The sequence below is a fragment of the Lynx canadensis genome, chromosome D1, assembly GCF_007474595.2.
Source record: "Lynx canadensis isolate LIC74 chromosome D1, mLynCan4.pri.v2, whole genome shotgun sequence".
In the NCBI taxonomy this organism is placed as follows: Eukaryota; Metazoa; Chordata; class Mammalia; order Carnivora; family Felidae; genus Lynx; species Lynx canadensis.
Window position 1 is genome coordinate 56008276 of NC_044312.2, and position 71839 is coordinate 56080114.

Genomic DNA, 71839 nt, shown 5'->3' on the forward strand with positions numbered 1-71839 from the left:
CACCTACTGAGATAAAGTGACATAAAAATTGGTCCAGGCCATTAAAATTCTTAGGTTAGGACTGAAGTCAGACCTATTAAAATTCTTAGGTTAGGGCTGAAAGGTATATTCAAAATAGCTCTGTGGGGATGCTTAACAATCCAGGGCTTGAGGAAGTCACTAGGAAAAACAATCCCTGATGAAGAGACTCACAAAATATAACAAACCACATGTGGAAAGAAATGACCAAAATGGAGCGTCAAAGCACATAACAAACTAGATAGAAAAGGGGTAAAAATAGAACCATCTGAAAGAGACTCTGAATTAGGATGATTAAAATAGAGATAAGAAAAGGAATAGAAGCCATAATAATAATAATAATAATAATAATAATAATAATAAAACAGAATAGTAGGAGAAAAGAGTTGGGAGATTTGAAAAACATCCACATAGAACTTCCAGAAATGAAAAGCAGCCCCTGAAATTAAAAATTCAACGGATGAGTCAAACTACATATTAGATGTAGTTGAAGAGGTATTAGAAGAGAGATTTGAGGAAATCACCCCAAATGGAGTAAAGACAGAAAAGGATAGAAGCCTTCAATAAGAGCTTAAGAGATATGAAGGATAAAAAGAAAAATTCAAGCATAGGAGTTCCAGAAAGATTTAATAGAGGGAATGGTAGAAAATCATTACTTAAAATATTATAGCTGTATTAGTAAGGGTTCTCCAGAGAAACAGAACCAACATATGTGCGTAGGGATATGTATATATGTATACATGCGCACACACACACACACACACACACACACACAGAAATTCATTATAAGGAATTGGCTTACACAACCATGGCAGCTGACAAGTCCCAAGGTTTGCAGTTGGCAAGCTGGACACCCACGAGACCCAATGGTATATTTCCAGTCTGAGTATGAAGGCCTGAGAACCTTGAGAGCCAGTGGTGTAAGTTCTAGTCTGGAAGCCAGCAGGCTTGAGACCCAAGAGAAGCTGATGTTTCAGTTTGAATCTGGAGGCCAGAGAGGGCAAATATCTCAACTCAAACAGCTAGGCAGGAAGAGTTCTTTCTTACCCATCGGGAGAGTCAGCCTTTTTGTTCTAGTCAGGACTGATCTGATGAGGGCCACCCACATTAGGGAGGGCGATCTGTTATGTGTCACCCCAAAATGCCCTCACAGACACACCCAGGATAATGTTTGACCAAATACCTGGGTGCCCCCCATGGCCCATTCATACCCTGATGAAACTGTGAAACTGCAAGGCCAAGAGAAAAAAAAATAAAAGCTCTCCGTGAAGGACAGATTCCCAATGTGTTAATTGCAATGAAGGCAGCCTTCTCATCAGCAACAGCAGAAACCAAAAGACAGAAGGATAATATTTGCAAAGCGTGGAAAGAAAATAAATCTCAACACGGAATTCTATACACAGTTAAATTCATAAGCGAGAGCTAGCTTTTCAGACAATTTCAGACACGCAAAGCCAATGAGTTTACCTCACACAAACTCTCGCTGAAAGACCACTAGGGGATATGCTTCAGTGAGAAAATTCAGTCCAGAAAGAAGATGTAAGGAGTGGGATACAAGTGAGGTCAGGGCTCCAGCCAGCTCCCCTGTCAGCCCGGAGAGCCGAGTATGAACATTCCAGGAATTTTGAGATCTGGCTGCTAAATATGGTCATCGTTGAACATCAAATTATATAAACTTACAGTTAAATGAATGATTTCTTTAAAAAGGTAAAAAAAATCCTCATAAATGCATCACTTCTTAATTATTTTACTACAATGTTTCTACTATCTACGTTCTTGGGGTTATTCATATTTCTTGTAACTAATGGTAGAAGGTGCTACAAAATAGTGTGCTAGTGTGCATTTCTCCTCATCTCTGTATTTCAGTGATGTCACGTTGGCAACCTGAGCATTTATACCCCAGAGATCAACAAATGCTACAAATCAGGGCTCCCTTACCCAATACCATGTAAGAACTGGTTGTTAAAATATCTATCAGCACACCACTGAATACAAGAAATAGCGGTTTCCACTTCCAGGTATGTATCCGAGAACTGAAAACATATATCCACAAAAATACTTGGACACATAAGTTCACAGCAACCTTATGCATAACAGCCAAAGGGGGGAAACAATTTAAATGTCCATCAACTAGTGACTAGCAAATAAAATGTTGTTTATCCATACAATGGAATAGTATTCAGGCATAAAAAGAACGAAGTACTGATACATGACCCAACATGGATGAGCCTTGAAAACATTATATGTGAAAGAAGCCAGACATGAAAAGCCATATATTATATGATTCCATTTATTGAAATTTCTAGAACAGGCAAATCCATAGAGACAGAAAGTAGTTTAGTGGTTGCCAGGGGCTGGGGATAGGAGGGAATGGGGAGTGACTGGTAATAGATATGGGATTTCTTTGGGGGTGATGCAAATGTTCTAAAATTGGATAGTGGTGATGGTCACACAATTTTGTGAATATACTAAAAACTGCAGAATTGTATACTTAAAAAGGGTGAATTTCATTGTACGTGAATTATATATTTAAAAAAAATTTTTTAATGTTTATTTATTTTTGAAAGAGAGAGAGACAGAATGTGAGTGGGGGCAGGGGGCAGAGAGAGAGGGAGACACAGAATCCAAAGCAGACTCCAGGCTCCAAGCTGTCAGCATAGAGCTGGATGTTGGGCTCGAATTCACAAACTGTGAGATCATGACCGAAGCTGAAATCAGACGCTCAACCGACTGACCTACCCGGGAGCCCCACGTGAATTATATTTTGATAAAACGAAGGGACTAAAGAAAGGTAGGCAAAGAAATTAATACCCAGGCTTGTAAATATAAATAATACCGGCTGTTAAATCATCTAATGGGGAGGGGAGGGTGGTTAAAATAAGTTGGAACCAAAATACTAAAAACCAAATTACTGGAAGATGGAGGGGGTGGAGATTGGAAATAAAGAATTCTAAGGATCCTGAAATCTTCACAACGAGCTAGAGATAGTGACTGACTTAACAACGTTATTTCAAGTGTGCACATTAATAATGGAAGAACTCCCACTGAAAGAACAGAATTAGAATGTATAACTTCCAAACCATTAGTGAGAATAAAAAGGAAGTAGAGAAAACACCTAAATCAAAGACACCAGGATAAAAAGAATAAAGCAAACATGTGGCAAACAAACAAAACAATGGAAAAAATCCCCGATATATCATCCTAATAAGAAATATAAACATGACTGAGAAAAGACAAAGGTTCTCAGATTCGATTTTTAAAAATCCAGCTGTACGTTGATTACAAGAATACATTCACACGGTAATGAACCAGAAATGTTAAAAGGCTGGGGGAAAATATACTGAGTCAACACTAATGAAATAATGCAATCATAATAGATTTTAAGGCAAAAAGCATTGTTAGAGATACGGTCATATACTTTAGTGACAAAAGGGACAGTTCATCAGGAAGATATAATGACCTAGAACCTCTCTGTACCAACGGAAAACACTGCCTCCAGATAAGATTATGCGGAGACAAGGACAAATCCACATAGAGATTCTAACACGTCTTCCTCAGTAGCTGATTAAGTTGATGAAATATTTGTAAGGCTGTAGGAGATTTGAAGACCACAACAGTCGAGCTTTTTCTTTTCATCTTTCTACGCACACACACTCCCAGGCCTCGAAAGTTCCTCCTCCCTGTAGCTGCGGAGTCCACTGCCAAAATTTGTGGATTCTCACAGTACAGTGGGTTGGTTCTGTGCCAATCCCCTTTCATCCTATAGCTAGTTCTTGGCTCAGACTGTAGTTGCCTCTTGCCTGAACTACTATAATTGTCTCCTAATTGACCCCCGTGTATTTATGGAGGATCGCCCAAATGATATGTGGCTCAGTAGTTTCATTTTGATGCTATATATTTTATCTTTGGATTAGGCCAGACTAAAGGTATTATGATATTTCAGCCACAGTGGAAGTACTTTTACTAAACTGAGTTCTAGTGTGAAGTTATTGGTTATTTGGAGGGATGGTAAAGACAGAATGCTAGGGAACTCCCTCTGGCTGGTATATTATTCCAGGTACATACAGTTCTCTCTCTATGAGGAATCTTGTGGGGGAAATATTCTGAAATCTATGCTTCTGTCCAACCAATTTCTATATATTTTATGGACACCAAATCATGCAACGGATATTTCCACTTTGCTAGGGTCACTAGGAAACTCAGTCAAATTGGTAGGCCACTTTTTTTTAATGTCTTTTAAAATTTATTCTTGTGAGAGAACACGAGCCGGGGAGTGGCAGAGAGAGAGAGACACGGAATCTGAAGCGGGCTTCAGGCTCTGACCTGCCATAGAGCCCCATGCGGGGCTTGAACTCACCAACCGTGAGATCATGACCTGAGCTGATGTCAGATGCTTAACTGACAGAGACACCCAGGTGCCCCTGCAGGCCACTTTAACAGGTATATAAATAACTAATATTTATTGAATACTTGCTGTGAAGCAAGCACTGCTCCAAATGCTTTACATGTTTTAATCTATTTAACCCCCATCTCATTCCAATGAAATCTGACCACTGAGTCTTCAGCATGCATGTGAGCAAAATACCTGAGACCAGAGAGAGAACTATCCCAAAGAACTAGAAGGAACGATTCCCAAAGATCACCCAGGCTCAGTTCCTGTTCCAACATTCAGAGTGGCAGGCATGTTTCACAAGGCATCAGGTTCATCACAATAGTGGGGCAAAATTAGCCTTAGACTAATATTGCTCTGGTTCCTTCTAACAAGGTTTAAAAGTAATACCCAAAAGTTATTTCCAGAATTGCAAAATCCTTCGATTGAAACTGACCAAGATAAGTAGAATGGGTAGATAAGAACATTAAAACAGTTACAACTGAAGTCCATGTGTTCAAGAAGCTAGAGAAAAGACTAAGCTGTTAATCAGAGGCATAGAAGATACAAAAAAGATCCAAATCATAGTAGCAACAAACACTCAGTGCCCATATCTTGGTTTCTAAATACCATTCTCCAAGAAAAGAAACAAGCATCTTTTAGAGAAAGGTTTTGATTGATGATCTAGAACAGGCAAAACACAAGATGATTCTGGAGCACACTGTAGTACCAGAAAGTAAGAAAGTGTTTAAAAACAAAGGAATGGGAGCATGTCAGAGAGACACAGAAGTCAACCTGAAAGAGCATCCAATGGCCAAAACTGGAACAATTTGAGCAACAAAATAAATAACATCGCGTTGGATTATAATACAAAATATCAAACAAATATACATGAGATATAAATAAATATATATCTGACTGAATAAACAAATTGGGGAGAAAGATAATTATTTCATACAGAACTCCAAATAATATATGCAGATACTCCCCTTTCGCAAGAGGTGGAACTTAATCACTCCCCTTCCCTGAGTGTGGGTTGAAATGGGTGATTTGCTTCCAAAGAACAGAGTATGGAAAGGGAAAAACAGTATCTTCACTGTAGGAAAATCTATCAAAACTACCTACTCAAGTGATTAAAAGTGAATGTCACCAAGGAGGTCATGTGGCTCTCACGTGCCCTCTAATTTGGTGTAGTAACAAGAACACTTTACCTCCTATTCTTTCTCAAAATCCATAACCCAAGTCTAATCGTGAGAAAAACATCAGACAAACCCAAATTAAGGGATGTTATGTAAAATACATGACCAGTGCTCTGTCACTGGGGACTGGACCAGTGCTCTTTAAAACACTCAAGGTCATAAAAAACAAGATAAGATTGAGAAACCATTATGGGTCAGAAGAGACTAATGAGACATAACAACTAAATGAGATTGTTCCTGGAACAGAATAAAAGACATTAATGGAAAAGCTGTTGAAATCTGAATAAAATGTGGGGTTTTGTTAATAGTCATGCAACAACATTGGTATCTTAGTTTGGGGATAAGTGCACCCCAGTGATGTCAGATAACAACATTGGGAGAAACTAAAACTGGATGAGGGGCATTTGGGAATACTCTGTGCCATCTCCGCAAATTTTATATAAATCTAAAATTATTCCAAAATAAAAAAAATATTTAAAAAACCAAGTCAAATTTCTTGAGATGGAAACTGCCATATTTGAGATGAAGACACAAAATGAGATTAAAATAGAGTGGATGTTTCCGAAGAAAGCATTAGTGAATTTGGGGACACAGCAATAAATACTAGAAGGAGGAGAAAAAAAGGAAAAAATTGAACAGAATCAGTGAGCTGTGGGACAACTTCAAGTAGCCTACTATTCATGTGATTGGAGTTCCTAAAGGAGGGAGGGGCAGAAAAATATTTGAAGAAATAATGTCCATAAATTTTCCAAATATGATGAAAAGTTTAGGCCCACAAATCCAAGAAGCTCAATGAACCCAAAGCACAAGGAACATGATTAAAACCCCCAAAACAAAAACCAACTATACCGGGGCATATAAAATCAAATCGCTAAAGTCAGTAATAAAGAAAAGATGTTAAGAACAGCAAAAGAGGAAACAGTACATATGCAGGAACAAAGATAAGAATTACAGCAGATTCTTCCTCAGAAATAATGCAAGCCTAAAGACAGTAGAGCAAAATATTCAAGGTACAGAAAAAAAAATGTCAACTTATAATTTGAAAATATCTTTCAATAACGTATGTGACAATGGGAAAAGAAAAGTCTTTTCAATAAAAGAAGCCTTTTCAATAAGCACAGGAATAACTTCAGTCCACATGCGAAAGAATGAAGTTGGGACACTTACCTCACACCATATACAAACACAAACTCAAAATGGATCAAAAACCTAAATATAATAGCTAAACTATAAAGCTCTTGGGAAAAAACATAGGGATAAATCTTCATGACTTTTGATTTGGCAACGGTTTCTTAGCACAAAGCAACCAAAATATAAGTCAATAAATAAACTGGACTTCCTCAAAATGAAAACTTTTCTGTATCAAAGGACACTATCAAGAAAGTTAAAAGACAATCCATAGAATGGCAGAAAATATTTCAAATCATATATCAAATGAAGGTCTAGTATCCAGAATATGTAAAGAACTCTTCCAAGTCAACAATAAAAAGACAACCCAAATAAAAAGTGGGCAAAAAGGCTTGTGTAAGAGACATTTCTCCAAAGATAACACATATGGCCAGAAAGCACACCAAAAGATGCTTGACATCATTAGTTTTTAGTTTTTAGGGGAAAAACAATGAGATTCCACTTCACATTCACTAGGATGGATATACATATATCATATCCATCCTAGTGAATATCCATCACATATATATATATCTATATATATATATATATATATCTCCCACTATATATATCTCCCACTATATATATAAAGGGAATCCACTATATATCCACTATACATATAAAGGGAAAATAATAGGTGTTGGCAAAAATGTGGAGAAATTGGAACGCTCACTTCATACACTGCTGGTGAGAATGTAAAACGGGCAATCACAGTGGAAACAGTCTGGCGGTTCCTCAATAAGTTAAGCATAGAAATACCATATGACCAAGCAATTCCATTCCTAAGTATATACCCAGGAGAATTAAAAATGGGTGTTCAGGGGCGCCTGGGTGGCTCAGTTGGGTAAGCGTCTGACTTTTGATCTTGGCTCAGGTCATGATCTCACAGTTTGTGAGATCGAGCCCCACATCTGGCTCTGCGCTGACAGCATGGAGCCTGCTTGGGATTTTTCTGTCCCTCTCTGCCCCTCCCCTGCTCGCACTCTCTCTCTCAAAATAAATACACATTCCAAAAAATTTTTAAAAAATAGGTGTTAAAAAAAACTTGTACACACATTCATAGTACCACTATTACTATTCATAATAGTCAAAAGATAGCAACACAAAAGTATATCAATGGATGAATGGATAAACAAAATATGGCATATCAATACAATAGAATAGTACTCAGCCATAAAAAGGAATGAAGTACTGATACATGCTACAATATGGATGAATCTTGAAAACATTATGCTAAGTGAAAGAAGCCAGGCACAAAAGGTCATATATTGCATGGCTACTTTTATGTGAAAATTTCAGAATAAGCAAATCCATTGAGACAGAAAGTTGATTAGTGGTTACCGGGACTCCGGGTGGGGGGGAGGAATGGGGAGTGTCTGCTTAATGGATACAAGATTTCCTTTTGGAGTGATGAAAGCCTTCTGGAACTAGATAGTGGTAGTGATTGCACAACACCATAAATATTCTAAATGTCACTAAAACATACATTTTATTTTTTTTATTTTTTTTTTTTAGCTTTCAGATTTTATTTATTTTTTTTTTATGAAATTTATTGACAAATTGGTTTCCATACAACACCCAGTGCTCATCCCAAAAGGTGCCCTCCTCAATACCCATCACCCACCCTCCCCTCCCTCCCACCCTAAAACATACATTTTAAAAGGTCAAACTGGTGAGTTTTGTTATGTGAACTTCGTCCCAATAAAAAAAGCAACTACCATTGAAGTCTATTCTTTTATTCACCTATCAAACCATTGTTGAACAATGCCAGGCAAGCTTTAATCTGGATGCGGGGAATACGGAGACTAATTAAATGTGGTTTGGCTCTTGGGGAGCCAAAGCCGGTAAGGTAAGGGAGGAAAAACATTCTGCAAACAATTCAGTTCTTAATTAAGTGTTAAAGTTTCCTTGACCTAAGGATGTGTATATACACAGGGTGGTGGCTGCTTTCCCACTGCAGAGAACAGCAAGGATAAGGTTAAGGCTTGAGTTGCTGAGTAGGAGTTTGCTGGGTGGATGGGGGGGGGGGTGGATTCCAGGCAGAGGGCGGGATCTGTGGAAGCTCAAAAAGCTGGGGTCCAAAAGCCTCCGGTTTTCAGTACACTTTAAACCGTACAGCACGTGTGCGGGCAGTGTGGAGGATGGACTTCAGGATAGTGAGGTGACAGGTTGGTAACCGCCTTCATCTGGTTGCAGTAGGTGATGCCAAGAAATGTTAGGGGAATGACATGGACCTCACTGAATGTGAGGGTCCAAGAAATAGGACTCCAAGATCGGGCCGCTTGGTGGGTGGTGAATCCCGCAGGTCCCTAAAGTTGGTCTGCAAGGCTTTCTGTTCTCAGAGCACATCAAACCAGATTCACACCCCTCTCCCCCATCGTATATATTCTACTTTTTTAATGATTTTTTTTTTTTTTTTGCATTTTAAACCTACTTCCCTTTTCCTTAGGCTTCCTCTGTTTTCCTGTTCGAAATATGCGTTACTATGGAAATGTCGTGGCACAGTATAGTGGCATTTACAAGTGAAGTGTAAAGAATTTTCAGAACATCTCGAAACGCACCAAGTCTATGGTTTAGGAATATAAACCCTAATGATGTGAGAGCATTCACGCCTTCAGACACTGTGTCATAAATATAAACACACCCGGAAATTCGAGACGGCAGAGAGGAGATAGCTGAGAACTTTATTAGGATTTACGTGTCCAGATTTAAAAAACGTGTATGAGAAATATTAAAAACATAAAACCCAACACACTACTTGAAAAGGACATCTGGAAAAAATGAATGACAGAATGCCAGCATTTACTTGTGAATACACACCTCTGGTAGAAGGACCAGAGGGCCTGGACACCCCAAGGAAACTTGGAAAAACCTTTGTCCTACTTCTGTGCTATAAATATGTTCCTTAAAAATTGCATATAAATCAATGGTTGGTAAATCATATATTTATCAAACATAAGGTTGACTGCTGTTTTAAAGATACCTTCACAATGTACACATCAGTAAAGGCAATTATTACCAATGGAGTAATGGAAAAAAACTCACTGCACTGAGTGAAATTCAAGGTCCTTCATTATTATCCTGGCTCCGCCACCAGCTGGATGTGTGATTCAAGAAAATCACTCAACCTCCCTGGGCCAATTTCCTCATCGAATCTGATTTGTGGTTCAATGGATTCCTCATCGAATTCCTCATCGAATCTGAGTTGTGATTCTGAATTTTCTCTTAGTAGGTTCCTAGAGCAAGGTATAGGGGTACTGGCCTCCAGCCTAACATCTAGTTTCTTCTGAGAGACATTACCTCACACTGAATCCTGGGGATGGTACAGCCAGCAGGCCACTCACCACTGTTCTGTGTATTTTGTCTCTCTGTACCCCACTTCCTCATTCCTACAATCACCCTGTGTATGATCATCCTAACTTTTTGCCCCAAATTCTGTGTAAAAGCTTGTTCCTTACAGTCGTCCTCTGGAAAAGACTGACAGTTGAAGGTGGGAGCCCATTCTCAGCGGTCTCTCCACCTCTGGCCCTGTCTCCATGCCACGAGGCCGGGCACAGCCTCAGGGCAAGGGCTGTACCCTCTGTGCCTACCACAGGCCCAGACCTGAAGAAGAAATTCAGTAAATGAATGGATGTTTCTGGAGGAGGAAGATGAGCCAGGGCAATGGGTCTGGTGAAGTACCTGAACCCCTGGGGGTGAACTTTTGGCTGCTATTTTCCAACATTCCTTGAACCTTCCAAAATTTCCACAATGGGGCAGAAATATAAACATACCACAAGCATTAAACCCGCCTTTTCCTGGCTTTTTGTCAATGCCCTGGTATCCCATAAATAACGCAAACTTTGCCTGGCTCACCAGTACTGGGAACAGGGCATAGGGCACACAGCTTTAACAGAAACAGCCATTGTGGTCTGTGCATCTGTTTTACTTAAACAGCAATGACACCCCCGCATTTGTCTTGGTGGACCTAACACCTGCCATCTAGCCCGAGGCAAAGACCCCTGCCAACTGGCTTCAGAAAAGGCCATTTATCAACAGTGTTTAGGCACCACCTTGATTAATCTGCCATACAGGAAGTACAAAACAAAACTGTAGGAATTCTTTGTCTTCTTAAGCAAAAACAGGTTTAGGCCTTATTAACTGGCAAGAGCTAGAAGGCAGAGTCAGGATTTTTGCCGATTACTACCATGTTGTAGAGTAATTCAAGAGCCATTAGGAAGACTAAAGAAGCAAAGGAAGAGGTGCCTGGGTGGCTCAGTTGGTTGAGTGTCTGACTCTTGATTTTGGCTCAGGTCATGATCTCAGGGTCATGGGGTCAAGCCAAGTCGAGCCCACCACCCCCACTCTGGTGCTGAGCCTGCTTAAGATTCTTCTCTCTCTCCCTCTACCCCTCTCCCTTGCTTGCACTCTCTTTCTTTCTAAAAACAAAAGCAAACAAAAAACAAAACAAACAAACAAAAAAAGGAAATCACTATCTACTTAGTACTACATGCCAAGTCTTGTGTTGGGCATCACCTACGTTATTTAATGTAAGCTTCACATCTAATCATCACTATCTAACATGCTATATTCTTGCTCTTAAATGTATGCTCAGAAGGAGGAACATTCTTTTGTCTCATTTATTGCTGTATCTTTAGAGTCTAGGACAGTGTCAAATACACATAAGCAGTCAATAAATATTTGTTGAATGAACAAAACAAACGAGTCCATGAGATAAGTGTTATTACTCTCCTTTTACAGATGAGTAAACTAGAGTGCTCCAAGGGTGCAAATGAATTGCCCAAAGTCACGTGGTCTATTAAGGAGCCAGAACTAACACCCATGTTTCTCTCTTCCGTTCTTTCTACAGACCAACACCTACACTTCAATATTAAAGAACTCTCTCAGCTTGGCAAATCCATAATTTATATGCCTATAGAAGATGTACGTACTCAACTGAAAGTTTGAAATTTTACTGAGAAGATGTTTGGCATTTTAATGATAAACGTTTTGCTACAGCAACAATGGAGGACACATTTTCCCAACATAACAGTCGCATTAATGGATAGGCATTATCTACATCATTTCTCACTTTAAAATCCTGTAACACGACTACTCTGAAGACATAGATAAAAAGCACAGCAATTCCAGATTCCACCCAAATAACATTTGCAAACTTTAGTTTTGTAAGTTACAACATTACGATGACTCATGATATGCTGTGGGATTCCCAGTTTGGAATACCAAATATTTCCATGTGCATCCAGGTTGCATGAGCATCCCAGTATGGGAGGAGGCAGGCTTGGCACATCAATAGGCATTTCTATCCTAAAAAAATGATATGGGAGGCTCAAGGATTCTTCAGAGAATCAACTGTAATAAAATCCATCTTGAGAATATTCACTTTGTATGAGAGAATGCGAGAATGAGGTTAATTTTGCTCAGGAGAGTATTCCATATCCTTTCCCATTGTCAGAACATACCTGATCCATTCGTGCTTTTACTTACCTAGGATTACATAACATGGTACCTTCTCATACCACTTTGCCTTTTTTTTAGGGATCCTGGTCACCTGCCTTTCCTCTCGGGCAGGCCCTTTTCCCTTCTGTCCCACTCTTGCTACCCGCAACGCAATGGCATACAGCCTCCGTATCCACCCAGACAGTTCATTATTCATGGAGCAAACTAGCGGTTTGGCCTTCACTGTCTTCCATCGCCACCTTTTGGTGCTACTGTCTTATTCTGATAAAAGTAATAACATTTGGACAAATGTTGTTTAAAAGAGAAGAAATGGAAAATTAAAAAAAGAAATACTTATAACCCAACCACACAGAGTTGGCATACCCGTTCTGGTCATTTAAAAGACTGAGCCTGGGTGGCTCAGTCAGTTAAGTGACTGGCTTCAACTCAGGTCATGATCTCACTGTTTGTGGGTTCGAGCCCTGAACTGGGGCTCCGTGCTGACAGTGCAGAGTCTGCTGGGGATTCTCTCTCGCTCTCCCTCTTTCTCTGCCACTCCCCGACTTGTGCTTTCTCTCTCTCTCTCTCTCTCTCTCTCTCTCAAAATAAGTAAACTTTAAAAAAAAAGAGACAATTTTGGATTTATATATACTATTTTGTATAACACCCTTTTCACTTAATATAAGCATTTCGCCATGGTGTTTTAACTGTTCATAAACGTTAATTATAATGACTGCATAATAGTCTATTGTATGGTCATACTGTAATTTATTTAACCAATTTTCTACTGTTGGACTTCTGGGTTGTTAAGCATAAATTCTGCCCACATTTTAGACTATTTCTTTAGGACAGAGTCCCAGAAGTGGAATTAGAGGATCAGGAGATATAAACATTTTTAAAGCTCCTGATAGATACTGCCAAATTGCTTTTCAGAAAGCTGTTGCCAATTTACACTTCCAACACTGCCAGCATGTTTTCCTACCAATACAGATCTGTCTAAAGGATAATAAAATCTAAGTGGAACATACAGTCCTCAAATTATTCACGCAGTTGGAGAGGCTTCACGACCGCAGCACAGAGACTTACGGCAAAGGTCATACTTATTTTCAGGTATGCAATTAACAATAAGTTAGTGTGGGCACATGGAAGAGAAGTTCTACCCGGGTGAAGAGTAATATAATTAGATTTTAGACTGTCAGATCTAAGGCGTGTGTCTGTTTTCTCCACTGCTGCACCTCAGCACACAGGACAGTGCCTGGGACATATAGTCGCTTGACAAAAATTTTTGGAATTAACACAGAACCTTCTCTCAGATGCAACTATTCAGCAGCTGTAGTATTTTGTCACTCCAGGATTCGAGAAAAACTTGACTTGCTGGATTAAATACTTTTGTAAACATCTGTTCAATCCTGAGATTCTATCTCAATTTTGGGAAACCAGTTTAAATAAAGGTGACACAATACGGCTCTCTTTAGGGGAAAAGCAAGTAAAACAAGGGTACACCCTTGGCCCCAGCGTGCGCTGGATCGTGGGTGTTGTCGCTTCCACAGTAGTCACTTTCATAGGTAAGAACATAAACTCATTCAAATGCTGCCCATGGTCAAGGCAATTTTGGAACCACCTTCAGCTCCTTGTTATCACTGGTTGCAACTTGGAACCATTTGCAGCATTGCCAAAATTGTTTCTGAGATATGATAAGGGCATAATATAGGTAGTAGTTTGTGTAATATCACTTTTAGTCAAAAACAGCATAGAACTTATTTTGTGAAACAGAATGTGGTTACGATAAACAGTCCATCATTCAGTTGTAGTTCACTCTCCTGGCATCATAAAGATTCCCTTCAATATTCTACAGTCTCCGTACAGTAAGTTGTCAGACACTGGTGGATCAATATGGCACTAACATTATCGATGGAAGAGGATCAGTCATCTGTCATTTTATATACACACTTTACATACATTGGACCAGGGGTAGGCAAACTATGGTCTATGGGCCAAGCCTGGCCCATCATCTGCTTTTCTATGGTGTATAAGCTAAGAAGTCTAAAAATGGTTTTTTACATTTTTAAATGGTTGAACAAAATCAAAATAGTATTTTGTAACATGTGAAATTCAAATTACAGTATCCATAAAGTTTTATTAGGACACGGCTATGTTCACCTACTTCCGTATTAGCTATATCTGCTTTTGCAATAAAATGCTGAGCAGTTACAACACAGACTGGATGGCCCACAAATCCTAAGACATTTCCTTTACAGAAAAAGTTTTTGTTGACCCCTTTACGAGATCCAAGGGTTGTTGGAAGTATCGAAGTTCCCCACTATAGCTTTTTTATTTCTAGATATTAAAACTGGAGAAGGGCGATGCAACCGGTAAGTGTTTGCAAGGATCTGATACGGCAGACTAGAGAAGAGAAATACACGAGGGTTGCCTTGGATAGTGTGTAAAGCCTGGTAAAATCTGAGAGGTCTGATCTAACCAAGAAGCAGTTGGAGAACACAGGGTTACATATACAGTTCCAGCAGCAAAGGAACCTCTTGCTAATTGAGCCACGTGAGACCCTCGTGAGACCCAATCCCAAGGACCTAGAGGTGAAGTGGTCTGCAAATAGCAGGCTGGCTGAGCAGTGCATGTGATGTAGAGACAGTTCCCCAAGGGTATCACCGTCCTTTACTAGATGGCCTCAAGTCATTTGGCACCCACATTTATCAAGGCATGTTCACTGGCAAATCTGAATTCTAAGAAATGGATTTGAAAGGAAGTCTCTGGAAAGCAGGTGCCAGGTACACATTCTTCCTAAATAATAACATTTCATTGAGGATTCAGAACCAGGGGCAGAATTCAGAAGATTGCAGAACTATCCACATGTTTTTTAAAATCAAAGATTGGTGAATATTTAATTCTTTCCTTTTTTTTTTTTTTTCATTACCAGTGGGACAGGTGGAAGTAAAATAGTGTGGTGTGAGGGGCAGAGGAAGAATTAGATAAAATCACTGATGGGATGATCTGCCCTGGAAGGTGTCTATTCTCGTGGACTTCTAGTTGTGGAATGTAACATTCCATGTGGATTTTGAACCAGAATGCGGATGGGGACGGAGATCAGCCTGAAAGCCAAAGAGATTCATTAAATGACTGTGTTGAGCTCGAGAATTACAGTCAAGGTTTGCAGATGTCCAGCTCTCCTCCTGATGTCCTACAGAGAGCCAGGCTTCATCTTCTATGTTTCCATGGAGCTTACCCAGAGAGGATGGGATTTGGATCTTCTATTTCTGAAAAACTTTCGTGACTCCTGAGCACCAGAGGTAACCAAATTTCCTCTTTAAGAAACCTGTTAACACTGGTTGGCTCTGGGGAGCAGAACCACTTGTGGCTAAGGGTGGGCTAAGAGCTTTCTCTTCTTCCCTGTATGTCTCTTAGATAACACAAAAATAAGAACACATACCTCCATGTTGTCCCACCCTGCTTCTTGAGGATAGGAAAGCAACCTGGGGCCACTTTCCCCACTCAAGACTTTAGAGCTGAAGTGAAGAGCTGGAAGAGGGATCTAAAAATTAAGAGTTGTAATGGAAAATCTTGACCAGAAGGGGGAGAGGTGTGATCCTGAACCAGAAAACAAAGCACCAGTGTAGCAGAGGAGAGAGAGCAAACTGGTAGAGAATAGACAGAGGTGTATAAGAAAAGCCAAGGACAAGAGCCTGGGGCACGATGTTGGGTAGATTCTTGAGACTACAGGATTAGCTCAAGAAGCCTGGGTGGGAAGGTGCAGTTCAGGGTTAACATTTGTGTCGGCAATAAAACCGATTTGGTGGGTGGGCACATAAGGGATACTGCTTTATGAGAACTCTCCCGTCTGGGGATACTCTAGATCATGGTCTGGCCTCAGGTTTAGTAACTCTGAGCAGCCATGTATAGATGGTTTGCTGTGGATGAGTGTTAGGGCAGAAATTTTACTTCCCCAAATCTGAGCTGTCTTAGGGTCTATTATCATTTCATTGAATATTTTCCGGGAAGCCTCGCAAATGGGCAATGGGCCCCAGTAGTACCGTAGATCGACCTGACTAGTACTCAGCACAAGAGCTAAAGTAAAACATTAAGTCCTTTTCCTTATAGCTACTTGTAACAATTTGAATTCACACTCTTGATTACCTGCTTCCAGTAGCTGTGTCCAAACCCTGTCTGGGCCACCATTGCTTGTGGTACCCTATGCTCCAGCATGGTCTTGGTCCAGCATCTTTGGAAGGCTCATGCCAGCCCTGTTTACAGGACAGGAATGAGTCCAGAAATAAGTTCTCTCAGGTTGGAGATGTTGCCTAGAGATACTGTTGTAGGATCCTGGCCCTGGCCGAGGAGCATCCAATTCTCCAATAATTACCACTGAACCTAGCAAGGATTAATGAGGTTCAGCCCCAAAGTTGCAACAGCCAGGTACGGGGCCTTTGTTCCAGAAGTGCAGTGTTCCTGGTGGCAAGTGCTTGTGGGGAACCCAGAACCTCTTCTGATGTGGAAGACGTCAGATGACGTCCTGAAACAGAAAGTCTACAAATCGCTAAGTAGGTAGAAGTCTATGAGCTGTTGTTTGGTTTAAGATTTTTCTTGCACAAGATCTTTTATTTGTTGCATAAGGTGTAGGTTTAAGGGTGCCTCAAAACTGACAGGTGTTAGTTGGGAACATGCCATTTTTTGAAGGGGACAGAGATAGTGAAAGAACAGAACTAAAAATAACTGTGTTGAATAATTAAGTGCCGGGCTTCTCTCAACCAATATGGTTTACTAACCTGCTATTTCAATAACAGGAGCTTTGCATGTGAAAACCCTTGGGTAAAACAGACATTGGCTATTCCTGTGAAATGCTGTTTCTAACCATCTTCCACTGCATCTCCATCAGGCATTTCTGAGATGTCTCCAGTCTATGTGGTATTACTTGGAATCCACTTGGGAAAAGTTCCACTGCATAAATGCTGGCAGAGAGGCAGAAAGAGATAAAGGAGTTCGAACTTGCAGAGAATGTTTTTTTTTTTTTTTTTTTTTGGCGGTGGGGGGGGGGTCTGATGGAAAAATTAGATAATCAAATAAATGAATTATTATAAACCTAGCCACAGACTCAGGGGAAGCAATTTATAAAATAATGGCATAGTTGGGGCAGAGGAAGGGAAGCAAATTATCCCAAATTGTTCATCTTCTGCAACACTATTATCTTCCTCCAGACTTTGCTATTTCAGCCAAGAGCGCCATCATTTTCATACTGATGCAGGTTTGAAGCCTCATGCTGTTTCACCTGCTTGGGAAGCTTCCCCTAATTTCCTAGCCTCCTGTCTCACCCTTCCTTATGGATCCAGTTCAGGAATCATCTCATCTGGAAGTCCACCCACCTTGTGGTGACCGTGTTTTATAACTTCACACTTTCAATGCCCAGCAGTGTTTTAAAAACTGCACGTGCTCAAAAAACACCCGACAGTGTTGGTATTAGTTATAGCTGTGTGGGAATCAGCACATGAGCAGCAGACGGCCTTAATTCAAGGTCTAGAGTATCCTCTTGTCTTCCTCCTCACACATCACAGCCTGGGCCTGAGTCTCCTCACTTATATTTTCTAGGACCAAATCCTCCTTTTCCAGCAGAGGAGTTACCCAAACGAGGGGGGGTGCGAAGCATGGGACTAATGAAACAAATCCAGCTCTTCTGTGAGAGACAGGTCTGTGAGATTAGTATGGGTGGCCAACCCCTCAATACCGAGGGGTTCCTACTGAGTCATTTGGGCTGGATATGCCCTTAGCATTGCTCACTAGGTCGGCGTGCCACAGCCTTCTGTACCGTACCTCAGGTCCTGCCTGGGAAGCAGGCTGGAACTGTAGGCCTTCTTTTGGGGTCCTCCCAGAAGAATATGCCTTCCTGGGCACAGAAAGACTCCAGGGGGTCATGTTCCCACCTTTCAATGGTATGAACCCCTGAGTCAGGATGTTGAGAACACGGGAACAGGATAGCCACAAGGTAAGGTCTGGGCAGCAAGGAGATGCAAACTTGTTAAGCAAAAGAATTCAAGAACAAACAAGTACCAGCAGTCAACAGCCAGAAGTTCTTCAAAACTGGAGGATGGCCCAGCAGTCCAGCAAGAGTAACTGGGAGGGCTGTGACATGGGGGAAGGGATGGTAAAGACTGAAAATGGAGGGGCAGCAAAGGAAGGTGCCCAACTGTGAGGCAGCTTTCTACCTCAGGCTCGGCCACCTCACATTCCTTTCACCATGGTGTAAACCAGTCCTGAGCTGCTCTGGTGGGAAGGCTTGTTGATGATGAAGAATGCAGAAGCTGGCTGGCAGGGAAGTGGTTCTGGGGATGAGATACAGGCAGAGGTATCTCCCCGCCAGCTTCACACTGGAGATGAGTCCATGTTTCAGAACTTGTTATCTTTTTCCTTACACACGAGCTATTTTTCCTAGTTTCCTTTGAAAGATCAGACCGAAAGTCAAGTTTCCCAGGCTGAGGTTCATCCTTCAAAATACCTGATAGGACTTTTGCAGAAACTTTTCTCATATTCAAGTTTTCTTTCAGAATGAGTCTAACAGTTTCTTTATCTAAATTTAACTCTTCGGCCATCATCCTCACTGTCAACCGCCTGTTTGAACAAACCAAGTCCTTGACCTTCTGAATATTTTCATCCGTCCGGTGGGTGACTGGACGGCCACTTCGGGCGTCATCTCGAACGTCTTCCCGCCCTTCTTTAAACCTTTTGTGCCAGTCGAAAACTCTGGCCCTGGACATGACTTCATCCCCATAAGCTTCTTTTAAAAGGTGGTGGGTCTCACTTGCAGACTTGTTCAATTTGACGCAAAATTTGATACTAATCCTTTGTTCTAGATAGCGGTCACTCATTCTGGCACTTAACACAGGAACGTTAAGACCACGACTGTAAGGGAAGACAGAGAAACCAATCTCTATAGTGCTGCAAGTGGAATCATGTCGCTATTAATGCTCCTCCAGAAGCCTCACCAGGGAGGAGTAATTGCTTTTCTGAGTTTTTGCCCCTCAGCTTCCGGGTCGAGGCTGGGGAGGCCTGTCCTGAGAAGCTAACCTGGCCCGAGGGCCAAAGAGAAGCTGTAAAGCTGGGGAAAATGAAATCTACACGTCTCCGTCCAACTTGTGCACGTAGATCTGCCAAGAGTGTGCCAATCAGTCAGCAAGGTCTTCCCGATTCTGCGGCCCTTAAGAGCGTATGGCGATTTCTGCAATAGAGGCCTAAGTGGTGGCAACGTAAGCAAGCAAGGAGAGATGCACCGGCGATACGACGTGCAAGCTCGCCCCAGATCTGCAAAAACCCGCGCAAGCCAAACCTACCGAAAGTGCCGGGGGCTCGCCTGCTCTAGAGTCCCGGGAGACACGCCCGCATGCGCATTACTCTCTCCTCGCGGGGTAGGTTGTGCGCAGGCGCACTGCGGCAGCCCGCGCCAGGCCTCGCCTCCGCCCCGCCACACCCCGGCCGGCGCGCTTCTTTGCGCGTGCCCGCCTGCGGAGAAGTCGGCGGAAAGGAGGGGGCGGGGGAGGAAGGCTGAGAGAAGAGAGGGCACCCCCGGGCGCCAGGGTGCATTGTGGGAAGGAGGCGGCAGCGTCCCGGGCGGGCGGGAGGTGCACCAGCGGCAGCGGCGGCGGCGGCGGTAAATCCTCCCGGCCGCTCACAGCACTGTGGAGCCGCGTCCCCAGCCCGGCCTCGGACCGCGGCGCCCCTCCTGCCCCTCGCGGCTTCTCGCCCGCCGCCCCTCCCCCCGGCGCGCCGGCCTTGCCGAGCCGGCCGGCCGGCCTGGCTCCCCTCCCCGGCCCCGACGGGCGGGCGGGCTGCCCTGAGGAGGCGGGGAGGGGAGGGCTGGGCCGGCCGGCGGGTGGGCGACGATGCCGAACTTCTGCGCTGCCCCCAACTGTACGAGGAAGAGCACGCAGTCGGACCTGGCCTTCTTCAGGTTCCCGCGGGATCCGGCCAGGTAAGCGGCGGGCGCCGAGCCGGCAGCCCGGGCCCACCTCTGCGGTGCGCACTGCCAACCTCCGGCTCCGGGGCTGCGTGGGGAGTGGGCCACGGGTCGTCGACCCCAGCCTCGGTCCCAGGTGGGGAACGGGCCTGGAGCAGCCGGCCGGCGAGCGCCCGGGGACCTCGGAGCACGTGCGCCAGCGGGGGCTCGGCGCCGAGGGCACCACCCGAACCCAGAGGCAACTGGGGCGGTGCGCGGGCGGGATGAGCCGGGTTCTCGCCCTGGTTAGCTTGCTGGGTGACCTCGGGCAGGTCGCTTTCCTCTCTAGGCTTTAGTTTCCTCAGCTGTCAAAAGAGGGACTTGGATTCTGCGGTTGTGGTCACCCCAGGGCCCTTCCTTCTTCTTGCCACCACCCCCGGGACAGTGTTTCTTTTTAGAGTCCGGTCACCTTCTTTGATCTCGTCAAGTCACAGTTACTTCCTCCATCGGGCTTGCTCACGGTTCAAATTCTGGCTCTGGCCGTTACTCATTGTCTCACTTGGTTAATAATGGGGATAACGGAGGGTAGAGTGGGGGGATACGCCCACAGGCGTGGGAATTGGTATTGAAACCTCTTCCTTGAGTTAACCCACACGCTCTGGCGTCCGTTTAAAGAGTGATAGAGTAGGGACTGTGATAGTCGGAAGAATTTTCTCTGGCCTCTTCTTGTTCATTCGTTCATTTCAAACCAGTACTTACTATGTGCCGAGCACTAGTGTTAGGTGCTGGAAATTCAGATGTGAATGAGACAGTGTTGCTGCCTGCAGGAGGCTCACAGTCTGTTAAGGAGACATACGGAGGAAGGCGATTATAATATAGCACCCTATTTATTCCACAAGTATTTATTGAAGGCCTCCTGTGTGCTAGGCGTTGCTCTGAGCATTGGGAGTATACAGGTGAACAAATCAAAGCCCCTGCTCTCATGAAGTTTACATTCTAGCAGGAAAATAGACAAATAAATATGTAAATACAGTATGTTCTATGGTGATAAATACTATGGAGAAAAGGCAAATGGGGGGGTGAGAAATGAGTAGCAGGGGAGACACAATTGCTATTTTAAATAGGGTGGTCAAAGAAGGTCTCACTAAGAAGGAGAATTTGAGCAAAGACTAGAAGTAGGTGAGCAGGCCAACCATGCAGATACCTAGGGGAAGAGCTTTCTAGTTTGTGGAAACGGTAAATGCGAAGTCAGGGCATGCATGTTACAGGTACAGCCAGAAGTACATGGACAGTAGAGGTGGTTTAAGGAAGGAGGGAGAAGGGAAAAAATGAGACCAGAAAACTGTATGCATTTGTATAGTGGGGGCAAATTGTGTAGGCCATTGTAGGCCATGTAAAGCACTATGGCATTTATTCTGAGACAGGAAGTCATCCAAGGGTTTAGAGCAGAGAGACTACTTGAAACAGGATGGGTGACTACTTGTTAAATAGGTTGTAGGGAAGCAAAGGCGAGAGCAGGAAGACCAGCTAAAGGCAATTGCAGTAATCCAGGTTAGTAGAGGAGAAGGTGGTAAGCTGTTGTATTTGAGATACATTTTGAAGGTGAAGCCAACAGGATTTGTTAAATGGTTTAGATGGAGGTTGTAAGAGAAAAGGGGAAGAATGGCTCCTTTTTTTAACCTGAGCATTTACAGAGCTGTGGAAGACTGGGAGGAGCAGCTTTGGAGGAGGCATATTAAAAGTTGGTTTGGGACGTGTGAAGTTTGAGAAGCTTGATTGATGTGCAGGAATAGATGTTTTTCTTCATACCGTATCCAGAAACGAACTCAGAATGGCCCATATTTAGATCAGTAACCTAAATATTTTAGAGCTAAAACCATAAAAAGATAGTCTGGAATTTAGAGACTTTCAGACTAGAGATTGTAAATATGGGTTGTTCTGAGTTTATAGAGGGTATTTAAAGCCATGCTCTGGGGTTAGTAAAGGAGTAGGTCTGAGGATTGAGCCTTGGGGCATTCCTGGTATTTAAAGTTCATGCCGGTAAGGAAAACTAGCTCAAAGGAGTGAGGAATAGCTGTTGGGTTTTATGGGAGCAGAGTAGAGGAGCATCCGAATCTGACTGCGCCTTACCCCATTAAGCATTATCTTCCTTTTACCCAAATTGTAGCCCAAGAGCATTCCTGAGAGTTTATTTCATTTGCATAATGAGGGCGCCACTAGTTGATTCTGAACCATAGATCTTTTGTATCCATATACTATAGAGAATGCTCTTTTCATTACACTCCTTGGGAGTATAGGGGTGTACAGTCTCAAATTTAGAAGGAGTTTTTAGATCTAGTGCCATTTGGTCCCCTTTGAGAATCTAAGGTAAAGACTACTGGAGAAAAGACATAGACACAATTTTGCATTCCACTATCAAGGTATTTATGGACCGTTTAGGGGCCCTGTGCGTGCCTGACAGGGGGGTCTTTGTTGAAACACCTCCTGCTTTGTGAAGGGACATTTAAGATGTTGTAAGGGGCCCCTGGGTGACTCAGTCGGTTAAGCGTCTGACTTCGGCTCAGGTCAAGATCTCACAGTTTTTGAGTTTGAGCCCTGCGTTGGGCTCTGTGCTGACAGCTCAGAGCCTGGAGCCTGCTTCGGTTTCTGTCTGTCTCTCTCTCTCTCTCTCTCTCTCTCTCTCTCTCCCCCCCTCCCCCCTCCCACTTGTGCTCTGTCTCCTTCCCACTCTCTCTCTCTCTCTCTCAAAAATAAATAAAATGTTAAAAAAATTAAAAAAAAAATAGATTTTGTAAAGCTTTGGCTCTTGTTTCTTCCTTGTATTGAGTGGAAACATGCCTCCCTATAATTTATGCTTTGGAGATCCTGGTTTTATTCCCAGGGTCACACTGAGCAACTCTGTGCCCTTTTCCGTGTCAGAGCCCTTTAAATATTTCAAGACCAAATTATGAACTTTTCTTAACTCTTTTAACATCTTTATTGAGATAATAATAATGCATATACCACCCATTTAAAATGTATATTAAATGCACTCTTAATATACATTATATTTTAATGCATATTATATATTATTCAGTATATATTACGTTATTAATTTTTAAACATTTGGTAAAATACATAACATAAAATTTGCCATTTTAAGTGTATAATTCAGTGACATTAATTACATTCACAGTGTTGTGCAATTACTATCTATTTCCAAAGCTTTCTCCATTACTCCAAGCAAAAACTGTAACTGTTAAGCAATAACTCCTTTCCTCTCCCTTCCCCACCCCCCCATTCATCCCATTTTCAGTCTTTGTGTGTTCTGTGTACTTCATGGAAATGGAATCATATAATTGTTCTCTATATCTGGCTTATTTTAGTGGACATAATGTCATCAAGATCCTAACTTTTTATCTAAACCAAGTCTTCCCATACTAAGGATTTCAAATTCTTCTGTATTTGACAGTTTCTTTTTTACTGTGCCCAGAGTTAATTATAATAAAGAAGTAGTTTTCAGAGGTGTGTATTAAATTACTAACAGTATTTTTAGGGTTATTTATAATTAGTTTTTTTCCTGTAAATGAGTCAGAGAAGGTTGATAAAAGGTGACATTGCTAACCTATTCTTGAAAAGTTAATATTGTTAACTAACAATAAAGATAAATATATTTAATGCTATTAAATAGTACATTTCCCATTTGTTATTTTTGTTACTTTGTTATTTTTTATTTTATTATTATTTTTAAAAGATTTTATTTTAAGTAGTCTCTACACCCAACATGGGGTTCAAACTCAAAACCCTGAGATCAAGAGTCACATGCTCCACTGACTGAGCCAGCCAGGTGCCCGTTTCCCATTTGTTATATTTATAAATTCCATGGACACTCTTATAAACAGCTATTTGAAGTAATTTAAAATTCAAAAGTGTAGTTAATAAAGGGCACAATGTGGAATTTCAAAATATAGTACCTTTTATTGGTTTAGAAAAAGTGGCATTAATGTGCTTTTTATTTTTTTATTTTAGTTTTTTTTAATAGTTGACACAGTGTTGAACATTAGTTTCAGGTGTACAACCTAGTGATTCAACAAGTCTGTACATTACACTGTGGTCCCACAGCTGTAGCTACCGTCTGTCACCCTGCAGTGCTGTTCTAATACCATTGACTATATTTCCTATACTGTACCTTTTATCCACATTACTTATGCATTTTTTTTTAACTATAAAATAATTGAATCAACTCACCTTAGGCAGGTGGTATGGAGAGCATAAATTATTTAAAATTAAAGTTAAAATTTTATTTATCAAAAAGTTATTTTATGTTTTTAAATTTACATCCATATTAGTTAGCATATAGTGCAACAGTGATTTCAGGAGTAGATTCCTTAATGCCCCTTACCCATTTAGCCCATCCCCCCTCCCACAACTCTTCAGTAACCCTCTGTTTGTTCTCCATATTTAAGAGTCTCTCATGTTTTGTCCCCCTCCCTGTTTTTATATTAGTTTTGCTTCCATTCCCATATGTTCATCTGTTGTGTCTTAAAGTCCTCACATGAGTGAAGTCATATGATATTTGCCTTTCTCTAATTTCATTTAACATAATACCCCCTGGTTCCATCCATGTAGTTGCAAATGGTAAGATTTCATTCTTTTTGATTGCCAAATAATACTCCATTGTGTGTGTGTATGTGTGTGTGTGTGTGTGTGTGTGTGTGTGTGTGTGTATCATGTCTTCTTTATCCATTCATCCATTGTTGGACATTTGGACTCTTTCCATACTTTGGCTATTGTTGATAGTGCTGCTATAAACATGGGGGTGCATGTGCCCCTTCGAAAGAGCAAACCTGTATCCCTTGGATAAATACCTGGTAGTGCAATTGCTGGGTCGTAAGGTAGTTCTATTTTTAATTTTTTGAGGAACCTTCATACTGTTTTCCAGAATGGCTGCATTAGTTTGCATTCCCACCAGCAGCAAAAGAGATCCTCTTTCTCTGCATCCTCGCCAACATCTGTTGTTGCCTGAGTTGGTAATGTTAGCCATTCTGACAGGTGTGAGGTGGTATCTCATTGTGGTTTCGATTTATATTTCCCTGATGATGAATGATGTGGAGCATTTTTTCATGTGTCGGTTGGCCATCTGGATGTCTTCTTTGGAGAAGTGTCTATTCATGTCTTGTGCCCATTTCTTCACTGGATTATTTGTTTTTTTGGGTGTTGAGTTTGATAAGTTCTTTATAGACTTTGGATACTAACCCTTTATCTGATATGTCGTTTGCAAATATCTTCTCCCATTCTGTCAGTTGCCTTTTAGTTTTGCTGATTGTTTCCTTCACTGTGCAAAAGATTTTTATTTTGATGAGGTCCCAGTAGTTCATTTTTGCTTTTGTTTCCCTTGCCTCCAGAGACATGTTGAGTAAGAAGTTGCTGTGGCCAAGAGCAAAGAGGTTTTTGCCTGCTTTCTCCTCAAGGATTTTGATGGCTTCCTGTCTTATATTTAGGTCTTTCATCCATTTTGAGTTTATTTTTGTGTATGGTGTAAGAAAGTGGTCCAGGCTCATTCCTCTGCATGTCGCTGTCCAGTTTTCCCAGCACCACTTGCTGAAGAGACTGTCTTTATTCCACTCGATATTCTTTCCTGCTTTGTTAAAGATTAGTTGGCCATACGTTTGTGGGTCCATTTCTGGGTTCTCTATTCTGAGTGTCTGAGTGTCTGTTTTTGTGCCATATCAAAAACTTTTTTTTTTTTAATGTTTATTTATTTTGAGAGAGCGACAGAGCGTGAGCAGAGGGGGGACAGAGAGAGAGAGACACAGAGTCCAAAGCAGGCTCCAGGCTCTGGCGTCAGCACAGAGTCCGACACGGGGCTGGAACCCATGAATCACGAGATCATGACCTGACCTGAAATCGGACGCTTAATCAACTGAGCCACCCAGGCTCCCCTAAAGTTAAAAATTTTTTAAACTGCCTAAATCTGGATTGCCCCACGATGGCTTGACTAATGCCAAGGCTTGGCAGGAGCCTGGGGGCAGCTCATAGTGGGGCTCATCCCCAGACTAGGTGAAGGTACAAGGAGAGCTAATGAAATGCTTCTGTTACAGTGAGCTGAGCAATTGAAGCCCTCTTTTTGCTTCTCAGGCAATTAGCTCTAACTCACCCCTGAGGTGGCGAGGTCTTCCAAGGTTTTTATGGCAATTTAATCAAAGTTAATTGAGAGTTGATATACTCTGCCTTGTAAAATGTAGAAGAGTGGTTTTTTGGGGCACTCATGAAGGAGTGCCACAAAGTAAACAACTATTTCATAATGACACTGATGTTATTTGCCTTTTTCTTGCTCATTCTTTCAGGAGTGTGCAGTGGGGTTTCTGAGGGGCTACATAACATAGTAACGTCATTGCTCAGTAAGTTGTATGTTGTGTTTTCTAAGTATGATTATATAAATGCCAATGTTTGTAGGCCCTTTCTTGGAAATGAGTGAGATAAGCCTGCCACTTCAAGGGAAACAATTGAAATTCAAGCAGAAATGAGAATTTTGGAGAATTTATAGGCACCACTTTGAGCTTGACAACTCTAAAGCTTTTCTAATGAGATGAGTGGTGACATTGATAAATGTGACTTTTAAAATAAATTGTATAGTAGTCGTTTGCATAACTCACTGAACTGGTATTTTCCAAATTGACCAATTTGTGATTTTACAAAGACATGCACAGATAAAAGCTCTAGTCAAAGTGTAAGATACACCAAGATGGATTTCAATGTAATAGAGTGAGAAAGCTCATTGGTCTGGTTTCAGATTCCACATTGCAACTCATCTTTAAGAAACCACCACTTGGGGAGTTTTGGTGTAGTATCAAAGAACATTCACAGTAATATGGGTAAGGGAGAAACATTTTAATTACCTTTTTTAACTGCAGAGCAGTGTGGGGCCAGAGTTTCTTCATATACTTCAGCCAAAACCACATGTGACAACAGATTAAGATAGACATTAAGAAGATTTGCAGAGATGGAAAACAATGCCATTCTTTTGGCTAAATGTTTTTTGTTTGTTTTGGAAAATGCAGTTCTCTTTCTTTTTTTCTTCTTTCTTTCTTTTTTAGTTTATTTTAAGAGATAGCATGAGTGGGGGAGGGGGAAAGAGAGAGAGAGAATTCCAAGCAGGCACTGTGGAGTAGAGCCCAGTGCGTGGCTTAAACTTAAGAACCACAAGATCATGACCTGAGCTGAAACCAAGTGTTGGTCACTCAACCGACTAAGGCACCCAGGTACCACAAAATTTTTTAAGTTTTAATGAAACAGTTGACTAGTGTTCCTTGAAATATGTTTTTGGAAATGCTGCATTAGTAGAGAACTATCAAAGGGAAAATAAAAAAAACAAAAAGGCTGAATAGTACTGAAAAGGTGATTAAGATGAAGATAGAAAGTGACCATTGGATTTGGCAGGGTGGAAGTCATTCATAATCTTGAGCAGTTTCAATGGAAAAGGGATAAAGCAGAAGCCTCCTTGGAATTGATTGAGGAAAGAATGTGAGATACAGTGAAAATGGGCTCTAGTTTTGCTATGTAGAGGATCCAAGTTAAGAATTATTTAGATGAGATATACTAAGGTGTGTTTATGCTCATGGTAATATAGTAGGTTAAATACAGGATGTTGAGAGACCATATACAGAGAGGAAGAGGAGTCTTCCCTGTTTGTGTGTGTGTACATACTCATACACATATGTATACATACCTTAATCAGAAAAGTTTCCTTCAAGAAATGATCTTTAAGATAAGATCTGAAGGCTGATCTTTGCATAGGCTTTCCTTAGCCAGGGAAGTGAAAAAAGACAAGAAGATACTAGGGTGAATAAACAGCATGGGGAACAACCCTAGGATAGAAGTAATCACAGTGCATTCATGGAACTGAAGTAAGGCATGTAAAGAGGCAGAGAATAGAAGAGTGGTTCGATAAGATTGAAAGGTAGACAAGGTCCAAATTGTTCAGGGTCTTATGACAGGTAAGGAATTATTTCTTTATCCTAAGAGTCATGAGAAGCCACTAAAGGATCTTAAGCAGGAAAGACATTCTGAAATTGGCTCTTTAAAACGTTTACTCAGCAGGGTTGCCCGGGGCTTAGTTGGTTAAGTGTCTCTCTTTTTTTTTTTTTTTTTTAATTTTTAAAAATGTTTATTATTTGTTTTTGAGAGAGAGAGACAGAGTGCAAGCAGGGGAGGGGCAGAGAGAGGGGGGGGAGAGACAGAATCCGAAGCAGGCTCCAGGCTCTGAGCTGTCTAGCCAGAGCCCAATGCAGGGCTTGAACCCACGAACCATGAAATCATGCCCTGAGCCGAAGTCAGACGCTTAACTGATTGAGCCACCCAGGCGCCCCCAAATGTCTGACTCTTGATTTCAGCTCAGGTCATGATCTCGCCATTTGTGAATTCATACCCCACATCTGGCTTTTTGCCGACAGTGTGGAGCCTGCTTGGGATTCTCTCTCTCTCTGCCCCTCCCCCACTCATGCTGTCTCTCAAAATAAACTTAAAAAAAAAAAATCAAACCCCAAAACTTTAAAACATTTACTCTCAGCATGGACAAGGTGTTAGGTAGAGAAAGGTAAAAGACCAGTTTGGAAGTTAGATGGATTTGGAGAGTCACTTCACCTGCTAAGGGAAAAGGCTATGGAGTCTGGAGTGCATGAACAGTGACAGGGAGATTTAGGGAAGGGGAGACAGTGGTAAATTTGAGAGATAATTATACATGTGCCTAAAAGCATATTAGAGTGTGTGTGTGTGTACACGTTTGTGTGTATACACAAACATATGCATGTACATACATGTATATATGTAAAAAAATTGTCACAAAAACTTTAATAACTTAATTGGTGTAAAACACATGTACGCAGATGATCACCAAATCATAAGTGTGTGGCTTGTTGGATTTTCAGAGTGACGTGTTCATGAAACTTTCACCCAGATTTATATATATGTATATATATCTATATATATATATATAACTATATATATAACTATATCTATATGTAACTATATATATGTATATATATATATATGTATATATATAACTAATATCCCAAATTCTCTCTCCTCTGAGGCTCTCTAAGTCATTATCCCACTCTCCCTAGTCAGAGTCACTGTCTGACTTGACACAATTAGGTTAGTTGGTTACTAAGAATAAGGGACAGAGTGAAGGAATCTTTTATTGATATATGACATATATAGAAAGTGCAAAATTAGTAGACTGGAACGTGATGAATTTTTTTAAATGTTTATTTATTTTTGAGATAGAGAGGGAGACCGAGGATCCCAAGCAGGTTCTGCACTAACAGTGCAGCCCTGATGTGGGGCTCAAACTGACGAACCATGAGATCATGACCTGAGTCGAAATCAAGTCGGTAGTTTAACTGACTGAGCCACCCAGATGCCCCAGAATTTGATGAATTTTTATAAAATGAATACCCAGGTAATGTTTGAGATATAGAACATGTTTCTACCCAGAGAAACCCATTGGAGATCCAGTGCCTAGAGTTTTTATTGGGATCTGGTCACATAGACACACTCTGCCTAGCATATACTAAAATTCTAGACTCCCAGAAGGAAGGCAGATGTTCAGTATGAATCATATTGTTTGCACAGTCCAAGCACAATGAGCCACCTTATCAGTTAGGGAAAGTTTTATGTCAGTGTAGGGAACTGCTTGTTAGCCAGATTTCCAGGCACAAGCCAAAAGGCCATCCTTACAAGCAGGCCTTTATGAAGATAGCAGTCTTGGGCCTGCTATATTAAGTTTTTTCCTGCATAATCACCATAGGTGAGTTTTGCCTGTTCTTTTTTTTTTTTATTTTTAAATGGCATCTGATTTCTTTCTTATGTATGTATGTGTGTATGTATGTATGTATGTATGTAGTGTCTATACCCAACATGGGGCTTGAACTCACAAGAGTCACATGCTCTTCCAACTGAGCCAGCCAGGCACCTCAAGTTTTGTCTATTCTTGAACTTTATATAAAAGGAATCATGGCATGTACTCCTGGCTTGCTTTGCTCAGCATTATGTTTGTGCGATCTAGCTAGTTCATTCATTTTCATTGCTGAATAGTATTCTGTATACAATAGTATATTACAGTTTATGCTCTTTACTGTTGGCAGGCAGTTTTTTCACTTTCTTATCAATCTTTGGTATTACCTCTTTTGCATTGTAGTCATTTTTGCAGGTATGTAGTAATATTTCGTTAATGGTTTTTATTAGTATTTCCCTGATGAGATTGAGCCCTTTTTTTTCCATGAACATTTTTTTCGTGTGTATTGGCCATCTGGGTAACCAGCTTTTTTTAATGTTTGTTTATTTGGGGGGGCGAGGGAGGGACAGAGAGAGAGGGAGACAGAATCCGAAGCAGGCATCGTGCTGTCAGCTCAGAGCCTGATACAGGGCTTGAACCCATGAACTGTGAGATCACAATCTGAGCTGAAATCCAGAGTCAGTCACTTAAGCAGTTGAGCCACCCAGGCACCCCGATCTGGATAACCTTTTTATTGTAAGTTACTTTTCCAAGTTTCTTGCCCATTTTTATATTGGGTTGTCAAATTTATTTGTAGGAGTTGTAAAGATATAGTTTGGATATGAGTCTATTGTTGGATATACATAACACAGATACCTTCTTCCATTTTGTAGGTTGCCATTTTGCTCTTAAATGGCTTCTTTTATTTATTTATTTATTTATTTTTTTAATAGAAATTTTTTTTCAACGTTTATTTATTTTTGGGACAGAGAGAGACAGAGCATGAACGGGGGAGGGGCAGAGAGAGAGGGAGACACAGAATCAGAAACAGGCTCCAGGCTCCGAGCCATCAGCCCAGAGCCTGACGCGGGGCTCAAACTCACGGACCGCGAGATCGTGACCTGGCTGAAGTCGGACGCTTAACCGACTGCGCCACCCAGGCGCCCCTTAAATGGCTTCTTTTAATGAAGAAAAGTTATTAACTTTAAAGTAGACAAATTAGGCCTAGGTGGCTCAGTCAGTTAAGTGTCTGACTCTGGCTCAGGTCATGATCTCACTGTTCATGAGTTTGGGCCCCGCATTGGGCTCTGTGCTGACAGCTTGGAGCCTGCCTCAGATTCTATGTCTCCCTCTCTTTGCCCCTCCCTTGCTTATGCTCGCTCTCTCTCTCTCAAAAATAAATAAATAAATATTAAAAAAATAATAAAGTAGCCAAATTAATTCATCTTTTGGTTTAGAGTTTGTGCTTTCTGTTGCCTTCTTTAAATTATCTTTGTCTTGGCCAAGGTAATGGAGATAGTCTTCTGTGTTATCTTTTAGCAGCTTATTGTTTTACTTCCATAGTTAGATCTACAGTCTACTTGGTATTTATTTTTGTGTATATGATACAGAAGTAGGGGTCAGATTAATTTTTTTCATATGGCTATTGAATTTACTCAGCACTATTAAATATTTTTTTAAAGTTTATTTTGAGAAAGAGAGGGAGAGAGAATCCCAAGCAGGCTCCACATTGTCAGCATGAAGCTTGATGTGGGGCTGGATCTCACAAACTGTGAGATCATGATCTCAGCTGAAATCAAGAGTTGGACACTTAACCAACTGAGACACTCAGGTGCCCTGACTCAATGCTATTTGTTGTAAAAACAAAACAAAACAAAAAAATTTTGTCTTTGCTGCTGTGCAGTGCTACCTTAGTCTTAAGTGTCCGTAGCTCTCCATTTTGTTTCATTGTTTTATCCTTGTCCCAATACCACACTGTCTTACTAAGCTTTATAATAAATCTTAATATCTGATAGTGTAAGTCTTTCAACTTTTTTTCTCACAGTTATCTTAACTATTCTTAGTCCTTTGAATTTCTGTATAAAAAGTTTTAGGGGTGCCTGGGTGGCTCAGTCGGCTGGGCGTCCGACTTCAGCTCAGGTCACGATCTCGCAATCCGTGAGTTCGAGCCCCGCGTCGGGCTCTGGGCTGACGGCTCAGAGCCTGGAGCCTGCTTCCAATTCTGTGTCTCCCTCTCTCTCTGCCCCTCCGCCATTCATGCTCTGTCTCTCTGTCTCAAAAATAAACGTTAAAAAAAAAAAATTAAAAAAAAAAAAAAAGTTTTAGAATTGCCATTTCTCTCTCTCTCTCTCTCTCTCACACACACACACACACACACACACACACACACACACACACACAGACATTCAAAGAGACATGCACAAAAGAACTTGTTGGGATTTTGATTGTATTGAATCAGTAAATCAATTTAAGGAAGATTGATATATTTAGAATTCAGTGTACTAATCCATGAATTTATCATTTATTTAAGTTATTTAAAAAATCTTTTTCAGTTAGGGGCATCTAGGTGGCTCAGTCGGTTAAGCGTCCCACTTTTGGTTTTGGCTCAGGTCATGATCTCATGGTTCGTGAGTTCAAGCTCTGCATTGGGCTCTGCTCTGACAGCTCAGAGCCTGCTTGGGATTCCCTCTTCCCTTCCCTCCCCTTCCCTCCCCTCCCCTCCCCTCCCCTCCCCTCCTTTCTCTCTCTCTCTCCTGCCTCTCCCCTCCCACTTGTGCCCACTCTCTCTCTCTCAAAATAAATAAATAAACTTAAAAAAAAATTTTTTTTGTTACAGGTCTTGCACATCTTTCACTAGATTTACTTCTTGGTGTGCTCACTTCAGCAGCACATATACTAGATTTACTTCTTGGTATTTGATGTGGAAGACAAGATGTAGTTAATCGGGCTTTCTGCCCAATCTATTCTTGATTGAATCTGAGTGCTTGTGGTATAGGAAAGCTGTCTCAACTTAGTTCAGAGATCATACAGACAGTAGTATTCTGTATGGAAGGTCTTCAGAGATGTAAGAATTAAACAGCTGTAACAGTATGGCAAATTATTTTATAGTAAGACAGTTTTTATACTAAGTATTTGGATGTTGAAAGATGAAAGTTTATGAAATCATATTGCACAACTGTGCAAAATATTAAAATATGGACATCTTAGGCATCATTGCTGTGCAATAATACTTGGTTGAATGAGAAGCTATACTATTTAGGTGTGGTTTTAGTTTCAGTTAGATAATCAACATTTCACCATGGTTTTACATATTCAGAGTGGAGGGAATTAAGTGTCAGTGTGTGTGTGTGTGTGTGTGTGTGTGTGTGTGTGTGTGTGTAGGTGTGAACTGTAATGTTAAGACATAATATACTATGATGTGATTATAAAATGAATGTGTTTTCAGATTTGTGACTCTTTGTGACAGAATTTTTATTCCTAGAAACTTGAGAAATAAAGAAAGATCTAGTTGTAACCTTTAGCAAATTACTTCATATTTCTGTGCCTTCATTTCTTCATCTGCATAAGGGGGATAATGTACCCCTTTTGGAAAGGACATAGAACAGTGTCTGGCTCATAGCAAGTGCTTAATATGCAGCATTGTTGTTTTTGTTTCTGCAGATATGTAGGTACCAAGAGGGCATGGACTTGGTCTGTTCATTATCTTCAACACCTTCTGTGTGCTAGATTGTGTAGGAACAATCCCTGTAGTCCTGGAGTTTACAATCTACATATCTTACAGTCTGTACATATTGTAGATAATAAATTATGTTCATAATAAGGCAAATTAACACAGGCATCATGCTCCTGTAAGAAACTGTAATTATTTATAAAACATCTATTTACTAATTTTTTGCAATGACATTGTTGTTTCATAACCTTATTTTTTTTTTTTTTTAATTTTTTTTTCAATGTTTTTTATTTATTTTTGGGACAGAGAGAGACAGCATGAACGGGGGAGGGGCAGAGAGAGAGGGAGACACAGAATCGGAAACAGGCTCCAGGCTCCGAGCCATCAGCCCAGAGCCTGACACGGGGCTCGAACTCACGGACCGCGAGATCGTGACCTGGCTGAAGTCGGACGCTTAGCCGACTGCACCACCCAGGCGCCCCTCATAACCTTATTTAAGTTGAAGTCCCGAGGGAGTGTGTTAGGCTGTTGACTTCATGGTTGTGCAACTTTTGCTTGAACTACTGATAATTGATTCCTCTCTGGTGCTAGGATGTGCTGAGAATTGAAAGACTCAGGTTTGGGGCGCCTGGGTGGCGCAGTCGGTTAATCGTCCGACTTCAGCCAGGTCACGATCTCGCGGTCCGGGAGTTCGAGCCCCGCGTCAGGCTCTGGGCTGATGGCTCGGAGCCTGGAGCCTGTTTCCGATTCTGTGTCTCCCTCTCTCTCTGCCCCTCCCCCGTTCATGCTCTGTCTCTCTCTGTCCCAAAAATAAATAAATAAACATTGAAAAAAAAAATTAAAAAAAAAAAAAAGAAAGACTCAGGTTTAAGTTCTAGTTTTGCTGCTGATTTTGTACATGACTCTGAGCAAGTTATTTCGTAATCTTGTCTATAATTGAATGTATTAAATGATTTCTAAGGTTTCTTCCAGCTCTCATTTTGTTTTCAGTCATCTTCTCCAAATTACATCATGTTCTGCAGGTAGAAGGGAGCAGGAATCCATTGTCCATAATATTTATTTGTCTTATAACTGAATACTAAAATTTATTTATTTATTTAAAAAAGATTTTTTTTCATGTTTATTTTTGAGGAGAGACAGAGAGACAGAGCATGAGCAGGGGAGGGGAAGAGAGAAAGGGAGACACAGAATCCTCAGCAGGCTCCAGGCTCTGAGCTGTCAGCACAGAGCCTGACTTGGGGCTCGAACCCACGAATCACGAGATCATGACCTGAGCTGAAGTCGGACGCTCAACCGACTGAGCCACCCAGGTGCCCCTGAATACTGAAATTTAAACGGTGAGCTCATATTTCATAATTGGTTTTATTTTGGTTTTATTTATAGGTGCCAGAAGTGGGTGGAGAATTGCAGGAGAGCAGACTTAGAAGATAAAACACCTGATCAGCTAAATAAACATTATCGATTATGTGCCAAACACTTTGAGACCTCTATGATCTGCAGAACTGTAAGTAATAGAAGGGCTTGGGGTTTTTTTGTTTTCTCTCTCTCTCATTCACTCAGTATCTGGTTGGCAGTGTAAATCTGTATCTGTTAATGTTGGAGTGTATTCTTATATCCCGCCACTTTTTTTTTTTTTTTTTTTTTTTAAAGATGAAGACAAATTTGGAGCTGAATAGTATCTAATTTGTTCTTAAAAGCCTGGTATTTTTTTTTAACCCCTCTGTTTCTGATGCCCCATTACTACTCAACAGAGGTTGCCCTTTTTACATTTCTTATGCAGCCTTCAGAAAATTTCATTTTTTTATTTTTAATTTTTTAAAGAAAATTTTAGATGATTATAAAAGTGTTTGTTTAAGGTAAAGTTTGTGTTTTTATTTGGAGCAGATTCTCCAGAGCTTTTTTTATGAGTGAAATCTTTATCAAGAAATGGAGCTCTTTGTTTTCATGTTTTGGTATGTACTGGTAGAACCAACCCTTAATTTTTATGTGCAAGTTACAACGAGAAGAAAATTGTATACTTAATGTGAAAAATAATTTCTTTCAATAATTTGCAATTTCGTATCAAACCTGGATCTCTCAAGCTTACTTCTGTTAACTATGTGAATTTGGCCAGGTCACTTTCCCTTCTGGGTCCCGAATTCCAATAAGAAGATTAAACCAGATAATTTCTGAAATCTAAGATTTTTAACCCTCTGTGATTCTGTTATTGCTATGACTTAGAAAACAGGGCAGATTTGATTGAAATGAAGCAGATTTGAAACACTTAAACTAGGGAGACAGTTTTGTTAAATAATATCTTCTTATTTAGGTGTAACTAATGTATCATCTCAGATATTGGGATAGACATAAACTTGATTTGAAGATACACTATATATTGTTATGCAGCAATTTATTTTGATATTTTTTTCAGATACATTTTGCAGAGGCATCAGAAAACTAAAGAATGATTGGGTTATTTTATTTCTCAAAATTAATTGAAGCAGATACTTGTGAAGTCATTGGGAGGTGAGCCAATTCCGGTTCAACAGTTTAATCACAAATATTTGAGGGATATTTTTGCCTTGTTTTGTTAAGAGGGTAATAATGATCAACCAAAATAGGGGATTTTGTATGTTTAAAAGGCAAACTACTTTTATGTTCTTGACATTAAGTAAAAATATCCCAAATTATTATTTTAAATACACAAGCCATAATGCATTTTTATTTAATAATAAATATGGTCTCTTAATTACATAATTCCAATAAGATTGTTGTGAGACATGTAAAATTATAGTTCACTCATATTCTTGTTTAGTCAGAGCATAGGACAGAAAGATGAGCTATTTTTGCTTTTTAAATTTCCACAAGATTCTTAAATCTTGAATAAATTAATGCAAATGTGAGAAAATGTTCTCTCTACGCATGATATCTGTATCTAAATGTTTGAGAGTTTTGACTTCATTAGTTTGGCATTGAAGGTCTCATCAGTAAACATTCATGGCTAGTTCCACTGAAGCCAGATACTATCCTTGATGCTAGAGTAAGGTCACTGCTTTATGCTCAAACCTTAATTCAGCAGTTGAAGATTAAATCTTGATACTGAGTTAAAACTATCCTGCACATAAATTGAAAATAGCTCTTTTTGGAATGCATACTTATAAATAAATATTTCTAAATAGTAACATGTTTTTAATTCATGTTCTGTTTTTCGGTCTGTAATTTGGTTTGTAGCAAATTGATGTGAATTTAAGAAATTCATTAAGAATGTTTTATCCCTCCTTATTTAATAATTGGTAAGATATCAAGAGTGGACTGTATATGTTTGTGTCTGTTGTGACATGTTTGCTAAGTGGGAAAGATGAGATGTTTGGGGTATAGTATAGTTTTTGCTCCCTTCAGTGATTGTGTCACTGATCAATCTCTGATTCAGACTTCCTAATAGACTCAGGATAATTGGCCCAGCACTAGAAGCTGAGTGGCATTGAGAAACGGATTTTCTTTTTGTTTTTTATGAGGCATGGGGGTGATCTAGAAAATGAATCTGAATAGAAGTACTTCCCAAATGTGTTTAACAACTCTTTAGATAAAACTTGAGATAGTGTGTTCCCTTTAGTTATATATTTTTTCTTCATATCATCCTAATCTTCCTTCTCTGGATGAAAAAATATAGATAGGAGTTGTTATTTTTGTTTGGCATATACTTTGAACATGCTTTAATAATCAGCTTTGAAATAATTGCTGCTCCCAAGAAAGCTTTTTATTTCTTTTATTTTTCTTAAAGTTTATTTATTTTGAGAGAGAGAGGTGAGGGGCTTGGGGGGAAAGGCAGGGAGAAAGAGAATCCCAAGCAGGCTCTGCACTGTCCGCACAGAGCTTGACCCAGGGCTCAAACTCATGAACTGTGAGATCATGACCTGAGTCGAAATCAAGAGTCGGACGCTTAACTGACTGAGCCACTCGGGTGCGCCCAAGAAAGCTTTTTAAAAAGAAGAGTATTTTGTCTTTATCAGTGCAGATCTGTGAAGAAATTAAAAGACATTGTTTCTTTGACTAGCTGGGATGAACATATGCAGTTATTTATCTGTTACTCTTCCTGTTAATAAAATTCTTGTCCCTACCCGACCTCTGGGTTGGCTGCTGAAGACTGTCAACATCTAAGTATGCATCTAGCGTCTAGCCAGGTTGGATTAGGTTAACGGGAATTAGGATAGAGAATGGTCATCCTTCAGTGATAAGAACATTAGAATTAGAAATTTAGAAATACCTAGTTTAGTGTTTGCAGAAATATGATTATATATATCATGGTATAAATGAATTCAAGTGGCACATGAATCAGTTTTTATTTTAGGAATTTCACAATATGTGTTAAAAATATAGCTCATGAAAATCATTATTTTATAGTTTTTATTGCTTAAGACAATGCTGACTTAAAAAGTCAGTGGATTATGTGAGAGTGCAGATGGTGGTATGCAAGTGTTATCATTAGTATGTGAATAATTTCAATTTGGGAAATATGGTCTAGTTCAACACTAGAAATTTATTCAGAAGAGGCAACTGAGGCCCAGAAAGGGAAAGTATTTGGCTAGGATCTCACAGTGAGTAACTGGTAGAATTTGGACTAGTTCCTAGGTCTCCTGGGTCCCACCAGTCCATCGTACCTTGATACTTCTCAGTAATAGTAGTGAAAAGTGGATAGAACCACGGGGAAAGTAGGGAAGAATTAAGAACATAGAAAGGGATAGATTGAGAAACTCTTGTGCCTGCTGTAGATTTGGTGGGCTCATGGAAGAGCTAAACAGTGAAGTAGCTGGGAGGATGAATTATAAACATATATGCAAAATGCAAATATATCTTATTTTTTATGCTTACCATGAACTTCGTTCCTTAATTTAAAATAGCAAGATTGCCAGAAGGGCAAAAACAAAAAGAGTTAGAAATAATACCTGATCTGGACGGACATCATCATTCTGCAAGTCTCTACACTTTAGAGCTGGAGTTGAAGGAGTACTGGGGAAGTCATTAACATAGCATTTTCTTTATGTGTAATACATTCTTAAGGACTGTCTCTGAATTAACACATTTTTCTTTTTCAGAGTCCTTATAGGACAGTTCTTCGAGATAATGCAATACCAACAATATTTGATCTTACCAGTCATTTGAACAATCCACATAGTAGACACAGAAAACGAATAAAAGAATTGGTATGTCAAATGTGCTTTTGGCTTTCCCACCCCCCGTAATACTGTGAAATCAAATATAGATGCATTCATCTTAAAATTGAACCCAAGTTACTCTCTATTTCCGAAGGTAACATGGGAAATAAATGCTGTGGTTATTATTGAAGAAGGATGGATGTAAGATGATTAGTGTTTAAATTGGAAAATTGTTCTCAAATTTAGCCAGTTGATACTCATTGACTTGGGCCAAAGTGTGCTGTTAATTGTAGGCCACTAGCACATTCCCTTCCTGGGAACAAAACAAAACACTGCCTTTTCTTTTGTAGTGAGGAAAGTGGAACTGAGGGATATTTCCAGAATTCAGGACAAAGGGATAAAGAAAGGGAAAGTATGAAAGTTAAGACATGGATACTTTTACCTAGAGATAATGGTTCCGTCACTATTAAGTACTGACAGTGTCAGAAAAAGCTTTTAAATCTCTGTTTATGGCATCATTTATGCATGTTTTCATGTTCCGTTGATACCCTTTAGTTCTAATAATTGAAACCTACCACTTTTTGTTGATATTAGGTGAACAAAATTAAATTAATCAAGGCTCTTCAGTCCATGACTTTCTGCCATCATTGCCACCAGCAAGACCCTTATTTTGTTTATTATTTTTTCTCTTCCTTCCACTATTACCATTCCCATTTTCTCCCCCTCCTTTTGGTATCCATGTTAATGTATTTAATATTTGTCATTTTAGTCTACCTACTGTGTGCTTTTTTAAGACAACATTTATCTCATTTTCCTCATTTTTTCTTTGTTTACCTTTCATATTTAGATCTTTGATCCATTTGGGCTTTGTATGTATGGTGTTCAGTAGAGATCTAATTTTATTTTTCTCCTTATAGAGAATCACTTTTCTCAATATGGTCTGTTAATCTGTCCTTTCCTTCACTGGTTTTAAGGTGCCACCCCTGTCATATACCAAGTTTCCATATATGCACAGTGTTTCTGGGAGCTCTGTTCTGTTTATTGGAAAATGTGTTTGTTCACATATGTACCACCGTTCACAACAGTACCACATATGTACTGCTTTTATTACCATGGCTTTATAATTTATCTTACTTGCAAATACAGTGGTTTCTTAACTCTTCTTTTTCAAAATTGTCTTAGCTACTTGTGGACCTTTATTCCGCCATATGAATTTGAGAATTATTTCGTCCAGTTCTTCTAGAAATTTCATTGGGATTTTCAACACAAATGCTTTGGATTAACATCTTAAAATATTAATTGGTCCCACCCATAAACAGAAAAAAATAGCTTTCAGGTAACAGCAGCCATTGACCAGACTAAATACTAGTTCTTTGAATACACTATTAACATACTTTAAGGAGTGCAGAAAGTCAAAAATTTGAAAAAACTTTAGGGTTTTTGCTGCAGTTTTTTAGAAGAGAACAATGTGTACATTCCTTAAATTACTTCCTAAATACATTATGGCTTTTGTTGGTATAGGTTATGTATTCTGGTTGAGATTGTTTCCAGCAATTTTGAAGAACTAATTTTGGTTAATTCCTACTAGTCTTTGGAGTTTTCTATGAAGTTGATTTTATCATCTCCAAATAAGGACAAATTTGCCTCCTCTAATCCTCATAATTTTAATTTTTTCTTTTGCTTGTGTTACTGTTTAGTCAGGATCCTGAGAAGTGCTGTGTTGAACAGTCCCAGTAATGTCACAGATGATATGCTTGCCTTGTTGCATTAAGTGTGATGTTTGTTGCTGATACTGTTAAAGAGGGTTTTTTGGGTTTCTTTTATTTGAGACAGTGTGTGTTAGTGAGGAGAAGGGCAGGAAGAGTCTTAAGCAGTCTCTTTGCTCAACATGGAACCCAATACAGGGCTCAATCCCATGACACTGGGATAATGACCTCAGCCAAAATCAAGAGTCTGACACTCAACTGACTGAGCCACCCAGGTGCCCCTGATACTGTTTTTATCAAGTTAAGGAAATTCCTTTCATTCCCTTTTAGTCCTCATATTCCGAATTTTTATCATAACTTGTTGAACTTACCAAAAGCTTTAACTGCATCTATTGAGTAGAAAAAATCAGGTTTTTTTAATGTAGTGAATAGCTGATGGATTTCTGGTGATGAACCATCTTTGCATTCCTGTGATGAACCCTAACTGATTGCATTATCTCTCTTCATTTGTTTGATTTAGTTGGTTGATATTTTATTTAGGATTTTGCATTTATAAGTGTTGTCCTGTAATTTTCTTTCATTGTACTCCTCTTATCCACTTAATGATGTCAGGGTTCTATTAGCCTTATAAAATTAGTTGGATAGTTTTCCTTTTCTCTCAGATTTTCTGGAAAAACTTGTATAAGGTATATACTCTCTGCTCATGAAAGTTAAACCATAAAACCATCAGAGTGCTTGGGGTGGGTGAGGGAATATTTTGTTTGCAATTTTGATTCATTTATTGGTTTTCTCTTGTATTTCATTTGTTTTTAAGAACTGCATATAGGATTTTGGAGCGCTTGTGTTTTTCTGACCCTAAGATTATTTAAAAAAATTTTTTTTAATGTTTGTTTTTTAGAGAGAATGACGGAGGGAGGGAGAGAGAACTAGCAGGGGAGGGGCAGGGGGAGACACGGGATCCGAAGCAGGCTCCAGGTTCTGAACTGTCAGCACAGAGCCAGACATGGGCTCGAACCCATGAACTGTAAGATCATGACCTGAATCAAAGTCAGACGCCTAACTGACTGAACCACCCAGGCATCCCTGATCCTAAAATTATTTTAATATTGTTTGCAAGGAAATCAGTTAGTATTATCAATGATTGTTGCATTGTGATTTATTTGGTTTCATCTTGATTTGAGAGATTTATTTTTTGGCTCTTTTTCTGACTTCTTGAATGTTTAGCTCATATTTGTATGTATTCACAGTTATAAATGTCTAAGTGTGTTTTAGCTGTATCCCATAATTATAGACATGTAGTGCTTTTGTTGATTAGTCAGGAGTGTTTTGTAAATTCCCCTGTTCCTTTAATATAGGGTTATTTTTGTTTTTAGTTTCCAGGCATGGGTTTATTTTTTAAAACCATTTTGTAGCTTTTATTTTGTAATATTAAGTTATTAATAATTCATGGAGTATATATGTAGTCTGTGTGATATTGATTCTCTCTAGTTTTTGCATTTGTTATTTCTATTGAAGTCTGATGCTAGCCTAATTCTTGTTACTTTTTAGATGATTTGCTTTTCTCCCTCAAAGTCTTTAGTATTTTTTCTTTATATTTGACATTTTTAATTTTGCTAACCTGTGTCTAGATGGTTTTTTAGTTATCCAGACTGACACCTCTAAGTTCTGAGAAATCCTCAGTTTTTATTTCTTCATACATTTCTTTCCCTCTATTTATTTATTTGTTTTTCTGGGATGTCTCCTAGATGAATGGTGACACACCACTGTAGTTTTCCACATCAGCTCTCTTCTTAGCCCTACGTACCAGGAGTGAGGAGCTCAGCCACTTCCCATCCTCCAGCTACCATTTCCCTGTATTCTGCCCCTTGGGAACCTCAAATACCTTAATGCAGACATACTCTTATAGGTTTGCCATCCTTGTAACTGTAGCTCATGGGATAAGGAGGGAATGTTCTAGATGGGCTAGCCTGCTGATGTTTCTTGTTATCAGTATCATGTTCCTATGCTGCCTAGCAGGTACCCTTCTAACTCAAGCTGTCACTGGTAGTGCTCCTTGCCTGCTCCTGAATAGTAATGGGGTGGTTTGTGGTTTAAGCATTGCAGTGGGTTAGAGGAAGAGAAAGGACATAACTGGAAAGTTCTTCCTCAGTTTAATCCTGTATGTACTTGGCCCTCTATGCTGTATGCATCCATTTCTCTTCCATACTGGTACTGTGTTACTTTCTGCTTCCCAGGGAATTCTCACAGCTTTTGTGTTAGGTTCTGGGATCCAGCAACTCTCTCTTACGTGGCATCCCCCAGGAACAAATTGGAGGGGACATGATTTGTGACCCCTTGGATTTGACGCCAAGCACCATCCTGTACTTTCATGCCTTTTATTAGCTTTCAAACACTTGTAACCCAAAGTTAAGTTGATTTAAGTATAAAGTAAGTTAAGCGATGTATTCTTTCTCCTCAGTGTTTTTAAAAAAACTTAAATAAATAAAGTTTGTTTATTTATTTTGAGAAAGTGAGAAAGCGGGGAGGGCAGAGAGAGAGAGAATCCGTGCTCTCAGGATGGAGCTGGCGCATGAACCCGGAGAGCATGACTTGAGCCAAAATCAAGAGTAGGATGCTTAACGGAGTGAAGCACCCAGGCACCCTGTCTCCTCTAGTATTTTATTATGAGCTTGGAATCATTAGTAAATTATTTTTCTGGTTTTTCTGTCATTTCTATGTTTGAAGAATGTATTCATTGTAAGGAATTTATGCTTTCGAAGGAATTAAATTTGAGTCACAGTATGCTTTTTACTTATGAATCTACAGTGATGTGCTAGAGTTCAGTTTTCTTAAAGGTGTTTTTTTTTTTTCTTCTTCTTTTTTCTTGTCACTTAGAGTGAAGATGAAATCAGGACACTGAAACAGAAAAAAAGTAAGTGATAGTGTTAATGACTGAACTTCTGAATGCCTTTTAAAAAGGCCTTGACCTGGTAAGGACAAATAAATATGTTTTATGTCCAAAACCTACCGTGAGAGTGATGTAAGAGTGTGGTAGGCATTTTCCTGTGGTCTGGAATTGTCTGTGAGACAGAAGTCTTAGTTTAGTTTCTTGATTGAGTGCTACTGTGCCATGTACTTGGCCGCTTCCCTACTAGCTGTGCTCTTGGTGTGTGGTGGGGTGGCAGGCACACAGTGTCCCCGTGGAGGGAAGGAAAGGCAGCAGTAAAGGACAAGAGCAGAATCTTTGTCCACCCGATGTGTGGTGCATCATAAGTTCTTGATAAATGTTTAAGGAAAAGTGCTTTGAGGACACTTAGCCTAATAGAGAGTAGAGGTCACAGTAGCCTTTCTGCAGGTGCTGATGCCTGACCTGTGTCACCAAAGGATGAGGGCTAGTCGTTGTTTTTGTTTTTGTCTATTACTACTATTATTCCTCCTTCTCGGTCTCCTCCTCCTACTGTGCTATTATTAATATTATTTTTATTAACATAACTGTTTATGTTAAGTCTTTAGGTGCTTTACTTAGTTCATTTAATTCTGACAGTAGTCCTGAGGGAGTCAGGCAAAGGAGGGAGATGTATTCTGTGCAGAGTAGAGTAGCTTGAAACAGGGTGCCTGATTTGGAGAATTATACTCATTTTGTTGTTAGAGCTTCTAATATCCTATGATGATTAGAAAATGAACCTAGAGGGGACCACAGGGTCTAGGACTTGCAAGGTTGTGTATATGACTATGGGCAGGACACTAACCTCAGAGGCTCAGTTTTTCAATCCACGTACAAAGAGATTTGGCTAATACTTCTAGTAGTCTATTATTTGCCCTAAAAATTGCGTCAATATACCTTATGTTATGTTGGCTTATATAATTCTCATCTCCCATATTAAAGTGTAGCTTAATGATTTCATAGAAATTGCATTAGCATGGACCTTGGAACCAGACAGGTTTGGATTTGAATTTCACCTTCATCCTTTTAACTACATCTGTGACCTTGGGCAATTATTTACTTTCCTCATTTGTCAAGCGGGATTGATAGCACCTGCCTATAGAGGGAGTAATGTGATACATATAAAATGCCAACACAGTGCTTCAATAAATATTAGTTCTCTTCCTCTTTTTCCTGAGGGCACGGACCGTTACTGGTCTGGACGTGTTTTATGTGACATGCCTTGTTAAGTTTGTAAGAAATCGTTCCTCTCTTATATGTAACATTTACATGTAGGATTAAAATCTCTGTATACAGTTTTTGTCTCCACTAGAGTGTGTCTTATTTTAACCTCTGTATCCTAGTCTGTGGTCCAGTAGGTACGTTGTGAATGTTGAATGGATGAGCTCCTGAATTTAAATATTTAACCAATCAAAAACATGATTTTTTTTGTTTGTATCATTCCTCATGAGCCTGTTTATAAAATTGATTCTTTGTTTTCCAGTTGATGAAACTTCTGAACAGGAACAAAAACATAAAGAAATAAACAACAGCAATGCTCAGAACCCCAGTGCAGAAGAAGGGGGTGAAGAACAGGATGAAGACATTTTACCTCTAACCCTTGAAGAGAAAGAAAACAAAGAATACTTAAAATCTTTATTTGAAATTTTAATTCTAATGGGAAAACAAAACATCCCTCTGGATGGGCATGAAACTGATGGACTCCCAGAGGGTCTCTTTACCCCGGATAACTTTCAAGCACTCCTGGAGTGCCGGATAAATTCTGGTGAAGAGGTTCTGAGAAAGCGCTTTGAGACAACAGCAGTTAACACATTGTTCTGCTCGAAAACACAGCAGAAGCAGATGCTAGAGATCTGTGAGAGCTGCATTCGGGAGGAAACCCTCAGGGAAGTGAGAGACTCCCACTTCTTTTCCATCATCACTGACGACGTAGTGGACATAGCAGGAGAAGAGCACTTGCCTGTGCTGGTGCGGTTTGTTGATGAGTCTCATAACCTGAGAGAGGAATTTGTGGGCTTCTTGCCTTATGAAGCTGATGCAGAAATTTTGGCTGTGAAATTTCACACCACGATAACTGAAAAGTGGGGATTGAACATGGAGTATTGTCGTGGCCAGGCTTACATTGTGTCCAGTGGATTTTCTTCCAAAATGAAAGTTGTTGCTTCTCGGCTTTTAGAGAAATATCCCCAAGCTGTCTACACACTTTGCTCTTCCTGTGCCTTAAATATGTGGTTGGCAAAATCTGTGCCTGTTGTGGGAGTATCTGTTGCATTAGGAACCATTGAGGAAGTCTGTTCTTTCTTCCATCGATCTCCACAACTGCTTTTAGAGCTTGACAATGTCATTTCTGTCCTCTTTCAGAACAATGAGGAAAAGGGTAAAGAACTCAAGGAAATTTGCCATTCTCAGTGGACAGGTAGGCACGATGCTTTCGAAATTTTAGTGGACCTCCTACAAGCACTTGTTTTATGTTTAGATGGTATAAATAGTGACACAAACATTAGATGGAATAACTATATAGCTGGCCGAGCGTTTGTACTCTGTAGTGCGGTAACAGATTTTGATTTCGTCGTTACCATTGTTGTTCTTAAAAATGTTCTATCTTTTACAAGAGCCTTTGGGAAAAATCTCCAGGGGCAAACCTCCGATGTCTTCTTTGCAGCCAGTAGCTTGACTGCAGTACTGCATTCACTGAATGAAGTGATGGAAAATATCGAAGTTTATCATGAATTTTGGTTTGAAGAAGCCACAAATTTGGCTACTAAACTTGATATTCAGATGAAGCTCCCTGGGAAGTTCCGCAGAGCCCAGCAAGGTAACCTGGAATCTCAGCTAACCTCCGAGAGTTACTATAAAGAAACTCTAAGTGTCCCAACAGTGGAACACATTATTCAGGAACTGAAAGATATATTCTCAGAACAGCACCTCAAAGCTCTTAAATGCTTATCTCTGGTGCCCTCTGTCATGGGACAGCTCAAATTTAATACATCGGAGGAGCACCATGCTGACATGTACAGGAGTGACTTACCCAACCCGGACACACTCTCAGCTGAGCTGCATTGTTGGAGAATCAAGTGGAAACACAGAGGGAAAGATATAGAGCTTCCATCCACCATTTATGAAGCCCTGCATCTGCCAGACATCAAGTTTTTTCCTAATGTTTATGCATTGCTGAAAGTCCTATGCATTCTTCCTGTGATGAAGGTTGAGAATGAACGCTATGAAAATGGGCGAAAGCGTCTCAAAGCATACCTGAGGAACACTTTGACAGACCAAAGGTCAAGTAACTTGGCTTTGCTTAACATAAATTTTGATATAAAACATGATCTGGATTTAATGGTGGACACCTATATCAAACTCTATACAACTAAGTCAGAGCTTCCTACAGATAACTCAGAAACCATTGAAAATACCTAGGAGACTTTTAAAGTAGGCTTTCTCTTATGTTTGATATTTGGAAAAATCTGTAAGAAATTTGAAAACATCTTACGGAAAAGCTGTCAGGTATACGTAGGCCACTTAATCACTGAATATCTTGACCTGTTGACCTCCCATTGAGTACATTAGCCATTGATAATCTGCCTATTTAAATGGCCCCCGTTTGAACTCTTATGCTTTGGAGACATAACTGTTCTTCCAGAAGATAGCGTTGAAAGTGCCACATTACATTTCTGTGGGATCTCTGCTAATGGCACTTTGGAATTGTTTTAGTTAAGTCATTTTAGACATAACATTTATTATCACTGGATCCAGTTGTCGGGTATTGAGTTATCAGTTCTTAGAAGAAATAGATTTGGAAGAGGTGTGGGAGAAAGGAATATATTTTATAGAATGTTACAAGGAAGCTCATGAGTGACCTGGAGTGTTAAGTATGTTAAAAATCTGTAATGGAGATTTAAGGGAGTTATCAGACAGCTAGAGAGAGAGAGAGAATGGAAAACATGTGAGCTTGCAAGGATTTCAGTGTAGATTTTGTCTTTATCAAACGAACTTAAAAGAACAAGTTACAGTTAGAGTTTGAATGGGCTAGCCTGCCATTGTCGGTCCACATTGGGTTGTTGCTGTTTACATTCCTTTGTTGAGCCTACATCTTCATAAGCTTTTTAGCAGGTATTTGTTGAACACCTCTGTTTCATGGTCAAGACAGGATCAGAGGCCGTGGATACTGACAACTGATTTGTCTGTTTTCCTCTGTCTTTTTCCATGACTGTATCTACTGCCTCGTCTTGATTTCTAAACAAAACCTGGAAAACCTACAAAAATAAGTGTTTTGTGGTTTACCTAGGAATAATACAGAAAATATTACTGTTATTTTTGGTGAAGAAAATCAATTTTGTATAGTTTATTTCAACCTAAATAAAATGTGAATTTTGTTTAAAGTTCAGGCACATTATTTTTGGTGGGGACAAAACAGATTCTTGTGGTAAATTGTTTTTTCAAAAATATCTCCTTCACAATTGAAGAATGTAGGTTTTTGGTTTGTTTTTTTGGGGGGGTGGTAAATGGCTTACTACGTGGGGTATATAAAAGGTTCTTTAATAACTAAATAATAAGGTTCATCTAACTGATGTTTTTTAATATTATATGCTGTATGACCCTGTTACAAATTTTCAGGGTTTGTGTAATTGTTGATGGCTAAAATGTAAACACGTGAATATAATTGCAGAGATGTCATTGGATTATGTTGGGATACCTTAGTGTTATATTTGAGTTTCAGAAAACGGAATGGGGTGCGTTTGCAGAGTGCAGGTCTTAATGATAGCTGGAAGTGCATTTGCCTGTCGTGGACAAGACTGGTGGATGTGTCAAAGCAGGACACGTTACTCGTGCAGGTTATAAAAAAGATAACAGAGTTTATCTTATAGTCAGAGCTCTAAGAGGTACCTCTGTCTTTGGCAGAAAGAATTGATCAGGTTCATGATGGCAGGATGACAATGAAGGAAACAGAGCCGGCCTTCTAATACCTGCTTCTAGTCCTTAGGATATTTCAGAGTGGTGTGACCTTAGTAGATTTTTTAACCTGGGTATGTTTCCTCAACTATAAAAACCACATTCGTGGGGTGCTTGGCTGGCTCAGTCGAAAGAGCACGCAACTCTTGATCTTGGGGTTGTGAGTTCAAGCCCCACTTTGGGTATAGAGATTTACTTAAATAAAAACTTTAAAAAAATAATAAAAATAAAAACCACACTTATTTATAGTTATGCCATGAAGGGTAGATAACTTATCATCAGTTACCTGTGGCTGCTTGGCAACATCCCAAAACTTAGCAGCTTAAAAAAACCAGTTCATCTCGTTTCTCAGTTTTGTGGCTTGGTTGAGTGGTTCTTTTGCTAGTGTCATGTGGGTACTCTGCATTCTGCTGGCAGATTGGCTGGGGGCTGGGTGGAACAGCTGGGCCTCTCCATGTGGTCTTTTACCTTGGGCTTAGGGCATAGTGGTCTCAGTACCAAGGAGGCAAAGGCAGGAGCTTCAAAGCCTGAGCTCAAGAACTCACAGAACATCACTTTCACCACATTCTTTTGGTCACAGGAGGTCATGAGGCTGGCCCAGATTCAAGGCCTGAGGAAATCGGCTCCTCATCCTGAAAAGACAAGCTGCAAAATGCAGCCCTGTTTGCAGTCTGCCATAATCATGTATGCAAAACAGCCATGCAACAAGCATTGGTCAAGCTTTTAAGGTGCCCATCATTTGTTTTTATAATCTGTATATTCTCTAAATTAATTTGGGACTGTAGTGAAAGCCCCCAAACCCTAATTTATTAAATGCATTTTTACAAACTCTGGGTCTTTGAAGATAGATGGAGTCATTGGGTCACATAAAACTGGGATTGTCGTTTTCGCAAGATTAGATAGAAAGTTGTGGGTGTTGTGACTACTTATGAATTAATATGAATATTCCACAAATATTAGATGAATGCCGACTGTGTGCCAGGCTTAAGGGCTGCGCTTTCTCACTCACTGGCGCTTGCAGTCTTGAGTTGCAAGTACAAGTTACAGAAGTACAGTTGTACTTATTTGTAACTATACATAAACACACTTTACAGAGTTAAGTGAATCGAATTTATTAAAATTAAAAGTAAAGAAGACAGGCCATCTATAAAAGCGTGTGCAGTTTTTTAAAAAATGCTGTATTCAAACAGTTGGCAAAATATGCCAGAAAATAGATTTAGATTTAAGATTCAGCTAATCTAACTGGAAGAATTTTTGCTTTTGACATGTCCACTCACATTTTTGGGAAAGAAAAAAAGTTAACATAGTTGAAGCCTAACTAGGATGTGTTACCTGAAAAATGAGAGCAAACACTTTATTAGTAATTTTGTGTCATTTTTATTTAATTCTTAACAAAAACCCTGAGATAAATAGTAATTGTGTTGAAAGAGACCCTTCTTGAGGCCAGTCCCTCTACAGTGACTTAATTGGATCTAGTTTTGTATAATTTTAGGGACAGCTACTTTTTAAGTGCTATTGAAAGTGAGTGATTCATAAAGCAGGAAGGTTGTACTTGCAGTGTTTATTAATATTTGTATGATACCTTAGAGCTTACAGAGCACTGTGACTATATCATTCAAATTCTCCGAGAAAAGCAACTTATTATCCCCATTTTTCGGTTGAGCAGTCAAGCTCACAGAGGTAAATGAATTGCCCCAAATTATATAGCTAATAAGTTGCCATAGCCAGATATTTCAATCCTTCAATCTTAAAATTGATTATGAAAGCCACTTCATTCTTATGGTTTATAAAAGAAATATTTGCTTTAGGAATAGGCTTCTTTTATGTTCCTGCTTTATCCATTGCCAGCTTTCAGCACAGCATCTCTAGAATGTGCTCATTATAGTCAACATGGGTTCTTTGCAAAAAAAAAAAAAAAAAGCCTGAAACTTCTGAGACTTCACAAACTGGGTGTAGAAATGCTGCCACCTTTGTTTGGCTGCCAAGACACTACCACAAAGGACTGTAGATCCAGGTCCATTTATTTCACAAGAGTGGGTGCAGCTGTCTTCTTGCTGTAATCAAATGCTCCTCTGTAGCCAGCTTTTTGTGGCCAGAAAAAGCAAAGTAATTTTTAGTACAGATTAGCATAAAAATCTCTACTAGATCGGTTTCAGGAAACAATTACTAGCTTAGAAACAACAATAAGTGTGATCTATAGGTTGGTTAAAATGGCAGTTAGTTTCCAGACTTTTTAAAATGCCCTTTATTTCTCACCATGAATACTATATAAATAGAATACACTACCTGCCACTGTATTTGGTTTCGTAAATTATTTGGACAGGGTGAACAACAGACTTCAAAACTAAGTAGAGGTAGTAAATCTGCCCTTTTTAATGAGTTTGAATTTACAGTAGTAGTTTCAACATCTGGAAATTTAAAGTCTTAATTCATTCCAAATGTTCAACAAGGATCTATTGCAAAGAGGATATTGTAATGGGGGTGGGGGGATCAAGAAAACGACTGTTGACTCAATTTGAAGCCTTTCTAGTTTTCTGTATATACATTAATCACATAAAACTTGGGAGGCTGACAGTTCAAAAAGGTAGAGATGGACCCAGATATCTAAGTTGGCATGCTTATAGAAGAATAATTTTTAAGAGAGGGCAGTTGTAACAAGGATGAGGTTTTAAGTGCTGTTATTATCTAAGATATGGCCAGATAGTGCTGTTGTGTTCTATTTTTCTTCTGGATTCGAGGTGGGCTTTTTATAATTGTTATTTAAACTGGACTGAGGGGACTCAAATCCTGTGACTTATAAATTGTAATTTTGATTAATGCATCTTGTAATCCAAGAATCTGGTCTGCAGCCAGCACCTAGCATGAGACCAAGCATTCATTTAGTGCACACTTCCTGAGCCCCTACTGGTTGGTCATTAGGTGTTGGTTTGATTTTCTTACGGCAAAACGGTTGTGGCCGCAGGAGGATCAGTAGTCCTTGTCTGTGGCAGCTGCTGCTAACTGTTCATCCTATGCCAGTGCTGTGCTGAAGCACTTTAAACTTACCCAACCTTTGAAAAAGGTAATATTATCCCCCCTTTTTTTCAGGTGAAAACCTAAGGATTAGAAGGTTACGTGGCTAGTGAACATTTGAACGAGGATTTCAGTGTGATGTAAAGATTTACAAATCTAATTTGTTGTCTCTTATAGTTTGCTTTTCATGTTAATTTTCAAATTCTGTCTTGAATGCCTGTAGTGGTCAATCTTTTTAGCCCCAGGCATGAGGCTAGGTGTCATGGATACAAAGATGAATGAAGTGGAGCCCATGCCTTGGATGCAAAGGTAAATAAGATTGATCCCATACTTCGGTCAGCTGAGTCACCTGGGGAAGCCAGACCTGCAAGTCAGGATCTGCCAGGAACTAGGCTAAAGGTAGGGTATTGGTATAATTGATCATCCCATCCAGAGCACTTTTGAGAGTATAAGGAGGCACTTTTAATAGTTATGCCAGATAAACCGGGACTCTCCAGAGCAAACCAGGACTTATGGTCACTCTAGCTAGAGGAAAATCCACGGTGTGAGTGGAGCCGACTGGAGGAGGTGATGCCCTAGGTACACTTGGAGTGCAAGGTGTGAGACCTGTTCTCGTCTCTGGTCATCACCCTCACACCCTTGCTGTTCGCTCTTCAGACCTCAGCTTAGATGACACTTTTCTGGAGGCTTCTGGTCCCTGAAATCTGAGTCAAGTGACCCTTACATGTGCTCCCAGGCTTGCCTGGCTCTTCCATTAAATGTAAGCCCTGTGAGAACCTGTGTGGTTTCTACATGTCTCCCTGTTTGAGGCTAAGAGAAGACAGTAGGAAACAGCCTTTGCAGCAACCTATAAACACAGCAATGTTTGTTTTCCCACATATTGCCTCCTTGGATTGATAATGGTATATAAAACTAAGCCAACTTCACCAACAATTGCCAGTAAGTCCAGTTGGAATAGGTTTGGAGCCGCTGAGAAATTGACATTTGTTGAGAGTAGACCCACCTTTGAAAATTGTGTGTACATGGGACTACATGACTCTAAATGTTTTTAGATTAGTCCCTCGCTTCTCAGTGAAAATGTGACTTGTTATCTTAGTATTAGAAATACATATATACAGTTGACCCTTGAACAACTCAGGGACTAGGGGCACTGGCTCCCCTGCACAGCTGAAAATTGTGTATAACTTTAGGCTCTTCAAAAACTTAACCAGTAGCCTCCTATCAACCGGAAGCCTTACTGATAACATAGTTGATTAACACATATTTTGTATGTTATATGTTGTTATGTACTTTATTCTTACAATAATACCTAACTTTATCTTATCTTTTTGGTATTTCTAGGCTATGCAGTTCCTCAATGAATTTTTTCAAATTGCCTCAAATCTCCAAAAAAATTTCCCAATATACTTATTGAAGATAATCCACTTGTAAGCGGACCTGTGTTCAAACCTGTGTTGTTCAGAGGTCAACTGTTAGGTTCTTCATTTCCCCTCAAAAAACAGTAGATAATCATTGTGATATTCAGTATCCTATTTCAGGCTTTCAAGATATCTGATGAAGACAGTACTTCTTCCTCAAACCAGTATCACACATGTTAAACTGTTAAAATCTACATGGCAGTAGAGTTTTAGAGCCGGAAGGAGTTTGGGAAACTATATAGACGAACTCTCATTTTACACAGGACTGGACAGGGCATCTTGCTCTGGATGATGCCCTCAGTGGTGGCAGAGGCCAAGGGAGAACAGAAGTGTTCCTACAGTGTTGTGCTCTGCCATGCCACACAGACATAAGATGGAGAGCCTGAGAGACTCATTTCTTGGCAGGTGAGCAGTGTCCACCCTTGAAGCTGTTACTAATGTAAACAGTAATCCCATAAGTATGTCAGCTTTATAGGAGATTTATTAAGCAGGCCAGGATCTGGGGTTAGTTTGTGTTACTATAAAATTTTGATTTAAAAAATATTTGGTATTGCTTACATCTTATTTGGCAAATTCCTATTCTTGGTGTGATTATTTTTCTTTAGAAGAGTACATGTGGTTGGATTATGGGTTTACAAAGCCTTTTTCCTAAAAAAAAAAAAAAAATGTTGTAAGCTTTCCTTATGATTGCATTTTGTGGGATTTGGGTTTTGTTTTAATGAGAGCAGCTACTATGTATTGAGCACTTACTATGTACCAAATATCATCTTAGGTACTTTGTATGCATCATACATTTAGCTTCACCATAATCTGATGCAGTAGGTGTTGCTGTCCTCATTTCATGGGTGCCAAAGTGACTTGTCCAAGGCCATTCAGTGGTGGAGTGGGATTCAAACACCAGCTGATTCTGGTAGACTGGGTTGCTCCTCAGAGTAGAAGTATCCACCTTTTAAAAAATGTGTGAAAATATGTGAAAAGACTTGGAGAAAAGTACATCAAAATACTAACGATTAACTCTTCGTGGTGGGCGTATGAGGAATTACGAATTTTTCTTTGGCATCTACTGTTTTCCAAATTTTCTATAATGTGTATATTTTTCCTATCTCAGAAAAGATTAAGTAGCATTCTGGAAAAGAACATTTGAATTTCAAGATCATTTACGTGAAAACATTTTTCTTGCAGAGGGTTTGTTACTACTTTTCCAGTTGCTTTTAACACACATCATGCCAGGCATTGTGCCAGGCATTTTTGCTACAAAGATAAGATACTGACACGGGGGGGGGGGGGGGGGGGGGCAAGTTGTTAGGCTGCTGATTCTTAAGGTCCAGCTCAAGCGCCACTAGTGCACCCTCACCTCTTGCCCCAGTTACTTCTTAACCACCTCTGCTGTTGCCACTGTAGTTCAAACCACCATCAGCTCTCTCTCTCTCTCCCTCCAAGTTTGTGTTACAGCTACTAGCCAGAGTGATCCTGGACCTCCTCTTCTCAGGGCTTTCCAGTGGTCTTAGACCAGAATCCAAGCTCCAACTGGGACTGGATGTACGTGATCTGGTCCTCTGCCAACCTCTGGCATCTCCTACTCTGGTTCTTGTTCACGCTGCCGACTAGTATAGTTTCGTTTTGGTTTCTCCCACTCACCAAGCCCATTCAGAGAAGCTTGTTCAAGACCTTTATACTTGCTATGCTGTGAAGGCTGTTTAACCCAGTTAGCTTCTAGTTCACTTTTGCATCATTTTGATCTTTGCTTAAATATTATCTCCACAGAGAAGTTTTCTCTGCCTCCCCTTTCAAAACTAGTCTCCCTTTACTAGAAATGATCAGTCTTGCATTCTAGTGTGTAAGTTCTCTGAGGGCTGAGACCTTGTCGTGTTCACCGCAGTTGTGTCCCAGTGCCCTAAACGGTGCGTGGCATGCAATAGGTGCTTTGTATTTGTTGAGTGAATGGCCAGATGATGTGTTCTAGTATCAGTGGGAAATTCAGAGTGGCTGGAGGGCTGAGCGGAGGAAAGCAGCTGGAGCTGAGGATGGAAAGGCATATGGAGCTGTCCAGTCTCTGAAAACCTTTGAAATTCCTGCTTAGGATTAGCCGTCATCCCCTGGTCAGGGCATACTCCAAGAGATGCTAAGAGCCTGGGCCTCTTTCCTGTGTGAATTGCCACAGGAGTAGAGTCCTTCATAGGTGCACAGATGAATATGGCAGAGTTCGGCCTGCAGTTTCTGGCATGTTTAGAAAATGCGAGAGCACAGTTGAACTAAAAAGCAAACCCCACATTGGTCACTGTTAATCATAATTAATAACATCTGTGATTTGTATAGTCTTTCTTCCAAAGTGTTCCAAGTCTTGAGACGTGATCCCTTTGGTTCCCCCCAGGCCCTGCCACAATAATGACCTTGGCATGTGACTCACCACCCTCCTCTGCCATATAATACCCTCTTATTTATCACCCGTCTTACCCCTTCCTTTCCAAGTCAAGTAATTTCTGCCTTGTTTTTTCTTCTCTTCCTTCCCTTCTCAAACCACAACCCATATAATTTTCATTGCCCTCTTTAGTACCTGTTTGTGTCTTGGCTCCAGCCTTCTTACAGAGAAGGGGAGCAGACCTAGAACGGTAGGGAGGGAGAGATGTGCACTTTTAAATCGCCTCCGTTTTGTAGTGGCATTTTCCTCTGGGCTGCAATTCCTTTTCCAGCTTTGCAGTCTCCCTGGGTAATAGATGACTGAACACCAAGGGGGCTGCTGGTGCTTTAAAATCATTAGCAGTCTCAGTGCTCATTTGAGGTTAAAGTCTCTACCTGTAGTAGGAGATTATCAGTATGCTTAAATAATAGAATTAAAGTAATGGTTTCTGCTATGCTTCATATAATGACACACTTAAGAAGGAACTTAATATTTATTGGGTGCCTCCTGTATGCCAGGTACTGTGTGAGATACATTATGTACATAATCTCATTTAAGACTCACATTTTGATGAGGCTGATAAATTCTCCCCATGAGAGAACTGAATTTCAAGGAAATTATTTGCCTGCAGTCACATGGTCCGTGTCTGTCTAAAGCCAGAGCCTGTGTCTTTGCAAAACACTATGCAGCTAGCCTCAAACTGCCTCCCCCGCCCACAGCACGTGAGAGTGCCCCCAGGGTCTTTGCAGACCTGTCCTTTCAGTCTTCCCACAACCTGAGAGATTGGTGGTGTCATCCCCAGCCGACTGGCCAAAATACAGCACCACTGGGACTCAACTCATGTCTCCTCTAGCTCTGTGGCCCTGTGATTCGGAGTCTGGTGTTTGGGGAAGGTTCTGTGCACATCCCTGTGTTAGATGAGGGATCTGAGTCCAGCTCTAGAAAAGTTAGAGCATTGGTGGGCTATGCCAGAGGGGCCAGACCACAACCTCTGTGACATCACTGAGAGCAGGGATGTGGGTACCCATTCCTCTGGGAGACTGCTATCCCTGGGATATATCCTCTGGGATAGGTCTGCTATCCCAGACCTATATCCTCTGGGATAGGTCTGCTATCCCAGACGAGCAGTACAGAGCAGAGGTTTGGTGTGAGGACAGCCAGCCAGTGCTGCTGCTTGGGAGCGGTAACCACTCTACCTCACTGACTTCAGATGTCACTCTGTTTATTGCGCAGTCGTGGGCAACCCTCACCACAGCTTGGAATGCTACTTTGTCCAAGGGAAGACTTGGCTCACCTGAGTGCTGGTTATGGTTAACTGCCCCAGAACAAGCAGGAGGTATTGATAACGTGAAGACCCTGGAGACCCACTTCTCTTCTGTGCCCTTAAGAGAGAGGTTAGGCAGGTTGCTGCCCCTCCCTGGGCCTCAGTCTTCTCATCTGTGAAGCGGGATGCGAATATCTCCATGATTAAGGACGAAGTATTTAGTCAGTTACATATGCGATCATGTTACTGAAATGCTCTGATGCAAAAATGCTTCCAGATGAAATTAAGAAAGGATGAGCTTCACGCCAAAGGACCTGCAGAGACTTCTTGGAGCAGTGTGGTATGGGTAGGTCCCAAGGGCGGAACAGGGGTCAGCAGGGAAAGATGCAGAGTTCAGGCAGACAGCTGGGGCAGCAGCCCAGGAGTCCTTCCAGACAGGGAGGACCACTGCTCTGTCTCTTCCCTTCCCATCTGACTCCATCAGCGCCTCCCACGCTCACAGCTCCAGCCTTTAGCTCTCAGTTCTGAGAGGCTATTAGTTATGAGACACACTTTCAATTAAATAGCAGCTTTTAGGGGAATAAAAAAGTGTCTCCACTGTAAACACACGTTGGTTTTAAGTTGCATCTCGGTTTCAAAACCATTAAGTTGTGGGGAAAAAGTGTATCTTAGAATTGAGAAAATACTAAATATGTCTCTTCAGAATAAATACTACCAAAAAAAGTTCATCATGTGGACCTTGAGACCAATATTCGTGTTCCTGTTCTGCCACATACTAACTTTATCATTCCGGGCAAGTCGCTTGATTTCCCTAAGCATCAATTCATTTTTTAAATGGTCTATAAATTGCCTGGGCATAGGAGATGAGCAGTTAAGGTTATTTGAATCCGAATGTTGATTCATTTTGGAAAGAGATCTGTAGAACATATTTTGTCTAAAATTAGGGGTTGCCATAGTTAAGAAAACCCCACAAACCTATATATTGTCATTTTAGGATAGTATAACAGAGCAGTGGTTCTCAGCCAGGGGAGATTTTAACCATCAAGTGACATTGGGCAATGTTAGGCATTTTTGGTTGTCACAGCTGGTGTGGAGAGGGAGCTACTGGCATCTAGTGTGCAGATGAACATCCATCAATGTGTAGGACAACCCCCCGCCCCCCCAGAACAAAGGACTTTCTGGCCCCAAATGTCCATAGCATGAGGGTATGAAATCCTGACACAGAGATTAGGAATATTGATTGTGGAGCCCAGCTATCTGGATTTGAACCCTGGCTCTGCCACCTCCCAGCTGTGTATCCTTGGGTCAGTTACCTGACCTGCGTCCTCTGGGGGAGAATAGTAATGGTTTCTGCCATATGGGGTGGTTGTGAGGTTTACTAGGACTTAATTTAGGTAGAGAATTTCGAGTGGAAACTGGCTTTCAGGAAGCACCCAGTAAGTGTCAGATGTTAAGGAGTTGAATAAGCACTAGACTTGGTGAATATATTTGGTGACCAGAACTAGGACCTCAAATAAGTGAGTTAACTCTTTGTGCCCCAGTTTCTCCATCTGTTAAAAAAAAATGTGATGGAGGGGCGCCTGGGTGGCTCAGTTGGTTAAGCATCTGACTTTGGCTCAGATCATGATCTCACAGCTTGTGGGTTCGAGCACTGCATCTGTCTCTGCTTTGACAATTCAGAGCCTGGAGCCTGCTTTGGATTCTGGGTCTCCCGCTCTCTCTGCCCCCCCCCCCCACTCGCACTCTGTCTCTCTCTCTCTCTCTCTCTCTCTGTCTCAAAATAAGCTTAATTAAAAAAAATTTTTAATGTGATGGAGATCAAATGAAATCAAGAAGATGATAGCACACTGGAAACAGTGGAAATTTTTACAAAGACATTTGTGTCATTATTACTGCCTCAAAAGCCAGTAAGAGAATGTCCTGGGGTGACGCAGTGAACTCTCCTGGGTCGGGCTGTAACTCAGAAGGAACAACAAGAGAGAGGAGGTGCTCGGAGCAGCACGTTGCAGGCCCAGCAATGGACGGCACCTTAAGTACATCCTCAGCTGTGAGTCCAGGAAGTTGCCTTTATTGCATAGTTATGTGCAAACTGCGCCCCGGCTCCACATACCACTTTCCCCGGAGGAGTACTTGGCGAATCAGCATACACGCCTGTTCTGCAGGCTCTAAACTCAGGGAAAAACAACAGCTTAGATGGAAAGAAAGTCCTGCAAAGTCCCTTGGCCAGGGATCTGTTCCTGCTCTGCCTGTGTCTTCTCTGGCCCATTTTCTTAGCACTGAGACGAAGGAACTGGATTGCTGGTCTGGCTACAAGATCTGCCTGAACTCTAGCTCTGACCATACAGGATTGAGTGAGGATTATCTTAACAATTATATCAGCAAACAGTTAATGTAGCAGAATTGTGTCAAGCAATTTACATAAATAAACTCACGTAATTCATAGAACAACATTGTGAAACAGAGTAAAACGTGCATATCACTGATGGTATCATCGAAGCTCAGAGACATTGAGCAACTTGCCCAAGAATGCATATAGAGCCAGGTCCACACTACTGTTGACCAACACACCGCAGTACCCCAAGCCAGATGTGCAAAGAGCCTGGGAAGCACTAGGCACTTAATATCTGTTCATCGAGTTTAGTAAATGAATGCCCACGGGCAGATCACAAAGTGGCCTGTTCCTTCTCCAGTTCTGTCCATCCCTGCCTCTTGTCACCTCATCCCCTCTCCTTGCCTGGGCTCCCAGTGCCTGCTCACTCTGGCCAAGAGCTTGGCACCTCTGGGCAGTACGTAAAACTGTTCTCTAAGGGACCTTCAGGGGCAGCGGCAAAGACTAGCCTTTCCCACTATTCCACCTGGTGAACCCACTCTGTGCCAAGCCTGGGGGGTTGGGCACACAGCTGAGTCATCTTGAGCATCTGCTCTGAGGGGGACCCACATCTGTGCGGCGTCAGTGGGGTGAGAGGGAGACTGATGAGAATACCAGCTAGTTATAAGCAGAATGATACAAGCAAGCCTTGAAAGGGAAAGGCTCGGAGAAGCCTTCCCTGGGGGTAAGGATGCTTTGAAATTTGCATACCTATATTTGGTGTAGACTGGGCCACAGCTGCCTTCCCATCCATCCCAATTTATCCTCCTCCATTCAGTGTCCTGGCACCACACAATTGAAAACTAAACAATAGTCTCTCTAGCAGCCCGGAACCTGCACTGGGGAAGAAGGGAGAAAGAAACTACTGTTAAGTGCCTACTATGCCAGGTACTTTCATCTACTTGAACTTAATACTCTTAAGAAACCAGTGAGGTAGACACACTCATTGTAGAGTTAGGGAAAATGAAGTTCAAAGAGGGTAGGCAATTTGCTGAAGGTTCCAGAGGAAATTGCTTATCAGGATAAACAAGTCAGTTGGCCTCTTTCTGTTCTGGATCCCCGTGCGGGTCCACCCTCACACCACCTCTCAGAGAGGCCAGCGTTGGGGTGTCCAGTGAGCTGTAGAGGCTGGGTGGGGAGTGTGGGTGGCTCAGTTTCTGCAGACCCCCACAAGGTTCTTTGGTCAAAACAATTCAGGGGAGGGGCGCCTGGGTGGCTCAGTTGGTTAAGCGTCTGACTTCGGCCCAGGTCATGGTTTCCCGGCTCGTGAGTTCAAGCAGAGCCTGGAGCCTGCTTTGGATTCTGTGTCTCCCTCTCTGTCTCTCTACCCCCTCCCCCTCTCTCTGCCCCTCCCCCACTCATGCTTTGTCTCTCTCTCAAAAACAAACATTTTTAAAAATTAAAAAAAAAAACAAACGGGAGTGCCCGCCTTCTCTGGAGTGCCCATTGGAGACCGTCTCAAGGGCAAGGGCACATAATGTGGTAAGACACCTGCAGATCTACATCCAGAGGTGGGCATTTTTCTCAGTGGGGTTTGGATAGAGATGAGAGGGTGAGGGAGAGGCTTAGGAGAGAGGGACTTCTCCACCTGTCCCTGGGACTGCCCAAGATGGGGCCAGCAGGCTGCTTTGGGACCTGCAGTCAGACCTCCAGAGTGGAAGTTCTGCCTGCACCACCCATAACGAATAGGATTGTGGACACATGTATAACAAGCTACTGCATCACCCATTATTGACCTGAGCACAATCACCCCTCTTAGTTTAATTTTCCACTCTATCCCTCCCTCTTCCCTCCCTCAGTCATTCCTCTATTGCACTCAGCAATTACTTTCTTTCAATAAGTGTCTGGGGACACTTGTCAGGCATCTGTAGAATTTTGCCAGGATCCAAGAAGCCTTCATCAGTGCAGAAAGCTTAAGACCCAAGCCTTGACGGATGACTTAAACTTTGGCAGGTAGAAATGGGTTAAAATAAAGAGCAGTCCAGACGGAAGGGATGGTGTGTGAGTGAAGACAGAGAAGTAGTAAAATCTGTAAGAAGTGTGACCAATAACTTGTCATCCACTTAGGCAGAACACTGTTTCCCAAGAATATTTGACCACGGAGCATCTCACAAGATAAGTGACCTGAGGAACGTACTTCAAGAAAGACTGAGGCACAGAGTGGGGGCGTGGGGCAGAGAATAGTGAGTGTAAAGGCATCTGTGCTTGCTGCTGGAGGTGGTGATTCTCAGCATCTATTCCACGGAATACTGGCCCCCAGAGGTTCTCTGTGGTCCTGCAATAAGCGTGGGAAGTACCACATACAGTGTCCTCCTCAGGATTCACGAGGCACAGTGGTATATTAAAGGCTACACCCCCACATACCCAAAATCCTGCAGCAAAGACACGTTAACTTTGCTTAACCCTGCATGGACCGAACTTTCTTTACCACGAATCCCTTTGTTTCAGGGAACATTTTTATTTGGAGGACTAGAGGGTTAATTTTTTTTTTTTTTAATTTAAAATGTACTTATGAATGCATTTCAGACAGAGCAGTGGGGTATCCTGTGAAAATTGTCTTTCCAGCCTTGGCTCCCTTAGACCTAGTTTTCTTCACGGGGTAGCTCTTCTGTATCGTCCCAGAGAATTCTAGGGTACACAGGATGTAAATGTGTATTTTCTTTTCAAAATGCACATGAAGGCAACTGATAAGCACGTCTCTTCTGCACGTGTATTCCATCCTAGGGATATGTGATATATGATTAGGCATTCCTCTAGTATTGGCATCAAGAGATTTCCTAGTCTTAGGGCTCCTGGGTGACTTAGTCGGTTGAGCATCCGACTTCAGCTCAGGTCATGATCTCGTGGTTTATGAGTTGGAGCCCTGCATTGGGCTCACTGTTATCAGCACAGAACCCACTTGGGATCCTCTGTACACCCCACCCCCCGTCCCTCCCCCACTCACACTCTCTCAAAAATAAATAAACGTTAAAAAAAAAAAAAGGTCTTTCCTAGTCTTTCCTAGTCTTTTGTTCATCTGAACCACGGGTTGGTTGCTGTGGCCTGCTGGCTAAATCTGGCCCTCTTTCTTTCTTTCTTCTTTTTTTTTTTTTTTTTTTTTTTTTTTTTAGCGGTGAACCCCTATGGGTTTCAAGCCTAAAATCGTTACTGTCTGGTCCTTTATAGCTCCAAACAATACTGGAATGAATCTCCTTACCCATTCTTGCAAACACTTGCAAGTAGATCTCTCCTAAATATATCCTATTTGGTCTAAACCAGTCTGAGGGACACAGCTCCCTGTTTAATTGATTTTTCTTTTGTTTGAAGTGAGGTTAAGCATCTTTTCACAGATATAAAAATGTTTATTTTTCTTTTTTGTAAATTTCATTTCATTCCAATTGAATAAAGAATATGAACAAAGGTATTTTTCTTACTGCCTGATAAAAATATTAAAGGAATTAGCATTTTGTCTGTCTTGTGTATAAATGTTTCCTCCATTTTTCGTTTGTCTGACTTTGTTTATGGGCTTTTTTCTTTTTTTTTCCATGCAGAGATGTACTCTGTGAAGTGAAGGTGAGTTTAGGTACTGACAGCATAGGGGGTGGGAGGACCTGACCCAAGCAGGTGGTTCTTGATTTTGGAGCTCCTGTCTTGTTCTAGGTCCTGGGAATCCAGTGGTGAACAAGATAGGCAGAGCCTCTGCCATGATGGTGATGATGGGAGAGTAGGACAGTGTTCAGCGAGAATGTCACAGGGAAACCTCCCCCTGTGGAGGAACTACCCAGGGATCCAGGCTGCAGGAGGAGCGTTCTGAGCGATGATCCATACAAGGCTAGACCTCAGAGAGATGGAGGTTTCAGAGTTCATGTTCCTGGTGCCCAAGGCATCCTGGGTGATGGTGAGGCACCTGGCACAGCCATGTCTGGCTGCTGGGGGCAAGGACGAGAGTCCAGGAAGCCTCCTTGACAGAAAGTTGCCCTATCAGGGTCTGCCCAAGGCAGGAGTCTTGTCTCTGTACAGAGAAGGAAAGCGACTCCCAGGGCTAAGCCATGGCCAGTAGAGACTAAACTGAAGTCTGAGTGGTTAGGACTGGTTGGGGCAGTGCTGAAGTGTTGCTCTAGGAGCAGCAGAGGATGGGAGGAAGATGCTGACCTCTGCTGGAGTGAAGGCCTCTCCCTGCTCATCCACGGCCCTGGCCTTGTGCACACCTCTCAAGAAGACTAAGAGGGACAGAAAACCACATGTGCAAGAGAGGGTGGCAACCGGGGAGGGAAGACGGGCAGGAGGGAGCAGTGATGAGAGAGAGGGGCTGAGAGCCTCAGGCCTTGAATGCTAGGCTAAGGCAGCGAGAGGCTGATGGGGGTGACGAGGGCCAGGAAGTCTAGGAGCTGCTTTCCTGTCTGGAGCCCCACTCCCTGGGCTCCTTGCAGGCAATGACAAGGAAGGAGGGGGGAGCCGTGGGGAGAGCCAAGAGCTCACAAAGGTTCCGCTGTGCTTGGCCAGGGCCTCCGCCAGAGCCCGCTTGCCTGCTTGCTTGCTCCGGGGGAAGGATCTGATTCGGAGAAAGGTGGTTGTCCGCGGCCCAGGGCCAGGCCTGCTGGCTGCCAGCCCAGCACAGCGCCCCCACTCCAGGATCCCCATCCCGGGGCCTCCTGGTTCCTCTTTATTTTGGTGCTCCCTGTTAGGCCCCGGTAAAATTCCACAGCCTTGAACTGAGGACTCACTCGGTGCTGGGGGGCCAGTGCTCACCTGAGGACCTGAGGGGGAGGGGTGCACAGGATGGGCCAGTGAGCACTTCATAGAGCAAGAAACACGTGGAAGCTGCCCCGCACTGAGCACCTACTGTATGCCAAGCACTAGGCATTTGCAGGCTTCACATTCAATCCTCCCAGCAAGCTAGCATGGTAGGTATTCTTTCCATTTTACAGACGAGAAAAGAAAATCCAAGAAAGGCTAAGTGACTTGCCCAGGGACGATAGTGAGTCAATAGTAGGGCTAGAATTCTGACTCAAGTCAGCCCTGCCTGTGAATCTAATCTCTACTTCAACCCTAGAGTGCTTAGTGCAGGATATGACCCTGTGCCTTACACATGTCTGACACAGAGTGAGGTTCCCATGAAAGCTGACTCTATCCTGTACTCTCTCTGCTGGAGCTTGTGAACTCATGGCAATTCTTGAGGCCAACCTTCCTCTCAATTTAGTGATGCGAGCTCAGAGAGGCCAAGCAACCGCTCAAGGTCACCTAGCTTTGCAGCAGAGGATGGGGGAAGTCGGGGGAAATTTAGAAGTGAGTGGGGCGGAGCGAGCCAGCCCAAGTAATGACAGGAGTTTTCAAGATGCCCAGGGTGCCAACTGAAGACCGGAGGCATCCCTGCGAGCTGGGTGGCAGTGCTGCTCACGGAGTATTCTGCCTTGCCTCTCAGTGGGGTTCTCACTCACCGGAAGAGCAGTGCTCCAACAGCTGGTTTCAGGACACCTACCTGGCCTCGTGTGTTTCCTATGATACCTGCAGCAAGAAAGGGCCTTAATTGGGCCTATTTCCTCTTCTGTCAGATGAGAGCAGCTGGAATAGGTCTTTGATTTTCCTTTTTCAGCAGTGGTACCTTTAAAAGAATCTTAAATTGAACCTCGATATTCTTTCATCCATTCAACAAACTATTTATTGAGACCTTCCAGGTGCCTGGAACATATGGCCGACCGGATTTTCTTCCTACTTTGAGGCACTCTGACATATGATAGAGAAATTAAGTGTCCCAAACCCTCTGCTCGGGACTAAAATCGGCCACCTGGGCCACATCCTCATCTGGGAGCCTACCCACCATAGAGTTGGCCTGAGAGACTCACCGTCTGTGCTGACAGGGACCTTAGAGATATTCACATACGGACAGCCAACCACACCACAGATTAGATGATGAAAGGCCCAAAGGGTAGACCAGGCCGTGGGGCCCATGGCAATCTTTTCATGGCATCATTAATCGAAGAGACTTTGCAGAGTCATTGGAGACCGGGCACGTCTGTGAGGAGAAAGAAGCAGGGAGGAGGCGTGGCCTGAGCAAAGCCCTCGAGGTGGGAAAGAAGCTGTTTTGCAGAGGCCAAGCCCCTCCACCTTCTGTCTCCTGCCTGGCAGAGCCTTCTGAATAACCTCCCTCTCCTCCACCCACCCCCGCTATCCTCTGCCCAGAGCCAGGGTGCCAGCTTGGGTCTGGTGACAGCAGCCTCAAAGGAGGTGTTGGATGGCTGAAGCCCTCCACTGTAGAAGCTCTGGCATCTTCCACAAGCCCAGCCTCGCCAAGCTGTCCTCCTGCCAAGCTGGAGAGTGGCTGGCTCCCGAGGGGGACCCTCTCCAGGCAGGTAACTTGATCCCCGGCAGCACAGCACCAGCCCATCTCTGGCTACCAGAGTCAGAGCCCCGAGGAGTTTATGGCAACCAGGCAGGACCTCGGAGCAGTTTTCAGGGTCAGGAGAAGGAGCTACCAGGAAGAGTTGGGGCTGACAGGCCAGAGGCCCGGGTTCCAGCCCCAACCCTTTGCCAACTTGCTGTGTGATTTTGGGTAAATCACTTCCTCCCTCCAGGCCTCAGTTTTCACGTAAGGGAGTCTGACAGAGGGGTGGTTCCCAGAAGCCTGCGTGGACTGAGCGGCCTGGGTCTCCGACACAGGCCTCCTTGGTCTGCCGCATCCCTTTCAGGTTGAGGTCTGATTGCTCTGTGCTGGGTGGTCAGGGTGCCTGCTGGCTCTGAATCCCACCACCTGGCCTCCTGCCCCTTCAGGTAGGAGGGGGAGCAGGGCCTGGTGCTTGCTGTCTCAGTTCTCAGCTCTCAGAACATTCTAGATTCAGCGGGACTCCACTGGGTGTGGTTTCCATTTCCTTGTAGATAACCAAGTGAAACAGGGTTTTTCCTCAACAACTGCAATAAAGCTTAGGAACAAGCTGGATATAGAACTCTACTTCCTGTCTGAATCCCTAAGTTGACAAAACCAATGTGTGAGTGATATTGTGAAATCACTTTGATTGTTTCTCCCTGGGATTTTTTTCACTATCATATCATTTATTTTATTTTTGTCTCTAATGTTCTTTCCCAAGCAAAATAAGAAGTTGGCAACTTTACGTTATTCTCCCCACTATTTAGAATGTGCCCATCTGTAAAACCTAACATTTGGGGGCCTTCTGGGCCAGCTGATCTAATGTCCTGGGCAGTGTGAGTGCTCTGTGGCTCTGCCTGAGCCCTCCGAGCTGGCATCTTCGATGCTGCACCAACCAGAGGGAAGTAGGCCTGGCCTGGGACTCTGCCCAACCAATGCCCGAGGACAGGGCGAATCTGGCCAGATATCCCTCCAGATGTGGACCTCAGCACTGCTGGCTGCTGAAAGCCAGGGCCAAGGGACAGTGAAGAGGAGTGGCTTTGGGCAAGAGATGCCGGGGGATGAATCATTTCTTCCACCCAGAACTCTCTCCAGCCGCTTTTCATTAGCCATTACTCTTCCCTTTCACCCACTCACATTCCTACACACCTAACAATCCCTAGGGGCTCTTTTGTGCACCAACATTGCCTCTCTCCCCCAACTCAATTCCCAGGTGATGCTTCCCAGACTCAGGAGGTCATTCTCTACCTCTTGTTTGTCTTTATTGATTTACGGAGAAATCCTGGCACCTTCCTGAAAGATTAAGGAATTTGTTCAAAATCACACGGCAGGCTGGGAGTCCAGGAGGCCACATCCGCTCCACCAAGGCAAGGCACATTTATCAAGGACTTGCTTTGTGCCAAAAACATAGGTAAGGGTGACTGTAAGGAAAAAGAGGCTTTCTGTTCAATAAGTATTAAGTGTTATTCTGTTCAATAGCACGTGCCCAGCCCTCACGACATACTGACCATTCACGCATTCAGCAAATATTTACTGAGCAGCTTCTCTGTGTCACTTGGCTGTAGTTACTGTCCTTGGGGAGTTCACAGCCTGGTGGAAAGAAAGAATACCCACAGATGAAGCTAGACAGTGATCATAGCAATCAGAGTGGGATAAGGGATGGGGGAAAGGAAGGGTCCTATGAGGCTGCGGGGACCATGGAAGGCTTCTGGAAGGCATGGCATTTGAATTCGCCCCTCGGCAGATGAACTACATTCCACCTACTACTTAGCTTAGCTCCCCAGAGTCCCCCCAGAACGTTCTTCTCCTGCTAGCATTTCAGTATCGGTCAGTATTAGGCTAAGCCTTCTGCTAAAAATGACCGCCCTCCTGCCACTAGTAGCCTCAGCTCAGGGGTTTGTTGTCACTCAATTAAAAAAAATTAGTTGTACATGCATGTAGTTTAGAAAGCCGGCAAGGCTTGTAATGGAAGGCAGCCATCTCCCTGCTCAAAACACACATGCGCGCACACCCATGCATTTGCTTGCTTTACAGAAGCGGTTGCTTTCCACTCTAAATTATTTGCCTCTCTTGCTACTTCTTGATTTTTTAGTTTTAGGTTTCTTTCTCCTTGCTTTCTCTATACCCACATGCCCATTTTGTGTCCCCCACCATCTGTCCAGTATAGCTACATCACAAATTTGGTTGGAAGAGTACTCACCGTTTGCATTATTAGGCCATATAAATGCTGTTGACAAGTGAGCCGTGTAATACTCCGTGAGTACTTTTCCTTTCCTGCCTAACAATTACAGTTATGTAATCTCTCAATATGTTTAAATGTGTTGGATAGTCTGCCAGTTTCATTTCCTTGGAGAAATCTCTTCCAGAGTCTCCCATCCTGTTCCAGAGAGGATTGGTTGCTTTCTACTGCACAACTGTTGGCCTGGGGACTCCTCTGCCCCTCTGTGGCATTTTCTCTTCCTTAGATACCATGTCCTCCCCTTTCTTGGTTTGCTCACTTGTTCATTTCTGCTAAAGCACATCCTCCAGCAGCTTCCTGAGAAAGTGTGCAAAGAGATCTTACATGACTAAATAGGTCTTTATTCTCTCTTCACTCTTTATAATCATTTGGCTGGGCCCAGAATTCTGGGATGGAAATAATTCCCCTTGGAATTTTGAAGGCACTTTGCCATTGGCTCCTAGGTCCCATCTTGCTATTAAGAAACCCAATGTCAGTATATTTCTTAATCTATTGTGTGAATCCTGCTTCTTTTTTTTCTTCTATCCAGAAGTTTTTGTGATCTTCTCTTTGTTCCCAGAGTTCTGAGATTTTGACGTCATGGTATCAGTCTACATTCATCCATTGTGCTGAGTCCTCAAGGGGTCATTTCAAGCTGACACTCATGTAGTTCAGTCCTAGGATATTTTTTTCCTAATCCCTCTTCCTAGAATCCCTGTCATTCAGATGTTGAGTTCCCTTAACTCGCCCTCTAAACATCTTGTCTTTTCTGCTTTCCATTTCTTAGCCTTTTTGTTCTGTTTTCTCAAATTTATATCTAACAATTCTTTTGAGTTTTTCATTTTCTGCTATCATTTTTAATTTCCAAGAGTCATTTAAAAATTTTTTTTTAAATGTTTATTTATTTTTGAGAGACAGATGGAGTGTGAGTGGGGAAGGGGCAGAGAGAGTGAGATACAGAATCCAAAGCAGGCTCCGGGCTCTGAGCTGTCAGCACGGAGCCTGATGTGGGGCTTGAACTCACGAACCGTGAGATCATGACCTGAGCTGAAGTTGGACGCTCAACCGACTGAGCCACCCGGGTGCCCCCCAAGAGTTCTTTTTCTTGTCACTCATGGATGCAATTAAAGATACATTAATGATGGTTTTCTCTTTCAAGCCTTCTGCTTTTTGCATAGTTGCTATCTTCCAAGTTTCTCCCCTTGTGTGTTCTAACCTCTTATTAGAAGCTTTCCCTCAGATGCTTACTCATCTGCTCATAGTAGTCTGTTCATATTTAAACACGGGGCACTAAAACACAGACTAGATACCTTATGGACACGATTGGGGCTGGGTGCATGGAGCTGGTTGGGTCTTTCCATGTTTTTTTCCGTTGAGCTGGTCAAGAAAAAAGCTCCTTCAATCTCCTGCCTGGGGCGGGGGAGGGGGGGGGAGGGGTTACTATCTCAGCAGCCAGAGTTTGGGTAGTTGAATGGAGAAAAAGGACTAGAGACATCAATATTGGGTCCACAAGTAATTACTTGATTCTGTTGTCAGAGCGCCCCCAGAATAGAGATCCTCTGCTACTCGCTTTTGAGAACGGACCTTTAGCATTCGACTAAACACTAAAGGTGAGGAGGGTATCTGGGAGTCTAATTGCCTCTTCAATAGATTTTCAAACAATCTTCCTATTTTAAGCCTCCCCACCACCCACCCAATTTCCAGAATCACCTGGTACAGCCAACTCCCGAACCATTTGGGGATTTCACAGTGTAAATTGGGCCACTTTTCAGCTTTCTTTATTGCCTATTTAGAATTCAATCGCTTACTCTTCTTTGTTGGCTGTGTCTGGTTTCTAATATTTTGGAAAGTCACTTTACTGTTGTTTTAGTTGGTTTCAGGAAACACCACAGTGTGTGTTCAACTTGCTATCCTTATCCTATTTCAATTTTTAAATGAACAGCCACAACACGTTTTAGGGCAGGAATTCTCTGCTGCCAATTTATAGAAGTAAACTGAGGGTAACCAGCATATGGAAGAGGCCTTCCCCACTCGTTTTTCACCTGATAAGACCTTTTCTGGGTCTAAAAGCCCAGACCAAAAGCCGTCCTTTGTGATGCCTTCCTCAGTCTCCCAAGCTTGTACCTGGTTTTACCCAAGTTGGGTCTACTGAGTGATAGACATTCTAGAGAAGCTTACAGACATTATCCTTTACGCTTTACAGCTATAGAGACTCAGGGGGATCCACAGACCAAGATCCCCCCACCAGTGAGTGACAGGATTGAGATTTGAACTCAGGTCTGTCTCCACCGCTGAAATTGACATCATCGTTAATTCTGAGGAGTCTCGAAGGAGGAGCTCACATTCTAGTGGTGAAAGAAAAGGGCACATGTACCTCAGCCCCAAGCGCAGGAAAGGAGTACCAAATAGGAGTAAAGAATCTGAGTGGTGGGCAGTTCAGAGGAAGGAGGGCTTCAACTCGAGTGACTGAATCAGGATGGGCTTTACAGAGGAGGTGGTCCCTGAGCTCATCACCATACCAGGCTGACCTCTCCCCTTGCCTAGAGGATTGGAGGACTGGCAGGGACAGCTAATATCCGTTGGTGGTGGTTCGTTTGCAAAGCACTTTCCTGTAAATCTCTTTGACATTAGAGAACCCTGCGGGCTGTTATCTCCGCCTTTAGGCACGGAGAAAATCGAGGCACGGAGAGGTTAATCACCAGCTCCTGGTTCCCCAGGGGAAAATCAGAATTCAAATCCGTCTCTTCCAAGTTCAGGCTCTCTGCGTCCCCCAGCCTGTCCATGCTTGCTTTTTCCTGGCCATCAGTTGAGGGGAGCCTTCCTAGTCTAAAATATCTCTTCACCAATATTTCACAACGTGTGGGTGTATGGCCTGCTTGTTTTGGGCCCCACTCCAGGCCCACCTAATTTCTGGGAGACGAGGACCTAAAATCCGCATCTTAAAAACTTGTCCCGGTGATTCTCGTGCCCACCCAAGAGTGAGCTGCCCTCGGCCTACGGCGATGCCACGTGGCGCAGCGGGCAGAGCGCGGACCAGGACCCGGCAGTGCCCTTCTTGGCTCTGTCTCAGGACCGCCTCAGTTTCCCGCCTGTGAAGCGGGCCGAGTCACGAGAGGCAGTGCCACAGCGCCTCGATCTGCTTACCCCACGAGCATAGCGAGCTGCACACCTGCCTCCCTCCCCAGGCTACTTCCCACCTCCATCCGCCCGTCCCGCCCCGCCCCGCCTGGAGTGGAGGAAAACAGCTGGGGACTCTCCGCTTCCAGGCTGCGGTCGCCTCGGAATGGGCAGCGGACGGGTCCCGAGGTTGGGGACTCTGGGCCGCTTTCCGCACGCGCCCAAGCCCCGCCGGGGACCGCAGGGAACCCGAGCGAGCGGCGCATCCCGCCCGCGGGGCAGTCGCGGCCCCCGCGGCCCCGCCTCCCTCCCCGCTGCCCTCCGGCAGCCCATAAATATTCCCTGGGCCCGGAGGAGGCGGAAACGGCCTTTCCAGCGCGCCTTCTGGCGCGGGCTCACCTTCCCCTTCGCGGAGTCGGTGCAGAAGCCTGGACGGGACTCAGCGCCTGGCCACGGCGCCGAGGGGCGCATGCGCGCGCGGGTGCCTGGCGCCTGAGCTGGGATTATGGAGCTCTGGGTGCGGGGTGCGGGGTGCGGGGTGGGGGGGCGTGGGCAGCGGAAGCCACCAGACCCACCGCGGGACTCTGCAGGAGGCTCCCCACTCGACCCAGGAGGCAGGGAAGGCTTCCTGAAGATATGTAAGCTAAGCTCTGAAAGCTGAAAGAATACGAGGGGGCAGAGGGCACAGACTATGAAAAGGCCAAGAGGGTGGCATTTGGGGGAAATTACCATCACTGTATTGAGTTCAAGGTGACGTGTCAGAGGCTGGAGAGGGTACCAAGGGCCAACGAAGCAGAGTCTTTTAAATTAGGCTAGGCAGGACCGTGGCCTGGCCAGATTATTCGCTTTTAAGAAAGACCCCTCTGGCTTGGCGTGGGAGGTGGCATTTAGGGGTTGCAGGAACATGGGTGAAGAGTCTGTAGACAGAGGCCATGGGATCTGGGCCAGAGTAACTGCAGTGGAAATGGAGAAAACGGGGATGGGCTGGAGAATTTCTGAGTGGAATGGGGTAGGACTCTGTGATATGATAGACTGAACGTAGGGATCAGGAAGTGAGTGATGGGTGGATGGTCTAGCTTTCCCTAAGTAGGAAGCAAGAGGGAGGATGATGCCTCCTCCTACAATGAGTCCCTCCTGGAAAATCCTCCTCTTTCCCTATCCATCCAACTTTAGTCAGAGCCTCACTCAACCTCCCACCTCACCACCTCCAGGAAGCCTTCTCCTCTCCCTTATGGATTTCAGAACATCAAAGCTTGTATTTGGTTGTTTGCTGTGTTGATTAGTTCTAGAATTAATTTGTGTGCATCAGCCCTCAAGGGAGCTGGAAGTGGTTAAGTGGTTAAGATCACATTAGAATCTTAGCTCTCCTGCAGAATTTGCTCTTCGACCTGCGAAAGTCAGTCACTCTAAGCCTCACTTTCGTCTGTACAATGGGGCGGATAATCTT

General features: G+C 42.2%; 2 protein-coding genes across 4 annotated transcripts; one reads left to right on the forward strand and one right to left on the reverse strand.

The window, feature by feature from the left end:
* Positions 1-12830: 12830 nt before the first annotated feature.
* Positions 12831-19600, reverse strand: GVQW3 (GVQW motif containing 3). Its single transcript, XM_030332801.2, has 2 exons — positions 16339-19600; positions 12831-15296 (listed from the first exon to the last, which is right to left on the reverse strand). The coding sequence occupies exon 1, from the start codon at positions 19056-19058 to the stop codon at positions 18426-18428; it is 633 nt and encodes a 210-aa protein (XP_030188661.1). The 5' UTR covers positions 19059-19600; the 3' UTR covers positions 12831-15296; positions 16339-18425.
* Positions 19601-19990: 390 nt separating this feature from the next.
* Positions 19991-47686, forward strand: THAP12 (THAP domain containing 12). 3 transcript variants are annotated; one of them, XM_030331820.1, is made up of 5 exons: positions 19991-20158; positions 34930-35050; positions 38619-38726; positions 43259-43295; positions 44791-47686. In XM_030331820.1, exons 1-5 carry the CDS (start codon positions 20070-20072, stop codon positions 46722-46724), a joined length of 2289 nt encoding a protein of 762 aa, XP_030187680.1. In that variant the 5' UTR covers positions 19991-20069; the 3' UTR covers positions 46725-47686. The 3 variants fall into 3 exon arrangements, with proteins under 3 accessions (XP_030187680.1, XP_030187681.1, XP_030187682.1); XM_030331821.1 differs by lacking the exon at positions 38619-38726; XM_030331822.1 differs by lacking the exon at positions 43259-43295 and having other exon boundaries at positions 44791-44873.
* The last annotated feature ends 24153 nt before the right edge of the window (positions 47687-71839 follow it).

Coding starts and splice junctions, on each gene's coding strand:
- GVQW3 (XM_030332801.2), bottom strand. CDS start 19,058: ATGAGTGACCGCTATCTAGAACAAAGGATTAGTATCAAATTTTGCGTC.
- THAP12 (XM_030331820.1), top strand. CDS start 20,070: ATGCCGAACTTCTGCGCTGCCCCCAACTGTACGAGGAAGAGCACGCAG. Junction 20,159..34,929: donor TTCCCGCGGGATCCGGCCAG/GTAAGCGGCGGG, acceptor TTTTATTTATAG/GTGCCAGAAGTGGGTGGAGA. Junction 38,727..43,258: donor GAAAACGAATAAAAGAATTG/GTATGTCAAATG, acceptor CTTGTCACTTAG/AGTGAAGATGAAATCAGGAC.